The sequence below is a fragment of the Diplotaxodon limnothrissa genome, linkage group LG4 (genome assembly GCF_057381915.1).
Source record: "Diplotaxodon limnothrissa isolate DT_005_m linkage group LG4, D_limnothrissa_male_GT1.1, whole genome shotgun sequence".
NCBI classification, from domain to species: domain Eukaryota; kingdom Metazoa; phylum Chordata; class Actinopteri; order Cichliformes; family Cichlidae; genus Diplotaxodon; species Diplotaxodon limnothrissa.
This window is the reverse complement of record NC_140599.1, coordinates 5,615,651-5,676,598: the sequence shown is the minus strand read 5'-3', so window position 1 is coordinate 5,676,598 and position 60,948 is coordinate 5,615,651. Positions and strand designations below refer to the sequence as shown.

General features: G+C 40.5%; 3 protein-coding genes across 6 annotated transcripts; all 3 read right to left on the bottom strand.

The window, feature by feature from the left end:
• Positions 1-5,418: 5,418 nt before the first annotated feature.
• On the bottom strand, positions 5,419-14,084 carry mpp2a (MAGUK p55 scaffold protein 2a). 4 transcript variants are annotated; one of them, XM_085352003.1, is made up of 14 exons: positions 14,059-14,084; positions 13,961-13,977; positions 12,662-12,753; positions 12,374-12,526; positions 12,084-12,251; positions 11,801-11,908; positions 10,361-10,480; positions 9,129-9,260; positions 8,926-9,028; positions 7,486-7,554; positions 7,232-7,393; positions 6,351-6,553; positions 5,727-5,855; positions 5,419-5,595 (listed from the first exon to the last, which is right to left on the bottom strand). In XM_085352003.1, the coding sequence occupies exons 1-14, from the start codon at positions 14,082-14,084 to the stop codon at positions 5,419-5,421; spliced, it is 1,659 nt and encodes a 552-aa protein (XP_085208129.1). The 4 variants fall into 4 exon arrangements, with proteins under 4 accessions (XP_085208129.1, XP_085208127.1, XP_085208128.1 ...); XM_085352001.1 differs by lacking the exon at positions 13,961-13,977 and having other exon boundaries at positions 9,129-9,264; positions 10,338-10,480; positions 12,374-12,529; positions 12,662-12,762; positions 14,054-14,084; XM_085352002.1 differs by lacking the exon at positions 13,961-13,977 and having other exon boundaries at positions 12,374-12,529; positions 12,662-12,762; positions 14,054-14,084.
• A 6,241-nt stretch (positions 14,085-20,325) lies between these two features.
• pyya (peptide YYa) lies at positions 20,326-26,051 on the bottom strand. Its single transcript, XM_085352000.1, has 3 exons — positions 25,864-26,051; positions 20,453-20,533; positions 20,326-20,350 (listed from the first exon to the last, which is right to left on the bottom strand). The coding sequence occupies exons 1-3, from the start codon at positions 26,049-26,051 to the stop codon at positions 20,326-20,328; spliced, it is 294 nt and encodes a 97-aa protein (XP_085208126.1).
• A 31,440-nt stretch (positions 26,052-57,491) lies between these two features.
• On the bottom strand, positions 57,492-59,700 carry hspb9 (heat shock protein, alpha-crystallin-related, 9). Its single transcript, XM_085351999.1, has 2 exons — positions 59,383-59,700; positions 57,492-58,858 (listed from the first exon to the last, which is right to left on the bottom strand). The coding sequence occupies exons 1-2, from the start codon at positions 59,601-59,603 to the stop codon at positions 58,396-58,398; spliced, it is 684 nt and encodes a 227-aa protein (XP_085208125.1). The 5' UTR covers positions 59,604-59,700; the 3' UTR covers positions 57,492-58,395.
• Positions 59,701-60,948: the final 1,248 nt, after the last annotated feature.

The following is a 60,948-nucleotide window of genomic DNA, read 5'->3' as shown; positions in this document are numbered from 1 at the left end:
GCACTAATCATGGCAGCACAAGAACAAGCTCTGAGCACAAGATCCATAGAGGCTGGGGTCTATCACACCAGGCAAGACCCCAGGTGCAGGCTGTGTAAAGATGCCCCAGAGACAATCCAGCACATAACAGCAGGGTGCAAGATGCTAGCAGGCAAGGCATACATGGAACGCCATAACCAAGTGGCCGGCATAGTGTACAGGAACATCTGTGCCGAGTATAACCTGGAAGTCCCGAGGTCAAAATGGGAGATGCCCCCAAGGGTGGTGGAGAATGACCGAGCTAAGATCCTGTGGGACTTCCAGATACAGACGGACAAAATGGTGGTGGCTAACCAACCGGACATAGTGGTGGTAGATAAACAGAAGAAGACGGCCGTAGTGATCGATGTAGCGGTTCCGAATGACAGCAATATCAGGAAGAAGGAACACGAGAAGCTGGAGAAATACCAAGGGCTCAGAGAAGAGCTCGAGAGGATGTGGAGGGTGAAGGTAACGGTGGTCCCCGTGGTAATCGGAGCACTAGGTGCGGTGACTCCCAAGCTAGGCGAGTGGCTCCAGCAGATCCCGGGAACAACATCGGAGATCTCTGTCCAGAAGAGCGCAGTCCTGGGAACAGCTAAGATACTGCGCAGGACCCTCAAGCTCCCAGGCCTCTGGTAGAGGACCCGAGCTTGAAGGATAAACCGCCCGCAGGGGCGTGCTGGGTGTTTTTTTTTTTTTTATATAAAATCTCCAATTAACCTTTCAGAACACTGCACCGCTCTCTGGAGAGCTATCCAGTTGTAGGTGGTGCTGTTGCCATGCCAAGAAGTAATGCATCCGGTGAGGATGCTCTCAATGGCACAGCGGTAGAAGGTCCTGAGGATGTTGGGGCTCATGCCGAATCTCTTCAGTCTCCTGAGAAAGAAGACGCACTGCTGCACCTTCTTCACTGTTTTGTTCGTGTGAACTGACCATGTGAAATCCTACACCAGATGTGCACCTAGGAAACAGAGGCTGCTCACTCTCTCCACAGGAGCACTGTTGATGGTGATGGGGGTGTGTGTTCTTCTCTGCACCTCTGGAAGTAAATGCTAAATGGACTGGTTCTTATATAGCGCTTTTCTACTCTTCTGAGCACTCAAAGCACTCACCCATTCACATCCATTCGCACAAGCACATTTTTCTAGGTGCTTTCTAAGTAATATTCACACACACTCATACTCTTATGGATGCATCGGAGAGCAATTTGGGGTTAGTATCTTGCCCACGGATATTTGGCATGCAGCCTAGGGGAAACCAGAAATCGAACCACCAACCTTCCGATCAGTAGATGACCTGCTCTACCGCCTGAGCTACAGCCACGGTGGAAAAATGCTTTTCTTGGTTGAATGTTTTCAGAATGTCTGTGGTAAATAAAAATAAACACTGGCTTGCAGTGTCAAAGGTCGGTGCCATTATCCCCTTTATGATGTCAGACTGTGCAATAAATTGCTGGTAGGCTTCTAGTTGGCCAACATTTCTACATGGTTAGGGTTGACTTGGCGTGCTCTTGACAGTGCTGGACATTGTTTTTATGTTTTCATCTCTATGTGGAGGAAATGAGGAGCCAGAGAGACAAAAAAAAAAGTAATGGTTTACACACGTTACATTAATTACCAATATCATTGGCTGGTTCCTGTTTAACTGTTTTGAGGGAAAAATGCCTTGCATCCATCATGCCACTCCAAAGTGTCTTTTATAATACTTAACTTATCAAATATAAAATTATTAAATATAAAAGTGCACATGAATAATTGAGGCTTTAAGCACCTAAAAACATGCAGAAAGAAGAAAAATAATCACAAATAATTATAATTGAATCATTTATTCTGTAGAGACAGAAGCATCACTAATAGCAGCCTTACAAAATAATTCCAAGGTTCAACACTGATTCACCGTCTAATTCAATGCATGACTGCAAAGATTTTGTTGTTTTGCCTTCAGGAAAGTCTATTATCGCAAGATCATCAAATCTTTTTGTGATTTGATGATCGTTACCGTTGCATTCATGACATTTCATTGAAAAAAGCACACAGTGAGGTTTTGGAATGTCCTCAAGAGTAATGATGGTTTTATTCCAGCATATTCAGACGTCACATGTATAGCTGCCAGGCAAAAATCTGCTTTTCTGAAGCCATCTTTAAAAACTAGAGCATAAATATAAATGTTATTTACAAAGACTGACTAAAAACTGCTCCCCTAACACAGCCTAAAGAACCAGACTCTGTTCACTGTTAAACACCAAATTTTCTTATATCGCTAAGCGATTGTGCATCAAAATACTGAGTAGCTGCCACAAAAAACACATGAAATTAAAAAATAAATACAATGATTTGTTTTACTTCAGTTGGCACTGTGGAAACTGTGACAAGTACGGTGGCCTGAGAGTGACACTACAACTGAAGGGCAAAAACAAAAAACAGACAAAAGACAACACACTGTGTTGACATCAAAATGGTGAAAATACTGTTTTACATTTATTTTGATGTAGGTCAGCTGCTGTGGTCTTCACTCTGAGGCTACCACTGACATGTCTCATACTGTAAATACGAGGGGGGAGCATCATTCCTTCTATATGATTGTGTATCTACATTCTATCTACAACCTTTTTACAGCTCACGCAAGAAATACAAAAAACAAAAACAAAAAAATCACAGACACATCAAAATGAAAAGTGCTAACTGAGAATGACAGGATGAGTGAAACAGAATAACTCATTCTGGTGAAAGAAAGCTTTGTACAATGACTTCAATGTACGGTTTCACAGCTTGTGTTTGTTTGATTTCTTCCTGATGTGTGCACTTTTATTCCATATTCTTGACACTCTGTATGTTTAGTTGAACTCTAGGTCTAGATCCACCTATAACAACCAAACATATTTGGTCCTAGAAGTTATCAGCATAAATGATGCACAGTTAAATATCAGTCATTCAGGACACAAGCATATCACTACATGTTCACTATATGTTGTACTGTGTATGTGACAAATAAAATTTGTATTTGTTTATCTCTATGACCAATAATTTCTATCATAGTTTTCCTAAAACATGATGACAACTAAATAAAAAAGAATGCTCGAGGAGAAAAACTATGACAAAGTGTATTGACACTGTTGTCATTGAATATATACTGGGCAGAAAGGAGGCGATCCAATTAGAAATAATCTCTCTCTTTTTTGGTCAGGTTAGTTGTGCGTATTTCATCTGCTGCTGACTAACAGGGTAAGTTGGAGGGAAGCTCCCTGTTTGTCATGAAAACAAAACAAAATGTCAACACTTGAGTAGAAGAGAAGATGAGACATAGACATAAAGTGGATATTGAGGAAAATAAGATGCTTTGTAACCATTTGGAGCAACTCTTACTGGTAAAATACTTTTACACTTTATATTTAAATGAAGTCACTCAACTTCAGGATTAGCCTACTGTACTCTTATGATACTTAGTCGACTAAAACTACACTAAAATTAAAAGAGGTTAGAAGCTTAAAATACATCTACAACTAAATGGTTAAAAGACTGAAACTCAAAATTAGCTGTCAAAATGTTACGGAGTGAGTTGACTGAATTCTTACAGGAATTTTTCAGTGTCTGCGAACAATTATTAAATTTGGAATATGATGAGAAACCTATACAGAAATCAAATAGAAAATCATCAAGTAAATGGTGATGTTTTAAATCAGGCCTGTAGGGTTTTAGACAACACCCTGGGTCAGCACACCTGAATCAAACGATTAGTTCATTACCAGGCCTCTGGAGAACTTCAAGACATGTTGATTTTAGCCATTTAAATCAGCGGTGTTGGATCAAGGACATCTAAAACCTGCAGGATACCGGCTCTTGAGGCCTGGAGTTCTGTTTTAAATGAACAGTGTATCTCCTAAGACTCATTCTATGATTTGCTCTTAATAGTGGCCACATTCACATTTAGACATGGAACTGAATTAAAGAGGCTTCAGGTTTAGTAACAGAACCATGAGAAGAGGCCAGCATTATGAGTAAATCATGATTTAAGAAAAACAGTTAACAGCTGAATGCAGAGCTCCAGACTTCTCATTTATTTCTTTGTCCTATTTTTTTCAGCACCTGCTCCATAGGATGAAGAGGATATTCGTTGATTCTTTTTTGTTCTCTAAATCATAGTTTAATCCATGTGACCCACCCAGTATGCTACTTATTGAAAAACTGTTAATGAAGCGACTGTGCCGCACACTGAAACAAAGTTAAAATGAGATTATAGTGAAATGTGACGAGCTGTTTTTTTATGACAGGTGAAGATATCTAGAAAAAATGTTTCTTTCTGTTTAAACCTGGCTGAGAGGTTTCATGCTAGGTTTTGATCGAGATCAGGGGTCTCAAACTCTAGTCCTTGAGGACTGAAGTGGCTATTCAGCTATTTGATTCACGTTACAGCAGCTCATGAGTGAATGAACATGGAGCAATAAAAGTACTTTTAGAAGTACATTTTTCCAAACAACATTACTCAAATTTAGTAGGGTTAGGGGTTGCATGCAGTCAAGTTCTATAGTCAAGTGCTATACTCTTGCTAATGACCTACTAATTGTATTCAGTTGTGTTGCAACAGGTATACGTGGTTCAGGACACCGGCCCTTGAGGACTGGAGTTTGAGACCCCTGGTCTGGATGTGATGTTAACTTTGACTTTTCAAACAAATTGAATCTGTTATTGCCACTGATGGTCATGTACCATTTAGATGCTATTGCTCAGTGATTAGTGTCTCCAACCAATAAAAGTTGAAATCAAATCTTTTTAAAAGCCTGAAAGAGATGTCCTTTCACTTTTCAACCAACTCCAGAACAAGAGACATTTTTTAAAGATTATGACGGCCTCACCAGACTTACCGGTAACCTGAAAAAAGCTTTACCCATGGGTGTGAGGGGATTGATAGGAAACCTTATACAACTTAACCTTTATGCAAAACATCCACATTTACTGTAGAAGGCAGTGGGAAACTATTTTTGATTTCATGATGAGAAACTGTACACTTACAAAAGTGAAAGATGGAGCTTGCTTGTTCCTAATGGCACTGAGTTGCACTGAGATGGCACTGATTAAATGCAAAAAATGTAAACAATGACAATGTCTGATGATAATCATCAGTAATGGCACATGTCTTTGCTCTGAAGTCTCTATGTAAACAGGAACACACATGCATATGCACACTTTTTGAAATGAAGGGTTTTTTTCCACCTCCTCGTTCATCTCTTTCCTTCTTCAATTCCACGCTTTCTTTGCAGCACGGAAAATATATCCTGTTTAAATTATGGAAATTTGAGAAGTTATCCTGTAAAGTTATTACCCATCATTTATACTCAGTGGAATATTTTCAGTGCCTGCTTCCTTTCTTGTTCCCTCCCTCCTCAGTCCAGCACGTCTCTTTCTAGAACACCCAGGTGACCGGGACCCACTGGGGGTTTTTGGAAACCGTTTCCAGCGCTGCTTTGACGGTGCGGTATGTCTCGTCGAGGTTGTCGTTGACAATGCTGAGGTCAAAGTAGTGACCATAAGCTGTCTGGATTTTAGCACTCTCATCGCACGTCCTCTGCAGCTCTTCATCCTGTGAAGGAAAACAGATAGCAGGGCTGTTAATCACAGGACTTCTGCTTTGACTGATTTCTCATTATTTGCTGCTTCCTGAGTTATTCATCTTCTTTATGTGCATATGGTTGTACTGTGAGCAATTCCTACCATCAGCGTCTTGGTGACGACCCCTGCCTCTGCAGCTGACTGATTTAGGGCCTTGAGCACCTCGAACTCTGGAGCTTGAAGGAACACGATGTAGGGCAAGAACTCAGAGGTCCGCAGAACTTTGAGAGACTAAAATTAAGACACGCAAGCAAAATCAACACAAGTACATTAGACTGAAAGAGTCTCTTGCAGGCTCTAAACTTTTTGACCCACTGGGCTAATCCACCACAAGTTACCGACTGACGAGAGTGAAAGACTGTTTTCTCTTATCAGTACTCTTAATAAGATGCCCTTGAGTGAGGCACATGACACTATGCTGACTGAATGGGACTGACTGTGTCAAACAGATTTAAGATAAAGTAGAGAAGTTGTCATGGGATTACGATGTGATCTGAATCAGCTGAATCAGCTTACCACAATAGCACAACGACATTGATTCAGCATCTCAAGCACAACGTAAGTTAGAGCATTTCACTTTAATAAACTGGCAATAGAAACTATTAGAAGCATGTGTGTAATGTATACAGGATTCTGTCAAATTAGCCCCTAATTTTCACACAAGACAGTAAAGGTGCTGCTGCTTATGGTTACTGCTAAAAACAGAAAAGTCTTGTATGTGCACACCTGAGGGTTGGCGTCCAGTATGCAGACCCGCCCTGCCTCCACCACCTCATGTATGGAGTCGATCTTCAAGCCGTACAGGTTGCCCTCATACTCTCCATGTTCTAGATAGCGCCCGTTCTTGATGTCTGTTTCCATTTTGCTGCGGGTAGTGAAAGCAAACATCCGACTCTCTCGCTCTCCCTTTTTGGGTTTTCTGGAGGTGTCTGCGCAAATACAAGGAAGGGAAGTTACTATGATCAGTTTATTAGCTCAAGCCAGCTAACATAGCTCTCCAACCCAAAATGTAAAAATTTTTAGATGGATGGTGGACATTTTAGTCAGTTTGTCTGCCACATTTGGTAGCAGACCCCACTCTGAAAAGTTGTTTTAATAAAATCTTCTGCTATTAAAGTCTAAACTGTGGCCATTCCTTTTTCAACCCTTTGAGAAACATTAAAGGTGAGTATTGATCTATATTAGTCCAAATAGCTCTAATAGGTTGCTCTAGCCTTTCCCAGTAATATCTTCCCTTGGGGCCTATTGTACAGGCCTCTGAAACCATCCCAGGATAACAAGTGCCACAACAGGTGCAATCAAAAAGGTTTGACCTGCAAAGTTAGTCAGCTTTTTTCCTATCAGGGGAAGCAGGGAAGACATCTGGACATGAAGGCAGTCAGGTTGAGCGAGTCCCCTCTGCACCATCTACTGGCTGAGACTCAGATGATGCAGAGGGGACTGATCAGAGGATCAGGGATCAAGATGTTTTTTAATCAGAGAGCCGAAATCAACTTCCTGCATAGGGGTTTGTGGGCCTACCGATCGACTCAATATAACAAAAAAACAATTCTAGCTACTTTAGCAATAAGAAGCAATAAGGCAATGGAATATATCAGACTTCATACATGGAATTATGGTCCCAAAGAGCTGTGGATCCCTCAGTAGAAGCTTATTCTTTAGTCTCCGCCTCCCCACACCTTGAGCACCTATCAGAATCAGAGTCTTCCTCTTGAAAGGTGGGACCTTGGCCACCTCCTCATAGAGCAGTATCTCATGTCTGTCAAACTCTGAGGGTGAACAAAGAGCAGAAAGTAAGGACGAAGCAGTAGGAATATTTTACCCCAGCAGAGCTAAACTGATCCTGGCCCTGTTTTATTACCTGCATTTTTGGTGGTCACATACATCATCTTCTTCTTCTTCTTTCCTCCAACACCAGTACACAGATTTCCTGTTGCATTGTTGGAGCACAGCATTAGTGTAGGCAGAGAACTGAAGCCAAACTTCAAACTAAAGTAATTTATGAGCATCAGTCATGTTTCACAACTACTAACTTGTACTCATTTGCCCACAAGCTGGCTTGTAATGATCAGTCATGTTCATGCATGTGTCTCTGCCAGATATTATGTCTCATACACATTTAATTTTTCCTCTTTAAGTTCTAATATTCATGTTTGTGCTTCTAAAAGGGGAATTAGATCTACTGGATCTACTGATAAGAGCTCCCTTACAGAACAAAACCCTTTCTGTGAACTCGAACTGAATTAGCAGTTGTTCGAATGCTTATGCAAATCTCACATTTACAGAAGTGTAAAAAATGACACATCATTGACTGGTAACGTTTAGCAAAGAAAACCTTTTTTCTTTTACAAAGGTTGGACATCAGAGAGCGATGGTTCTTATATGCCATAATAACTGGGGTAACTCCCACATATGAAAGTGGGAGTATGTTCAAACTTCTTTTCTTGTAATCTAATACAGGTTCATGCTATAATGCTCAATGTTATATTGAAAATATTTCTTATAAAAAGTTAAGTCTAAATATTCTTAAAACATTGTAGACCAGTGCACTGGCACATTGTGAAATTTAAACATGTGAGCAAACTTCATGTACCTGGCGTGTTTGTGCACCACCACACGGCAGTGACAAATAATCAATAAACCATGGGCTGCAGCAACACACACCAGACATGTGAACATAATGCCCTTCCTTAATGAACACCTACTTAATACTTAACACTTTCAGAAGTCTTTTTTTTTTTGCTGCCATATGTTTATTAACGATTTATATTTCTGTTTACAGTATAATATGCTAATATAGTTCAATACAAATGGGTCATATTCTGTTGTGTTCATGAAACATTTTTGGCTTTTACCCCAAAGCTGTAAAAGGCTGATGGAGTACTGTCGTCACCCTGCAGGGCAGCAGCTTGGACACTCACGTTTGTGAATGCTATAACTCCAAAATGTGCCAATGTGGGATTTTGAAATGTTTTGGATTTTGAAGGTGCAGCTACTAAAATTTCAGATGAGTTTGAATCTCAGCGACACTGACCTCAAGGTTTCTTCAAGTTTCCTGAAAATCTTGTGATGCAATAATTCAAGGAGGAAGTCACCTATGATTATCTAACTGATACCATCCACTAGGAGGCTGCAGAGCAACACTGGCAACCACCAGTATTTTAATAATATTTTACATCCATAGTGAGATGATTTCATTAAGGCCCAAAACACACACTGCGTCCATGCTTTGATTAGAATCCAGGCCCTCTGTTAAAATAAAGTCACCATCATCACAACCTTATTCGTTCTTTCATATTACCTGCAGGTGCCAGCTCCACATCTCTCTTGACAAAAGCTTTCCTTTTTTCCTCAAGCATCTGACTAGGGATTAACCCAGCACTCCCACCTTCCACATGACGTGCCTGCACAACAAATGAAGAAAAAATTAGCAAAGCAATCCAAAGATATGAAAATGTGCACACAGGAAGCTATAACATGTTCACATAAATACTATTCTGTCACCTGCCACCAGTTGACATCATCCTGATTGACTATTTGCAGGATATCCCCGGTCTCAAACCTTAACCCCGCCTCCTTGCAAGGAATCAGGTTGTCGTTGGCTGGGTCATAATCATAGTGACACTTAAAGAATACCTGGAGAAATACATAGAGGTACACATCTTTATTTCAGTGGTGCATCCCAAGTTAAAATCCCTTTAAGACTAGAACTGCTAGGAGGGGTTCATGTTACCACAGGTGCCATTACTGAGGTGCTGCTTGCAGTAATGGCAAAGATGCCATTTTTTAAGTTCACTTAAGTTGTTTATTTCATCAAATTTTTCTAATTTTAAGTCAGATTTGGCAAAACAAGGATTTAAGGTGAATTTTGAGGGATTTGAATGGTTTCATCAATGAGTTTTAAAATTTAATTGCAGGTTGTAAAGTTTAAAACACACTTTAGAATAAATAAACAAAGACTGGACAAAACTACCACAACAGCTTACACACTTAAAAAATATAATTAAGACCAAACCTGCACACTACCCTGCCTCAGTCCGCAGCTTCACCTGCTGAGGTGCTGCTCAGGCCTGAAAGTGAGCAGGGCGCTGTTCTCTTGATTTCACTCTTTAGTTATTTGGATTAGTTCCCCACACTCTGGAGTCTCTGTTCATTTCAGTTCCCTATGCTGCCCTACACAGCAAGTTACATACCTGGTTCTCCATGCCTTCGGTCCCACAGTCTGCCCAGCTCAATATCCCACCCTGAGCCCAGCAGCAATTACTCATGTTTCATCTAACTACATTCCCCTACATATTTATTTATCAATCACATATAGCTAGCTCTGACTCATGTAACAGCAGCATTTAAGTCAAAATGTGTGTAAACAATCGTATTGCTAGGCAGCCCAATGTGGCACAACAGTGATTTTACATCAGTTTCTATGCGGTCGAAATAACATCCTTGGTGGTTCTATGTAAAAATGGTTATACTTTCTTTTCTCTTTTGATCCCAAACACCCCAAAATTCAGTATTTGATGAAGAAATCCATTTTTAAAACGGCATGAAATATGAGATCACGTGGTTTTAATTTAACAGAGGTCAAAACAAGGTTCTAGTGTTAATGAAAATAAGTTTCTAACAATGAAATTCAGTTAATAACCAAAAAATAAATAAATAAATAGAAACCCTGACAAATAAGGAGAATAGATTTAGCCCCATGTGTCTATTCTGTGTGTGGTGTGTTTATGTGTCACCTGTACAGGTGGTATGGATTCATGATAACTTGGCAGTATCTTCAGAACCACAATTCCACTAGCTGCTTGCAGCTCTTCCTGTAAAACCCTGGGGTCCCTGCCCACTTCTCGTCCATTCGCCTGTCAATAAAGTAGACAACAAGAGTAATGACAAAAAAGATTCCTTACATGTCTTAAAGGTTAAGCGAAAGGGTTTTAAACAGCTGACTAGAGTTTTACATTTAAATTTGCAAATTCGATCAGTTGGCTTAAATATTTACAGAACTTTGAAGCATGTAAAAATTAAAAGCCTCTTGTGGACTATGCAGATGACGGACAAATTGAACAACTGAAAATGTACTCTTAAGGTGTTAGCCCACTACAGAGCACCAGAACAGGTCCCAATAGCCCTGTCAGGAGGGATAGACCTGCCCAGTGCAAGCAAGCTACACCACAGAGTATTTAAACACAGGTAAGTATCTGCTCAAACATCCACTCAAATGAATAAAGTTCCACAGATTCCAGGAGTGAAACTCCAGTAACTGCAGCACCAAAAACCCCTGAATAAAATGTCAAAAAAACAAACTTTCACTAGCAAATGATCCTTACTTTTGCTATTTTTTCCTGATCTATTCATTTGCACAGTATTGGGATTGAACTGCTGTGGGTTTCTGCCCCATGCTTTCATAAGAACACATAGTTTACCTCGCCATCTAGTGGTTAAACAATAGTATGGACACAGATTTATGCATTTAGACTTTCAGAACGCCGTGATCAATAAACAGCTGATAAACAACAGATTTTTTCTTATGGTAGTTGTGGAGGTACGCAAATAATCCGGGGCATTTCATGCTTGAGCCTGACCTTGAGTCATAGCGGTTAACAAGTTGACACTCAAGAAGAAATAAACACAAGAGAACAAGAGTCGATAAGTAAATGCTTAACGAGACGATTGATACGGTAATACGGTAATATCGGTAAGCTTCATATGTAAATCAGGCGGGAACTCAGAACAGCATAAAAAAAACTGGAGACATGTGAAACAGCTACTGCTGTAAAAATAGCTTCACTCCCAAGAATCACAGGGACAGTGGGCCAGGTGCACTGATTTCCTGGAGTCTCAGCTGGTCTCCTGTTAACCTCACAGTGAGACACATTTTAATGTAGATGAAACAATGGAAATATAATGCTTTACAAAGTGAGCTTTGGAGACGTTACCTCTGAACAGTCTGCAGTAGCTGTCTACATGTTTCTGTCGGCTCTTGCATTCATAGGACGGATAGTCTTAGCAGGAAACCAAAAAGTATATTCTTCATCAAATACTAACTTACTGAAAAAAGTAAACAACTATCCTATAGAACTAAAAATGCAAGGTTCCACCATAAACCAATAAATTAGAGGATAATTGAAAATGAAACTAAGGAAAACAAAAAACAAACAAAAAAGAAAAAAGCAACACACCTCTTTGATGATATCGCCGACGTGCAGCAGCCCTTGTTGGTCTATCATCCCACCATGAAGAATACGAGCTATCACCAGCTCCCCACCCTCCACCTTGAATGTCACACCCTGGAATACAGTTATTACTGGCTATTATCTCCATCATTAACACTAATAAAAATCTGCATCCATAACCCAAATGGCACCAGCATACAACCCACACAAGCATTTATTATTTCACAAACTGAATGTTTTTAAATGGGACACACAAAAGGTGCAAACAGTCCAAATTCTAATAACCTACCAGATGCTCCCCGGCTATTTTGCGTATGCCCACCATGCGGATGGCATCAGGTGGAAGGTGGTTGTGTGCTTGGCTGTCTTCTGGTTCATGATCCACAAAGTCACATGGGCTGGGAGGTGGACTTTCACATGCTTGAGCTGCCACTGAATCATGTGTCTCCAGCAGAGACTGAGGCACAAAATATCATGCATGAAATATTCGTTTTCCTTCAATTAACCACCTCTGTGACTGGAATACAGTGAAAACACAAAGTGGGAAACACTGTGTGTGTGACTTTGTGTGTTCCACACCTGGAAGTGAGGCTGCGTGAGAATGCGAGCAAGCTCGGCTGCGGTGTCAGAACGATTGGTGAATGGGTCCAGGTCTCTCAGGATCTCCTGCAGGAGCTCCACATTATTCTCCCTCACGGGTGACAACCGTGGCTCCTTCAGGCTCTCCTCTTGCTCCTTACGCACAAATACAAACACGGTTACAAAGATGAGAGCGTGCTGCAAGTGCAAGTATGAATGACAGAAGCGCAGCAAAATTTATTGAATTTAAAATATGTGTGTGCACGAGTGCATCTGTGTGAAGCCTACCAGAGGGCTTTCCATGATGCCTTTGAGGTAAATGAGGTCCAGGTCATTGGCTGTGGTGGAGCTGGCCGTGCTGTCGCTCATTGCGTCCAACACTTGGGGCACTGTGACACACACACACACACACACACACACACACACACACACACACACACACACACACACACACACACACACACACACACACACACACACACACACACACACACACAGTGAAGGGAAGAACAACATTAAGTAAGGGAAACATGGTAAATGAGACAGTAACAAATGACACAGAGCTTGTGTCTATAGTTGTAACTCTGCTTTAAACAAGCACCTGGCTTCCTGGTTTTAACAAAGCTGTGATGTAACTGTCTGAATTCTGCTCATTATAGGGAAATTCCTCATTGGAATTCAACATCCTTTTAGTTTCAAAAATAGATACTTACGCGAGTATGAGTTTATAACTCCATATTAATCTAATGGCATGGGTTAAAAAAGCTGCAGACTGTGTGTTGTGTCAGGTAGGGGATACTGTAGGGCTGACAAATCAATCAAAACCGACATTCAGGACCTCAAATTGACATTTTTTGTCTTTAAATTCAGTTAATACTCCCCCCAGTGTGTACTGTCTCCTTTAAAACATACTACCGAGTGTGGTGGCACACGGTCTGTTGTTTGGATGCATTTTTGGCTTTAGGAACGACAACATTGAACAAAGAGAAGAAAACAGAAAGCTGCAGGCTAAAATCATGTGCTAGAGAAATGAACTGTACATGTATTGCTTTGCTTTGCTTTGGAAGTTTGAGAAAATTTCAACTTGCCAGCACAGCTTGTTAGCCGGAATGCTGCCTTAAGGTTAAAGTTTAAAGTTGAAATTTAAAATGAAAGAAAACTAGATTATGACTCATAAATACAGCCTACAGCAGTGCTGTTATGTACAAAACTGCAGTAAATTTAAGAATTTCTATATTTAGTCATATTCAAGGGAAGTATGCTACAATGTAACAAGCTGCAATTATGTAATTTTTTCATTTTTATTTATTTTAGTATTTTCATATTATTGAATTTGATATTACCAGATGTAATCAAAGGCCACAGGTGTAAGCAAACCAGCATCATATATATATATATATATATACTACAGCGCTATCATAAATATTGGTATTTGGGGGCATCAGTCGTTTCCTGGAGGATATTCTACAGTGTAGCTGTAACTCTAAAACATCTGTTATCATTAATTAGCTTACAAAGAGCAAATACCACCATTTTTCAGATTAGTAACACATTCTCATATTTCTGGTTTTTAATCTTTTGTGAAACTGGATTTTAGGAGAGAGCTGTGAATAAAGAAAACAGAAAAAAACAATCATGTGGCGATGCTAAGCTGATGTGGAGTATAGTGTTTGGTCTCACCAGGCTCTGTCCTGGTGGAGGCCACGGGCATGGTAGAGCTGCAGTAAATCTGAGAAGGACAGAAAGAAAAAAAGGAAAGAATGATCAACAAAATAAATGTAAGTGCAGGTCTGAAAATAAGACACTGACAATAATGATAAAGACGTTCAATGAACACCAACATTTTAAAAAAGCTTGTTTCCTTCGCTGCTACATTCAGATGGGGATGATTTAGTACAAATGATGATGTCCTCTATTCATGCCGTGCAAACCACCTGCTTTTAAACTCACTGGGCAACTTGCAATACAAAGATAAACACTTTCACATGAATAAAAGCCTCAAGATTGGAACCAATTGGACAAGTTAACACTCTTAATATATAGGCCACTGCACCACTTACACGCAGTGCAGTACACCACTACAGCCTCAGTAATACACATTTTTTAAAAACAGCCTTTGAGCTTATATGATTTTACCAGGCTTTTTTACTCCTATAAATGGCTGCAGGAAGAAGAAAAAGGGGAGAGCACAATTGCAAGTAATGTACTGGCATAGAAACATAAACACTACAGCCAGGGTAGCTATTTATCCATTTAGGCCTGAAGCTAAATAGCTGAGCTGATATATCTCACATGCACTACAGCTCTGAGTTTTTTTAGTGATCATCTGACAGAAGTGGATATGAGACCAAAAAATTGGAGAGTTGTCAGTTATCATAGATATATGAAGAACCAAATCTGGGCTTTAACATGTTTTTCTGTTCAGTTCTGACATTTTAGTAATTATTTTTATAGCATGATTTAAAAAAGCAGATTCAGCAGTCTAAAATATTCATGTTAAACATTTTAATCATCCTTTTCTGTCGAGACTTATGCTGCCATCCTGCTGACTGAGAGTAACAACCGCGTGATAATAACTGATGACTGGGTTCAGTGTGTGCTATAAATTAGCATGAGATAAAACTGCACTGCTCAGTTGCTGCACGTGGGAATGTTTGCGGGTGTATACGGTATGCTCGTGTTTTTGAACCCCCTCCCCGCCATAACGCAGCACGACAAACACACAGGGTGCAGTGATGTCAGCGACTGAGGGTGGAGCTCCACTGATTGTTCTGGAATTGAACATGCCTGGCAAAAGGGGAGGGGGAGGGCATGTGGGTGTGACTAATCTATACACTGCCAAGACAGCACACACGATACAATGGCAATACAGAGAAAGTGAGAAGGGAACAAAGAGGCACACATCCCCTTTAATGCTTTCTATCTATCTATGCATTTATCTATGCTTGTTGCTATGACAAGCTGCTGTTGCAGTTTGTGGCTGCCATGGAAACTCATCTTCCCTCAGTTTTGCCTTCACACACACACCCTGCTGTTTATACTAGAGTAGGCATTACACAACACCTCAGGCAAAAGTGGATGACGTAAAAGGAGAAGCTGTAAGAGTGAGACGTGTGGAACGGGATGGACTGGATGTAAAGTATAATGTCTGAAAGATGAGATTCACACCATCATCCAGCTTTGATGCACATTTTATCCAAGCTGATGACAACAAATGTGAAAGAAAACATTACAAGATTTTAATCTTGGATACTACCCTGACCTGTTTGGGTCTAGACTGGCGACAGCAAAACTCCATGAATAATAATGAACACCATAAAAGAGAGAAACTGACTGAGCATAGGATGCTTCGGTGCTTAGCACTGTTGTCTCACAGTGAAACTTTTTAAAGTTCAAACCTGCGCCTTCCTTTTTCAATCTGTTCTTCCAGTTTCCTCCAGTAGCTCCAGTTTCTTCCCAAACTGAAAACACGTCAGGTTAATTCCCCTGACCAAGGGACTAGCCTACTGGCTGCCCACTGCTCTTAAAAGGGGCACCCCCAAATCATATTTACATATTTACATTTTACTCCAGTCTGTAGTACCATTTATCCAACTAAATTATTTTGGTTATGAGTCACCTAGTTTATTCCGTTTTAGAGCAGAATGTGTGTGTGTGTGTGTGTGTGTGTATATCCTCAGTGTGAAAAAAACAAAAAACAGATGTTGCAAATCTAAGTAGAACCACGGACGGTGCGCCTGAACTGAACTCACACTGTGTATGTATGACTCATCAAATAAATGCACATCGTGAGTAGCAGCATAACTTCACTGAGCTGTATGACAATGAGTATGGGAGTACAATACTTTTTCTCTTTTGTTGATATTACTGATGAGGACGTGGACTCATTCTATGTGGATGAAGTAGGCTGCTCAGCTACTGTACATGTCAACTACAATAACAGCCCAACACAGACACATTAATGACTGTGTTTAAAATGCTGTGAAGTCCATTTGCTTTCTGCTTCCTCACACGTTCCAACAAACACCCCTCCTCGTCCTCCTGCTTCATCGTCACTTTTTTTAACACTTCTTTCCCTCACAGCTTCCTCAGCTCTGCACTCTGTCCTGCTGTCTCACTCCCCTCTGCTTTTTTAATCCTTTTTTCTTGCTTGCAGATCCCCTTAATGATGTTCCCCTCCTTCTTACCTTCCTCCCATCCTTTCCTCTCTATTACTCCCTTATTTATGCAACATCCCTGCCCCTCCTCCATTCACCCCCCACCATCATCCATCTGCTTAGTTACACCAGGACAGGCCTGCTGTATGTAAAGAAACAATTGTAGAAAGCACATGCCGGCAAAAGCTGTTTGGCTGTGTGCTGTACTACATGCCAACATGGTTTAAACTGTGTCGTTATCCTGTATTTAGTAAAGCTGGTTATTTCAAACGATTTATTCCTTAGACTTGAGCTAAAGTGCTGTTTTATCCTCATTTTCTTTTGTACTATTTTACCATTTCAAAAGGAAAATCCCAACCAAGCAGATATAATAGCTGGACTACAACTTAACTGATGACAAATGTAGTGTGATTATTGTTTCTAATCATTATTATTATTTTGAGTCTCTGAGATGATAACAAACACACAAATCATGTCAGTTACTAAACTTCAACAGCAAGAGAATTACTCAGAATTGTTATTGAATTGTTAGAATACATAATAAAAAAGAAAAAACTTTAAGAGATTTATGGTATTTAATATTATGGCTTTATTAAGCAATTTTAAAAAAGCTATATTTGTCAAGTATTAGGACAGATGAGTCTAGCTTGACAAACTGTCATAAAATTGTCAGGGTGAGTGTGACTCTAAGTCTTAAAACAGTTTAACTGGTAGCCTAACTACACTACCATTAACATAACCAATGAATCCCTCAGCAAACACACAATAAACGACACAGGTGCAAATACACCAGTGCAAGCAGAGAAGTCTACTAATTAATCTCAGGAGTCATACATAACAAAGCACCACACACACAAACACAAAAGGAGAGGGGGACAGAAAGACATGCAGATAGCCTGTCTGACAAAGGAAGATGCTAACCAAACATCACAAATGAAATGTAGCGCTAGTGGCGCGCGGTTATTTAAATACACTGAGAGAACCGCGCGCACACGCGCGCACCTTTGTCAAGCTAGCTTTAGTGTATCTGCTCCCTTAAATAAACAACCCTTTTATTAGGATACTTTAATGATAAGACGTCGTCTGTTAATAAAATGATATTTGCGACACATAAAAACAAACTCACCCACCTTTAAACACAACAAGAGACGCTTCCTGCCGTCTGTGATGTCTCGTGCGCTTTTTGTTGTCGTCTGGTTTCTCGGTTCCCTCTGTGACGGGAAGAGGCAGAAAAATACACAACTTCCGAGAAAACTTCAGAATAAAGGGCATTTAGCGAATAAAGCTACAATAAAATTGAATTATTAAAGCATTATATTTTTATATTTATATAAAAGTAAGAGTTGCCACTGAAATAAAAATTATAAAGCATGCAGGTAAACAAGAAGCGGGATGGGAATGTAATACTTTAACGCTTAGAATCAAGAGACTTCCGGTTGAATTGACCATATTCCCGGTGCTTTACGTAGAGGTGCATTAAAGGGCCAGTGCTTGTTTTGCTTTCACATTTTTTTCTATTGTTATAATTAATACATGAGCTATGAGAAGAATGTGTAAGTGTGAGAGCTTTTGTTTTTCCATCACAGTTTGTCCTAGAAATACTCAAATAAAATACATAAAAAGAAACATAATGATACCAGTGAGAAAGATACCTTTGACAATGTGATGTTGGTTTTCTCCCTGGTATTATTAGGCCATCTTTGCCTTCAGCATGACTGTGCTCTGGGATTAATTCTTCCTTTCTTTTGCTTCATGCCCCCCAAATTCAACAATAAAATAAGATCTGGTCTCTGAGGAAATTACCATTACTGCAGCTGTTTGTGTTTGTGTGTTTTAGCTCAATACTCCTAAATCTTCTGTCCCCACAGTAAACCCTCTTTCTTTTGTGCACTGCATATTAACCCTGTATGTTTCCCTAAGCATATAACCTGATAACTTTCATTTAAGCTTGATATTTTGTTACTGTCAGCATATCCTGTGACACATTGATGCATCTTATTCATCCACACCATAATGATCTTTTGTTGTCCAAGAACAATTAAACCCACACACACATTGCAGTTTGACTCAGTTCCACAAGGACTATTCAATTGCCAGAAACATTTCAGTATTACAGATTACAAAACATGACAGTATAAACCAGCTATAAATGTCTCAGAAAGCACCTCAGTCTTTATTTAAATATAACACTATATAGTTGCATTTTCAGTGCATTATCTATTCTCACCCAGAGCAAGTGACGCAGTAAGAGTAAGAGATATAGATTGTGTTAATATCAATAACTCTCCTCATTAGAGTTTTTAACACTCAGAAAAACTGAAAAAAAGAGAGAGGGGGGTGGGGTGGGGGGTCTTATTAATTATTTTCCTTTTAAAATATTTCGGCCTAAAGCTAAACCTAATTTTCTGAGCTGTGTCCGCTGTTGCTGCGGGTTATTTATATTTATACTGTATTATTTATATCATTATTTTATATTAACTATTGTTTCAAATTTTCTGAGTTCAGAGTAATGTGCAAATCACACTTTCAAGATTAAAGCTATGTGTTTAACAATTTTCCTGATTTTGCTACTCTATCCTTGCCATTTTTTAGAAATGTCAGAAGAAAACTGATTGAAAGGTACTTTTTGTATTCACATATTGCAAACTTAACCCGAAGTTTCACCACCAGGAGGCAGTGTTTTACCAGAAAGTGTTAGTGTAGTTGCCAACTCCTTTAAAAAACAAATAATACAATATCTGTCCTGAGATCTGGGTGATGCCGTGGCTAATGTTGTCATCTTACTGTTCTGGAGTTTCTGGAGTTAAACGGTGTTTGGGCTTTTCTGCACTGTTAGCAGCTCCTAAAACCTTTAGATTAAAAGCTTTGTTCTTACCGATGTAGAAGAAACAATGTCAGTTTACCGCCAGAATCATCCTTTACTCTCCAAGAGCTGTCTACGAGTCGGACTTCAGTGCACATCCTCAATTTGCTCCTATTGTATAAATCTAAACGTGGTTTATTTCCCAAAGTTGGCGCTGGTGCTTCTTTGCTGTTTCATTCAGCAGAGCACCTATTCCTCCATATCTAAGCGTTCAGCAGCATTTCCCTTGCCATTAATTGGAGCCTGTGCAGAATGGACACTATACTGATTACTACTATCTTTTAAATATATCTCTTCAACACAATACATTGATGTTTTGGACAAAGCCATTGTTTTTTGTCAGTCTCTTAGTTAAGTTTAGAAATGTTTTTGGGGAGGACGTTAAAATACCTTATTGGAGACAAAGGATCAGTTGAGAGGCAAGTCCCACTGTAAGATCAATAAGAAGTCTGTTGAACTCTGAATCAGGCAAAGCTATAGTAGCGGGTAGAATTAAAATACGGAGTTATAAATGAACATAAAAGGCCACAAAAGAAAAGATCATGAGTCCTTGGGAACTTTTATTCTCACAGAAAACATTTGATTCACATATTATGATGTTACTTTTCACAATACAAACAGCAAAACAAGAATCTCCTCCAGTCTGATGGACAGTCGAAGGACACCAAAGCTCACACGCACACACACAGACACAGTTCCACCTTCTGTGATTTCATATACATATATATTTTATTTTAATAATAAATTATGTACAGTTTTGTTGGAGTGACAGAGATGTGAAACAACAACAGGAGAAACAGAGGGAGGTTGTGATCCGTCAGAGATGCTCTTTTGTTGGGTTTAGAGTACAGGGAAGAAGAGGCACATGTCGGCCCCTCCAGGTGCATTCTGGGATGTACCCGGAGGGAATGTCCGATGAGGAGGGAGGAGAATCACCACATGTAAGAGTCATCATATCTGTTGAAAGACAGAGAGAGGAAATAATGTGCCAATGAGAGAAGAGTGTAAATTCTTTAAGTTCATGTGACATCTTCAGTTTTTACATTTGAGGATCTTTACCTTGATCTCTGGTCTCTGTTGTTATCGCCACCAAACAGCAGCTCTGCGACCACGTCCTCCTGAGCTGAACGCTTTCCATACCTGAGAGTGAAGAAGACATTTTTTTTTTATTGTAAATTGCAATTGTGATCATTTTCATGAAGTTAAAGCTCAGTCTTTATGCTTTAATGTTGGCATTATTTTGGAAAAATAGATATTCATGACAGTTTGCCTCTGTAAATGTTTCTGTTGTTTAATAATCATTGTTAGTGGAAAGGTTCACCATTCTCCCCCTCGACTCAGACCACCACAGTGCATTTTCTGTTCTCAAAACGACTGCTGATCCAAACACTTCCTAATGCTGCTGTTTCACTCTCCTTTACAAAAACAGATTTGCTTTTATTGTAAATCAGTCACACAAAGTGCAGCTCATTGGTATAGAGTCAAAATAGAAGCAGCAAGGATCCCTTATACACTGACCTTTAATCCTTCTATAAGACTGGATCCTAAATTACCCATGATACAACCATGAATGCCACATTGGTGGTTGCTACAGAGGTCTCTATATAATACATAATAATCCACGTTTTTTAACAGATTTTCAAGAATTTAGTTACAAATATGAAAACACACGCCCCTCAAAGCTTGATATGAAATGAGATCTGCAGATAAGGTGTTTAGTCTTTTCTCCTGCCTTTTGTAGCACACGATTGCATTCAGGTGGAATGATTCTACAGCATACATCTTTCATGACTGCACACATCCTCTATATTATTGTAGGGATTATTTATCTGACACAAGATAAAATTTAATCTCTAGAGCCACAGGAAAAAATATACAGCTGTTCGTACAGGCTGAAAATCACTGAGTTGGCTGTGGCTCAGGTGGTTGAGCAGATCAATTACTGACTGGAAGGTTGGTGGTTTGATCCTTGGCTTCCCCAGTCTGCATGCCAATTATCCTCGGGCAAGATACTAACCCCAAGTTGCCCTCTGATGCATTCATCGGAGTGTGAATGTGTGTGAATGTTGGTTAGTTTGCTCTTGAGTTTAGAAGTGCTTGTATGAGTGGGTGTGAATGAGGTTGTTGTATATAGTCCTTTGAGTACTCTGGGAGAGTAGAAAAGTGCTATATAAGAATCAGTCCATTTACTCATGACTTAGAAACCATAATAAGTTTAACCTCATTTGGCTACCGATGAAACACGCACGTCTTTTGTTGAGATATACACTGTATATCTGTATATACACTAATACATTGTGCCGCACTGTGGTTTTAGTCCCCTTGCCACTGGTTTATAAAATCAAGCCTGTAGCCATGCAGTTTGCCTTTACAAACAACTAATAAGTCATTCTGCTGTTACTGTGATAGGATGTCACCATTGTCAGTTCATGAAATTTCTTCCCTCCTAGCTATTCCACAGTCAACTGTAAGTGGTATCATTGCAAAGTGTATGCATTTAGAAATCACAGCACCCATAAGTTAGATTGGAGCTGTCAAATCCTGAGGCGCATAATGTGTAAAAGTACACTAAAGTACCAACAATCATCTGACGTAAACATCAGCAGAATATGAGCACTGGGAAATTCATAGCATGAGTTTTCATGACCATGCTGCTCCTGTAACTGTTATATGGTATATTTAATATTGTAGGTGGTCCAAAGGTCTTAAGTCACCCCACATTTCTATATATGTGGTCATGAATAAGAGTTCTCCAGGCTTTCTGAAATATTTCTGAAGTTTTCCTTTGGCCATTGACTGCTTTTCATTCATTTATGTGTAAGTGAATGTTTACAGAGGAGTTTTTTTGTTTCTTTCTTTCATGTCTTGTCAAGACAACCAACACTGACCCATCAATGATTCAAGGATGATTCAAGTCACACAATTCAAGGGTTGGATTAGTTTTATCAAAACAGTTTGAATAGTATCTTTAGGTACTTTGTTACTAGCATTCTGTTGCATAAACATATATGTTTCCATTTCTTTAGTTGGATCTATGAATAATGCCAAAGATAACATTGTTTCACCAATAGCTGCTCCAAAAAAAGTGATTCCGAAAGAAAGAGTTATTAACGGAAAACTGGATATAATGTGCCCCACGTGCTTAAAAGTCTTTGGAAACTGGATAAGTGAAGAAAATAACAAAGCAGTGACAGGCCAAAAAATATACAGACAGCTAAACATGAAAGTGTGCTTTCATGATCTTAAGAAATAGAAAAACATCCAATGAAGACCTGTGAGATGCATGATCCATCTACTGTTTGCTGAAGCATTAGAAATGGTCTCAATGAAATGGTGGCTGTCAGGAAACCATGCTTAAGGAAGGGAAATGGGGACAAAGGTAGCCCAAATTATCAACCAGTGCCAGTAGGTCTTCTAGAGTGATAAACCAAATTTGAAAGTTCTGTATGAGTATGCACAGAAGAGCTCACGAGAGGTAAAACTGTGAATGTCTACAGCAATCTGTGTTATAGAATAAAGTTGGCCATACCAAATTTTGACTTTCAAGCTTGTTAAAATGTAGCTTTATACAATGCATTCTCATGTATGTATGTACACATTTTAATAAAACGCTGCACCTATTTTCCATTTGTGTAGAAAAATACTTTTTAAAAATGAGAAGTCAAGACTTTTGCACATCTCCACGACACTGTCTTTATGACAACACAGTTTCAATTGTCTGTCTCTAAATTTTCTCTTCCACTGCGCTTTTGAAAGTTCTCTTTGTGATTTTCTGCACCGCTTAGAGTTTAGAGTTCATTCTTGATCAACCTTACAATTTCCTGTTTTATTTTGAAAGTTATTTCCTTTTTTTCCTCACCCTTGTTAGTGTTTGATTCAGTTTGCCTGGGGTTTGTTATCCTGTTCCCTGGTGTGTGTTAAGTGTCTGTTCCCTAAGACTTTGTTAGGTTGTTTGTATGTTGTTTGCTTTTGTTGGTACTATATTTGTTTTTTTGAGATGTGCTTGTCATGCCGTCACTTTGGACACTTTGTGTTAATCAGGTTTTTTTTTTGGTTTTTTTCTTATTGTTGGCAGGTTTCTGTCTGTGATTGTGTCCTTCCTTTCAAAATCATCAGCAGTGTGCAGCAACCTGATTCAAACCAGTGACCACATTTATTCCTCTCACAACAAACACATGACTTTTGGGCTTTGGTTCTGGTGCATCACACTTGTCTGTCAGTCTGTCACCTGTCTTCTCTTACCTCTACCTTTCCAAGCTGTTCCCTTTTGTTTGCTGCTAATGCTTTAATGTCACAGTCAGATTCAAATTCAAGAGTGTGTGTTTGTTTTAATGTGTGTACGAGGCTGTCATTTCCAAGTCTGGCTGGGTTTTTATCATTCCCTTGATGGGAAACCAGGGTTCCAAAAGAGCTTGCAAATGTAAAATCACAGAGCCGTTTAACTGAAAATTTACTTGGTAATGTGTGTGTGTGTGTGTGTGTGTGTGTTTATGTGTGCGAAACAATCATCTCAGGTCCCGCAGAGCGGCCTGCAGTTCTTCTGTTTTCCCATCAAACATCTGTTCCACCTCCCCTATGACCTCAGCACCCAATCTTATGCTCCGTTACTTCCTCAGTGTGTGCTTCCCTGCAGGTAAGCAATCAAGAAGCGCACATGTACTGTTTCAGCTGTCACACAGCTGGCAACATATCAGGATATAAAATGTTTTCACCGCTGGTTGATACCTCAATCTTCCTACCAATCTACCAATATTTTTTTCTTTAGCCTTAATGTGTCCTTTTGTGTCTTCTTCTCCCCAGTGGTGAAAGAAATGCTTGGATTTCTTACTTAAGGAAATGTAATAATATTATACTTTCAACATTTTCTGTTAGTGCTGCACTGAAATGATCAAGCAGGTTCACAGGCTCACGCCTGCAATTCCTACAATTGTGGGACCTTAATTTAAATCTAAAGCTCAATCTAAGGATTGAGTGTTCTTTTGAATTAATTTTTAATTGATTAGTTGTATGGATATTTGTAAAAAAGAAAAAAAAGACAAAAGTCACCAGAATTAAAATCCATCCTCTTTAACATCTTCACAGTCCTTCATGTGTTAAAACAGCTTTCTGTGAAATGTTTGAGCCAGTTGGGGATGAACGTGTCTTTGTTAGTTTTGGTATTTTTGATGTATTTGTGTATAATTTTCCATATAATTTGGAGTAGTAAGAAATGTTACTTACACTGAAAAGCGTGGCTACATGTGATGGTAACTGATAAATGCAATATTTAAATATTAACATTGTCACAATATAGCACATATGATATAATAACTATGCAAATTTTACTTTTGTTTTCTTTTGTTCATTTGTGGTTACACCTCATAGATCTATCAGTTGTATCTAGTGTGTCTAAACCTAACAAACACTCACACCCACTGTGAAAACCATAATGTGCACCTCTCTAGTGAAATGCAAAAACTTTCTATAGCACTGGATGTATTTAAATACCAATGGCCTATTTGACTTTCATGAATGAGAACAGATAGCTCCCGAGTGTGACTGTTTCCAATGATGAAACACCCTCTGACAATTCCATACTGGTGATCTTTATACCTGAGAGCAGCAGGCTTTAGCTTGGGCCCTGCTAACTGAATTTGGGCTTCTTTCTTGGGTCGGTCTGCGCCGATTTTATTGCTCTGGTCCCGCTCATTTCGAGGCCTGGAGGTTTCGGAGAGTGGACAGTAATCTAATCTATAATCTCATTGTGTGAAGTGTTGGGGAGGAAGAGGGTGTACATCACACATTGACAGAGCTCCAGGCTTATGTATGAACCAGCTTGCTTTAATGACTCAAGGAAGATAAAATGAAGTCTGGACTAAAGTAAGATCGGCAGGAAAGAAGCAAGAAAAGGCTCAAGTTCCCCACTAACACATTTAGCTTAACACCTACAGTTGGCTCAGGGTCATTAATTTTGAGGGGATTTTTCAAGGGCTGTTTATGAGTGATTTAACTCACATACTTTCTTCATGCCCAGCTTCATGTGGATCATCCACAACAGTAAAAACAATACTTAAAGACTTGGGAAAGGTTATTAGTGTGGGACCATTAAATATTCATATTGGTGCCCTGCCTTGCAGGATTTTTTGGTGGAAGAAAACTGAACAAAAAAATTAATTCAAGCTTTTTTGTTTTTTCGTTCCACATTTTCAAATATGGCACACGTCATTTCATTGGTGATGAAGCAGATTGTGCTGTATCTTTTTTTCTTGTTTTTTACCTTGTTAAATTTACCTTGATATCCTTATTGAAATTTAATGCAGGAGATGAAAATGGTTTCTTTATTTGTTTGGAAATCACCATTTTCCTTCAAGTTCAGTCATTTTCTCATGGTACTAAATCTAAATGTCATTTGAGCACCACATTCATTTCAAGGCTGTCCTGAACAGCGGTGCCTGTTGGGCACACACTCGTGTATGTGTGTGTGGTCATACCTCTGCCTGGTGATCAGATTGATGTAGTGTCTCAGGGCAGTGTAGTATTTGGCCAGCTCTTCAGGAGGAGCATCCTCTCCTGGGTTCTCGGGTTTGGGGGGGTAGGCATCAGCCAGTGTTCCCAGACAGACCAGCACACACAGCACTAAGGCCACCAGCACTGTCCAAGGTTTCAGTATCACAACCATCTGTAACAAGGCACATAAATGCTATGGAAATCTAACCACTGTTGAAGTCTAATTTCCCATTGATTCATAATGAAAAATAACAAAAAAGAAGGAAATAATAAATAAATCCTAAATGAAATCTTACAAATAAATAAATACATTAAAAAAGATGCTTTGAGTCTAATAAAGGCTATTGCCCTTTCCTGTCTAATGACAAAACCTTCGACCCGTACCATACCTCTCCTGAGGGGTGCAAATGTCATCTGTTTTCATCTGTAATATCTGCTCAGGCTGATGAGTAAACGGAGGTGTGTAAAGCGGTTAAACAAGTCAATATATACCTTTAATGTTTTTTAGGGCTTTGGGCTGTGATTGATTTTTTGTCAGCTCTTCCCTGAAAGTTGTTGTCTTTTGAAAGAAGATGAAGAAAATGGATTTGTCTCTAGAGGAGGAAACTGATTTCACGCATCTTCACGGAGGCTGTGGGTTTAATGGAGTTTACAGAAAGGTTTAATTTGCATTAATAATAATAATAACTAGCATGCTGTGTGAGGAACTGGATTTCCACTGAAGTGTATCAGCTTTATGACGATTATTTCATTATCACATCATACCATTACCAAATCTGCTCCTGCTGTTACAATTATTAATTAGAATCCTGGATTAAAGCCTTTCAACAAAGAGAGAAATCTTGCTGTAACTTCTTGTTGATAACTAAACAAGTATTTTTTTTACAACAACAAACTATAAATCTGTGTATGTCTGGATTAACAGTCAGATAAAGTAACTGCATGTTCATTTTCCCCAGAAGTCACTGGTTTGCTCCATACCAGGTCTGCACAGATTTAAAAACTGCAAACTCGTAAATTTGCACAACTAACATAAAGCATAAAAAAAATCCCTCTGTCCTCTGTCTGACTGTGGAGTCTGCGGTGGAAATGTCCAGAGGCTGTTGAAAATGGCAGTAAGGAGCTTAATTATCACTTGCATTAGTTTGGCCATTTCACTGTTTAATTTGTTTCACAATTAATTGAATTTTAAAAAAGAGATCTAAATTGAATTTCTTTTTTTTTCCATTCAGACTTACAGAAAACCATGAAACTAACAGACGCTCACATCTGACAAGCTGCACCAGCTGCTTCAGGATTTACCTTCTGGGTGTTTTGGTCTATATGCTGTGCCACATTTAGCAGCGGATCGCACACCCACACTATTTAATCAGGCCAGAACTAGCAGTCTACAATCTAATTGTCTTTTAAAACTCTGTATGTAAATCTTGTCTAACCAACAACTTAAAAACAAAAAAGAACCGCAATATTTTGTGAAATCCTTAAAATAAAATATTATTGTAGCATTTCATTTATTTGTTTGTTTGTTTATTTATTTATTTATTTGCGTTTTGCGACTTTTTTCGCATTTTCCATTTGCAGCAGTAAATCTCCACCAAGACTCTTGGTAGAATAACTGTATTATGTGAATGTGGCCTTCACCTACCATGAGTACTATGTTGCTGGAGTGTGAACCTCTCCAGACCGTTTCCTATTCTCCGTGCATGTGTGGGAGCAGATGAAGGTGTGCCAGAAACCTCTGCTCTCTACCCCCACTCGCACCCTGCAGCCCGGCTATTTATTTATTTGCTTATTTGCTGTATTTTCCAGTCCTTTTCTAAATAATTGCATGGGGTGAATTATAGATTAAAGTCGGAGTTGCTTCAATAAATAAATAAGAAAAACGTATATCCTCCTTTTATGTATTTATTCATTTGAAAAATATAAAATAGTCCTTTTCCTTCCTTCAGCAGGTCTTATAAAGCTGATCTTCAGAATTTAGAGCAGATCTGATCAAGTTCAGCAACAGTGACCTTTGCGCACATTTCTGCTGTAATCGGTTATATTGAAGTTCTGCTTTAAAAAAAAAATACTTTTTAGACGAAACAGATGTGGATCCTGAGGCAAATCGATGGCATGTGTTGTGTGGTAAAACTAGGCTGAGCTGTCCGTGGTACTGAACGCGCTCCAGATGTCACCTCAGCCAAGCTACTGGACACCAATTAACGCTTAAAGGCAAGCGAGCAGAAGAAACCTTTTATTTTAAGTACGTTTTGCTCAGCAAAGTTGCGATTATTTTGATTTATTTATTTACCGGTATATAAACAAATCAACAAATCCCTATTGGAGTCAAAGAAAGTTAAAGCACGGGTTGTGTGAGAAGTGTGGAGACTTACTTTGAGAAGACTTTGGAGGTTACAGGTAGACGTGGCAGCCACAGGTGGTCTCTCGCAGCAGCAGAGGGTTTACTCTCTCTCCTCCTCGGTGTCTTGTTTTCACTCTGCAGGTCGCTGTACCTTGCTTCCAAACTCCGACAGAGGTTATTTATACAGTTTAGCAGCAGCGGAGAAGGGAGGGGTTACACCGCGTGAGTGTGTGAGGGAGACGGGTGGGAGTAGAGGCCGAATGAGTCAGATAGCGATGGTGATGATGATGATGAGACATTACTAAGGAGTCGGTCACGCAGTCAGTCTTGTGTTTCTGATGACATTTTGGGCCATGACACTCAAAAGCTGCATCAGTGCAAAAAGAAAAAAAAAGAATGTTTAGTGAGTTTCCATCTGTTTACTCAAAGCTCTGCATAACCCAGACTGGGCTTATCTGGCCACCAGAAGTCCTGGCTCAACTATCCAGTAAAGCAACCTGTTACATTCGATATGTATCTCACGAGAAATCAGTCAAATATGATCCAACATGTCCAAATGGAAACCAGTAGTTGTCCAAACAAAGTGATTCGTTCTTGCTGGCTGAGGTTTCCGTGTATTCGGGGCAGCAGTGAATCAACTCTGGGTTATGGAATACATATTCCCAGTCAAACTGAAATCTTTGTGTTTTGGCTGATCTGTGGAGATTAACCACGTGCACACCACTGTGTCTGAAGTTTAGCTAAAAACGTTTATTGTGTTTCGTTGCACGTCGGTCTGCTCGGAATGCTTTCACTCTGTGACTCAAACTGTTGCGATTTCTGCCACCAGGCGGAGCCACGTGAGCAACTGTGAGGCTGACGGACAGACAGACGGACAAAAAGTCATTTCACCGTAAAGTAGTTGTGCCAGCGTCAATAAAGAAGCGTGATGACGCAGGTTCCCAGTAGTCCAAAGCTGTGACGTATGAGCACCTGAACGATATGGCTTTACGTGTCATGCATACCCACAGCCTTCTCCCCCATCGCCTTCACTCCCCTGTGAATTTTTCCCGTTTTATTGATGAAATCCATGTTTTGCTGCAGGCCTGAGTTGCTGCTTTGTTTTCTTTTCCTGGTTGAAGACCTGCTTCATCTTTACATCTGACATGTTTGCATGTAGTTCATTAAACAGTTGGTCATTGTCTCCTCACTGGTTAATCCATCACTTCTGTACTTTTTTAACATTTGAATTCATTTATTTGAGACCGTTGCAATAACCACGGAGAGGCAAAAACAAAAAGAAATATTCAAACATGGAATAAGCTGCACAGCCAGTAGTGAGGTTAGGCCTTCACAAGTGGAGTTTGAAGATTTCGATTAGAAAGAAATTCTCTGTAGCAGGTTTTAGTAGAACGCTAGAGGCATTTTATTTCTGTGTAAAACAGCTGAAGTTCACAGTCACGTGTTGTGAAATGTGCTTAAATATTCTTATGTGTATTAAATCTCTTAATATCCAACAAGTGATAACAAACATTCAGGCTTAGAGGCAGGGTTTCTATATTTCTAACAACAAAGCACAAAAACATTTAACAGAAAAACTGTAATGTCAAACACAATGCATGAGCCTTCAGTTTGTTTTGTTACCTGTGGCTAATTCAGTGAAACGGTCTATTTAAAGAAAGAAAAATAATTATTTTTTTCTCAGACAATTTGAGTGTTGAACCAACAGAGGTAAAATTATGGAACACGCTTTATATTTACACACATACATTCACAAAAGCCACATATGGAATATGGATCAGTATCTTGCCTGTACTTTAGCAGGCAGACTCAAGCAGCCAAGAATTGAACAACCAAACATCTAATCAGTAAATGACCTGCTCCACCTGATCCACAGCCACCCAAGGTAACAGCTATAGGTGACAAGTGGTATTTCTGCCATTTGCAGAATGTGACACATAATAATCGGTTTAGTTGAGTTCTCAATTTTTAGGCCAGATTTACTGACATTGGTGTCACTGATTCTGTGTTTCGTGGTAGTACTTTGTCTGTGCCATTTGGTTTGGATTGTGGAGCTTTTACTGACCAAATGTCAGGATGTTTTTCCAGGTTAAAAAAAAAAATAGCCAGAGACTTCAAGGGACCTGAAAACTAGATTTAACAGATTTTTTCAATAATAGATTTTAGTGAATATTAATAGTAATTTTAATTTTCTCAGTTCTTAGTACAACTGATCAACTTAACTTTTAAGCCAGATACCCAAATAAAAACATTTATATATATATTTATATTTTTATAAAGGTATTGCTTTGGTCACTCTTATTTCTTTCCTAATATCAGCACAAGCAAATAATGTGCATGTGATGGACCGAGTTGAAAAACAGGAGGAGCCCAGGAATTATTAGAAAAATATAGTTTCCATTTATTTAACCCCCAAAAATTATATTTACAAGACTAATAAATGTTGAGCTCATAAAAGAGGTCAAAGAAACAAAACTGAACTCAGGCAAAGACTGCAACCTTAACAAACCAAATGACTGCCCAAACATACATAATTGACCTAAACATGAAATGACATACAAGGGTATATATAATGGCTGATCAGACCATTGTGACACATGAGGGGTAACAAACAAAACACAATCATAAATCACAAACGATGCAGTACAATCTAGTTTGTTAATAAACTAAACACTAAAGAAGAAAATCAAAAAACCCCATTAAACCCTAAACTCAAATATTTAATTAAATACAAATACTTTGTTTTTAAAGTAAAGAAAACACACATTCCCCCTTGGGTCCCCTCCTTGAATCGCTACCTTATCGTGGTGGAGGGGTTTGTGTGTCCCAGGGATCCCAGGGGCTATGTTGTCTGGGGGCTTTTGCCCCCTGGTAGGGTCTCCCATGGCAAATTGGCCCTGGGTGAGGGACCAGACAAAGAGCGATTCATAAGACCCTTATGAAAAGGACACCGAGGAAACAGTTTACCCTGCCCGGGATAGGGTTACCGGGACCCCGCCCTGGAGCCAGGCCCGGGGAGGGTGCCCGAGGGCGAGCGTCTGGTGGCCGGGCCTTAGTCCATGGGGCCCGGCCGGGCACAGCCCGAAGAGGAAACATGGGCCCATCCTCCCGCAGGCCCACCACCCGCAGGAGGCGCCATAGGGGTCGGGTGGATTGTGTACCGTGTGGCGGCCAGGAGCAGAGGCACTGGCGGACTGACCCCCGGCTGCCAAGACTGGCAATAGGGACATGGAATGTCACCTCTCTGGTGGGGAAGGAGCCTGAGTTAGTGCGTGAGGTTGAGAGGTACCGGGTAGATATAGTCGGGCTCACCTCTACACATGGCTTGGGCTCTGGAACCAGTCTCCTGGAGAGGGGCTGGACTCTGTCTCAGTCTGGAGTTGCCCCTTGTGAGAGGCAGCGGGCTGGGGTGGGTATCCTAATATCCCCTCGGCTTGCTGCCGGTACGTTGGGGTTTTTCCCGGTGGACCAGAGGGTTTGTTCCCTGCGCCTTAGGGTCGGGGAACGGGTCCTGACTGTCATCTGCGCTTATGCGCCGAGTGGCAGTTCAGAGTACCCAGCCTTCTTAGAGTCCCTGGGGGGGGGGGGTGCTGGAGGGTGCTCCACCTGGAGACTCTGTTGTCCTACTGGGAGACTTCAATGCTCACGTGGGTAACGACAGCGAGACCTGGAGGGGCGTGATTGGGAGGAACGGCCTCCCTGATCTGAACCCGAGCGGTGCTCTGTTATTGGACTTCTGTGCTAATCACAGTTTGGCCATAACGAACACCCTGTTCGAACATAAGAGTGTCCATAAGTGCACGTGGCACCAGGACGCTCTAGGCCGTAGGTCGATGATCGATTTTGTAATCGTATCACCAGACCTGCGACCATATGTTCTGGACACTCGGGTAAAGAGAGGGGCTGAGCTGTCAACTGATCACCACCTGGTGGTGAGTTGGATCAGGTGGCGGGGGAGGACGCTGGACAGACCTGGTGCACCTAAACGCGTAGTGAGGGTGTGCTGGGAACGTCTAGCAGAGGCCCCAGTCCGCGAGATCTTCAACGCACACCTCCGGCAGAGCTTCAACAGCATTCCGAGGGAGACTGGGGACATTGAGTCCGAATGGACCATGTTCAGCGTCTCCATTGCCGAAGCTGCTGCATTGAGCTGCGGCCGCAAGGTGGTTGGTGCCTGCCGTGGTGGTAATCCCCGAACTAAATGGTGGACACCAGAGGTGAAGGGAGCCACCAGGCTGAAGAAGGAGTCCTATCGGGCTTGGTTAGCCTGTGGGACTCCGGAGGCAGCCGACAGGTATCGACAGGCTAAGCGGAATGCGGCTTGGGCAGTGGCTGAAGCAAAAACTCGGGTGTGGGAGGAGTTCGGAGAGGCCATGGAAAAAGACTTTCGGACTGCCTCGAAGAGATTCTGGCAAACCGTCAGACGTCTCAGGAGGGGAAAGCGGTGCTCTACCTGCACTGTGTATAGTGCTGGCGGAGCGCTGCTGACGTCGACTGAGAAAATTGTCAGGCGGTGGAAGGAATACTTCGAGGACCTCCTTAATCCCACTGACACGTCTTCCGAGGAGGAAGCAGAGTCTGGGGATGAGGGGAATGACCCGCCAATATCCGGGGGCGAGGTCACTGAGGCAGTTAAACAACTCCTTGGTGGCAGAGCCCCTGGTGTTGATGAGGTCCGCCCCGAGTTCCTGAAGGCTCTGGACGTTGTAGGGCTGTCCTGGTTGACACGCCTCTGCAATGTTGCGTGGAGATCAGGGGCAGTACCTGTGGACTGGCAGACCGGGGTGGTGGTCCCCATCTTTAAGAAAGGGGACCGGAGGGTGTGTTCCAACTACAGGGGGATCACACTCCTCAGCCTCCCTGGGAAAGTCTATGCCAGGGTGCTGGAAAGGAGAGTTCGTCCGTTAGTCGAACCTCGGATACAGGAGGAACAATGCGGTTTTCGTCCTGGTCGCGGAACACTGGACCAGCTCTTTATCCTCTCCAGGATACTTGAGGGTGCATGGGAGTTTGCCCAACCAGTCTACGTGTGTTTTGTGGACTTGGAGAAGGCATTCGACCGTGTCCCTCGGGGTGTCCTGTGGGAGGTGTTGCGGGAGTATGGGGTGTCTGGCCCATTGCTACGGGCCATTCGATCCCTATACAACCGTTGCAAGAGCTTGGTTCGCATTGCCGGCAATAAGTCGGACTCGTTCCCGGTGGGTGATGGGCTCCGCCAGGGCTGCCCTTTGTCTCCGGTTCTGTTCATAATTTTTATGGACAGGATTTCTAGGCGCAGCCAAGTGGCGGAGGGCTTTCGCTTTGGTGGCCTCAGAATCTCATCTCTGATTTTTGCAGATGATGTGGTTCTGTTGGCTTCATCGGGTGAGGGCCTCCAGCTCGCACTGGAACGGTTCGCAGCCGAGTGTGAAGCAGCGGGAATGAGGATCAGCACCTCCAAATCTGAGGCCATGGTTCTCAGCTGGAAAAAGGTGGAGTGCCCACTCCGGGTCGGGGATGAGTTCCTGCCCCAAGTGGAGGAGTTCAAGTATCTCGGGGTCTTGTTCGCGAGTGATGGGAGAAGGGAGCCGGAGATCGACAGACGGATTGGGGCTGCAGCTGCAGTAATGCGGACGCTGCACCGGTCCGTCGTGGTGAAGAGGGAGCTGAGTGTAAAAGCGAAGCTCTCAATTTACCGGTCGATCTACGTCCCTACCCTCACCTATGGCCACGAGCTGTGGGTAGTGACCGAAAGAACGAGATCGCGGATACAAGCGGCAGAAATGAGCTTCCTCCGAAGGGTGGCTGGCCTCTCCCTTAGAGATAGGGTGAGAAGTTCGGCCATCCGGGAGGGGCTCAGAGTAGAGCAGCTGCTGCTCCACATCGAAAGGAGCCAGCTGAGGTGGTTCGGGCATCTGACAAGGATGCCCCCTGGGCGCCTCCTGGGTGAGGAGTTCCATGCATGTCCCACCGGGAGGAGGCCCCGGGGCAGACCCAGGACACGCTGGAGAGATTATATCTCTCGGCTGGCCTGGGAACGCCTTGGTATTCCCCCGGATAAGCTGGAGGAGGTGGCTGGGGAGAGGGAGGTCTGGGCCTCTTTGCTTAGGCTGCTGCCCCCGCGACCCGGCCCCGGACAAAGCGGATGAAGATGGATGGATGGATGGACATTCCCCCTTCAGCAGGAAGTGGTGGTGTGGTCCAATTATCTTCTTCATATTTAATGGATTCAAACCCTGGCTGCCATCTTTTGTCCAGCAACTCCCAGGGATGATGGCAGGTAAGAAATAAAAAGACAAAGGTTAGTCAGAAAGCAAAGAAATGAAGTAGTATGAATACATAAGTAAACTAAATGTGCGCGCTTACAAATAGAACAAATGTATCCAAACCAATCAATGAAATTATTGGCAACTAAAATGTATTACTATGTTCAAATGAAGAATGAAAATACAAAAGTTACCGAATTTAGAGTGTGGCCACGGGTTTGGCCATCACAGTGCATTTACCCTCATAATTATTTTATTCTTAAATAAAATGATCTTCTAGTGGAAATATGGACTAGAGTTACATTTACGTTCTTCCTAACCACTCAAAGTGCTTTAAAAAGGTTTCTATGAGCCTTGTTACTTGTCCAAAACAGAGTGGACAGGATTTACTGAAAGCAAGAGAGGGTTTAAATTCAATAGATAAGCTTGAGTGGAGAACTTCCTCATATAGATCTATAGCACTTATTGATCGTCCTCTCTACAGAGCAGTTGGTTTGCAGTCATTATCGTACCAATTAAGAGGCCATGCACATGGGAGTGAAGAGAATTAAGTCAAAAATGTCATGGATGAGACATGGAGTGGGGCTCAAATGCTTGTAGCACTTTCACACATTGTGGACCTACTGGGCTAAATGAGCTTTCTGACAAGAACATTACCAGCATGCTTAAGAGAGACTTTCAGGCCTTACTGATCCCGCTGGTTGCATCTGCAAAGACAAAGGGGAATGTGAAGTAGCGTTTAGGAGGGGAAAAGGAGCTTGCTTGTCAAGGAAAAGAACTCTTTGCTTTGTTTGTTCTTCTAGAATGTATTCTATTCACATGATTCTCTAAACTGTACTCTTGTGGTTTGCACCTTAAGGACAACACTGTTGAATTTCTGATATAAATGTTATATCTTATTGTGAGACATGGTGCAAAACTAGGTGCATGGCTACTCAGTGTTTTATTGTGACTTTTGTTTTTCTTTGTTAGTTTTTTGTTTCTTACAATAATACAGAGAAAACCCCAACTATCAGATGACCCCCGAGCAAGCACCTGGCGACAGTGGGGAGGAAAAACAACTTTTTAACAGGAAGAAACCTCCAGCAGAACCAGGCTCAGGGAGGGGGAGCCATCTGCCATGATGAGTCATGTGGGTCTGAGGAGAGAGGACAACAGACACACTGTGAAGGAAAACCAGAGATTAATAATTAATAATAACTGTTTATTAAATGCAATGTGGTGTATAAACAGAGAATAAAAAGAGGCAAGTGAAGAAGAAACACTCACTGCATTGTGGGAAGCCCCCCAGCAACCTATTGCAGCTTTAGGATGGCTTAGTGTCACCTGATCCAGCCTGAACTATATGCTTTAGCAAAAAGCAAAGCTTTTTATCGTGAAAAGTAGAGATGGTGTCTGTCTCTTAAAACCAAACTGGTACCACAGAAGAGGGCCTGAAAGCTGAAGGCTCTGCCTCCCATTCTACTTAGAGGGATTGAAAATATTAATCTTGATTTAACAGAGAACCAGTGAAGAGAAACCAATATGGGATAAATATGCTCCCTCTTTCCAGTTTGTCAACATTCTCACTGCAGCATTTTGAGTGTAATTTAAGGCTTTTCAGGGAGTTTTTAGTGCATTTGCATAATAATGAATGGTGGTACAGCCTAGCATTAATAAATGCCTGAATTAGTTTTTCAGCGTCACTCTGTGACAGGCTAGGGGAGAAATCCAGTCCACAGATTTTTCAATTCAGCAGAGATGGAACTCAAAAGGATTTCCTCTGAAAGCCGTCCCACATAGGAACTGTCAGTAACTTGTGGTTCAGGATCTTTTGGTGACAATGAAGATTTGGTGGACTAAGATCTTCAAGTTTGTTCACTGATCAGAGCAACTTCAATGTGGAATGTCACTTTTATAAACACCTAATACTTTGAACTTGATTTGTAAAACAACAATGTGCCAAAAAGAGCCTAGATGTGGACTAGCATTGATGAAGGACTCTTGGTTTGGGGTAGATTTGTTTTCTAATAAGGCTCATTGTGGATAATGTTGCACAGAAATAAAATGAACAATCCACATTTCACATTTTTATATTAAGGAGGATTTTGTGAAAGCAGAGCGATATTACATATTACTGAAATATAACTAATTTGACAGATATCAGTTGTCAAACCCCACCACTTATTTATTATGCCGTGTGCCTTTTGTGTCCAGCTTGAATTACTCTGTTGAACTCACACTGAGGTGAGTAAGGTAAATGTAACACAATGCCACTGAAACATAAGAAGTGAAAAATACAATCAAACATTAGATGTCAGTGCAAAGTGTGAAATCCATAAAAAATCAAATGTAATGAGTCTGCTGCATTATGACACAGCTTTGAGAGAATATAATAAATAAATAAAGATGTAACACTTTATGCAGGTTTTTGATTAATTTTCTTTTTTTCTTTGCTTGAAGTGAAACAAACGACTGCCTGGAAGGTAAGAAATTAATCTTGAAGGAAGTGTTTTATTTTCCAGGTGTAGGAATTGGAATGTAGTTGATTGTAATGTGTGCTAATTAATTTCTCAGTCACCTCTCAAATATAAATCTCTATATGTGTAAATAAACTTTACACATAAATCAAGGACATTTGTGTTTGGTTTGTAAAAATCCTTAACAAAATCCTATCAATACTGTGCAGTGTGCAAAAATTGCAAAAACAAGACAAGACGATACAGACACAAGACAGTGCAATGGAAATGTGCAAAACACTGAGTACTGTGCAAAAAGTAGCTTGGTGTCTGAAGGTGTGTGTGAGATACTACAGATAAGTTCTTGGTAGTGACGTATATGAAGGTGTGCGTGTGTGTGTGTGTGTGTCATTCCAGTCACTGAATGACTGGAACTCATTTCTCCAGCTTACTCGCCCGTCTCTCTGTAGTCTCTTTATCATTCACACAGAGTCAATGAAAGCTGTATAAACATCTTTGCACTCAACCCTTCTCTGTTCGCTGAGCAAACATAGTAGCCAATAGCTTACTCTGTGTGCACTTGATGGAGAATGTAGGTTTGTTTGGGGAAGCTAACATACCTTAGTTCCTTCCACAAATATTACCTGTGATAATGCATTGCTAAAAGGGCAAGGCAATTACTGACCACAGAGTGTGTGCGCGCGTGTGTGTAGGTGTCTACCCAGGAGGATATGTTTACACTGCCAGTGACCCTTATCACTAAGTTCCAACTTAATCTACGAAATGAGACATATGGGAAAAAAGGATAGAAGCTGATTTTATGACAGCATTAAAGACAAAGAATGAAACTGAAATGACCTGGAAAATTATATTGTCCTGAAGGAATGTACAGGCAGACTTCAAGATATTGACACAAACAGAAAGTGCCCATTGTATGGTGGGTGTAATATTGAGCTACCGTATAATATCTTTGGCCAGTATTGATTAGCAAGTTAACATTAAAGGTGTGGGGCTAGTTATTTGCTAATCAATCCTAATTAAAGAAGCTATAATAAATATTTTATATTACTAGTCGATTACAATGATATGTGTGGAGGGGCGTGGTTTGTGGCGCGGCTGCGGGGGAGGTGGACACACCTGAGCTTGATCAGCTCATCACACCTCCCCTATTAAACGTGCTGGGACCTAAGAAGCTTTGTTGTTGTATATGTGTGGCTGGCAGCTGAAAAGCTGCAGCCGAGGGTTTAAGGAGCAGCAACTGGGAATAAAAAGTGCTGAAAGAATGCAAATATATGATTGTGTTCGTCATTCTTTCCACAATATGTTAAAATTCTCTTACAATAACAAGCAGAGTTTGTCACTACTTCTAGAAAATCCCACTTTTCTCTTTTCAGTGCAGCCGATTTTTCTCAGCTTACTGCGGTCATTTACACAGATGGTTGGATACATTTTTTGTCCAACTACACCAGAGCATGGAATAGCTTGTTAAAATTGTACAGGTCTTAATAAAATAAGAAATGTGTCCCAGAGCAACAAGCGTAAACATAAGGTCCAATAATACAGTCTATGACAGTGATTAACTTAAAAAAAGTGCTTCCAAGTTTAATAGCCAAAGAACATTTTGGAGTTTTGTGCTTTGTTGCTGATTATTTCTTCAGTAGACCCAAGTGTTGAGACAATGACGTCTGGAAAAAGCAACAAAGATGCTGAAAGGCAGGAGCAGACTGACCAAGTTTACTGATAAAATCCAAAGGCAAGATAATCTAAAATGTCCAAAGAAAACAAAGACTAATGAAACAATTAAAAGAGACAAAAAGACAATAAACAATTTTTAACATAATAAGCAATAAAGACTGGCTGGAGGGGAAATTCTCATTTTCATAATATTAACTTTGCAAATTAAAAAAAAAATACACTTACAGATAACCACTAAGTTTTAATGTGGTGACAGAGTCTGAACAACTTGGAAATGAAAAGAGTCTAACCACTGGTGTGTTCAGGTGAATCATCTTGAGCATAATCACATGTTTACTCTTTTTAACCAGAAGACAAGAGACAGCAAAGGCTTAGAGGAAAAACCTCAGCTTACCATCAATGTCAAAACAAATGACACCAGAGGAGTCGTGTGTGTCACAGTGCGTAGCCTTAAGTTCCTGACCAATGTCACTGTGTGATCACTTGCACTGATTCTCACAGCAGAAGATGAGGCAGTCCTTGTGAATCCCGACACAGTGTAGCAATACTTTAATGTGTCAGTCTGGTGTGGCAGCACCTGCTCTACATAAGTCAGTCACAGTGCCCTGACATGCAAGCACATACACACATGTTGCTTTCACAAACCTCTAATAGACCCCTGGTGACTAATAATTATAGATCTCTTTAGTCACTTATAATGCATGTATACGCTTTCATTATTGTTTATTTTGACCTGTATTAACTTAAATTTAACAGTATGGCTCTGTCCTGGGACCATCCTGCCCTTCCATGGATATATGTTAACAAAAAGCACATGTAAACTAAGGAAAAACTTTTTTCATCAGAAATCATTTTTGCAAAAAACATGATAGCAGCTTTGCCATCAGAAGACAGTATTGCCTTCTTTGCCTAGACATCATGACTTGGTGAAAGTTTGACCAATCGTGAAGACTTAATATTGCAGTTTTTTTCCTGTTTGTTTCAATTACAAATTATTGATGATTTAAAAATGCTAAAATATTCATTGGATTCATTGGTCAACTAGGACATACCTCAAGTACTTATGATCTTTTACATCTGATGTGTGTTTGAAAATGTGTCGTATTACTTTTTTGATGAACTTTGATTCATCTATCAAGAGAATATCATTCCAAAAAGTCTGGTCTTCAGAATCAGAATCAGTTTTATTGACCAAGTACATGTACACATATGAGGAATTGCACCGTGTGAAGCTCCAGAAGCTCTTTCCTTGTATTTTCATTGGCAAACTGTTGTCTTGCTCTAACGTTCTTTTTGGAGATCTTTCCGACAAATAATATATTCACACAGTCATTCTGAAATTAGATACATGCACTTCAATGACAGAATTACCTGTTGAAATTGATCAGATTTAGGTTTGTTAACTTCTTTTGACCCTTCGGGTGCTGGCAGCCTTTCGATTTAAAAAACACATTTTTTTGGTCCAATAAAATTTTGTATTTCACATCATTTGGAGCTTTGATTACATACTTCATCAGTTGTAAAACTTGGCAATACAGCTTCACACACTTCTATTCAAGAGGCTTTATTAGTAATTTTACAGGGATCTACTTATTTGATACCATGACTGTAAGATGCCCTGCTAATCATGTGGGATAACCATATAATGGAAGTTAATGGAAGTATATAAAATCGATTCATAAGGAAACAACAAGCTGAACAAAGAGCATGTGAGTCTGTCTGTGTCAGTGTATCTCTGTCTGATCGTATCAATAGCAGTCTTCTAAAGGTTAGAATCGCTACAAACGAGGAAGATGAGTGGCAGGAAACATTTAAACAGCGCTGATAAAACACAGTGCTGTCCAAGTTGATGCACATAACTCAGCCCCCCAACACACACACACACACACACACACACACACACACACACACACACACACACACACACACACACACACACACATAGATTGAAAATGAAATTTCGAAATACTTTTAAAAATTTTTTACAGCCTTTTCTGCTGTTTCGAGCCAATAGGTGCTACAAATACAGATGTTTTAGGATTGTTGTGAAGCACACACACACAGATAGACACATACAGACACACACAAAGAGACCCACACAGATACAGAATTGCATTTAAAGCGAGTCTGATTGATATTCAGGAGCCTTTCAGTGTTTCTTTAAGCCTGTATCTCTGCTCTGTCGAGACGATGACAGGCAGACTTTACTGATAAGCAGCTGTATCAGCACCAGGAACAACACATCAGTCTAACGCAACTGCTGTGGTGAGCTTGTGTGTGTGTGTTTCTCGATTAGGGACAGATTTACTGATTTAAGTGGGGCAAACAAGTATGAGGCTGTATTCCCAAAAACACACTGATAGAAGTGATGGGAAGTTCTGAGTGTAATGTGCTAATAGAGCAGTAAAGTAAACACAGAAGCAGTTAGTTGAGTTTAGATAATGGCCAACATGCTACCAAGATCAGTGCAGATTAGCAGGTGAAAAATGAACCCACTTGATGACTTTTTCAGCAACATTACATGTGAGGCTGCAGGTATTCATGACAGTCAATAAATAACAAATAATTGTTAGATTCAGGCATTAATCTGATTGCTTCACATGCGCCCTGTAAACTTTTACATTTTGACAGATATTTCAATGTGTTATATGTAACAGATCTGAAAATAGCAAGCTCTGCATGTGCTTCTGATAATAGGTGCAATTTGCAGTATGTATGATTTATTTAAATACTCTTCAGTGAAACCTTTGCATGTTGTGTTCTCCTAAAATATACAATGAGCCTAGCTGCAAAGACAACAATCTTTCATCTGTAAAATTGATGTTGCACCTCTTCGGGGCGACCGTGGCTCAGGGGGTTGGGAAGCCGGTTCGATCCCCAGCTCTTTCTGTCTCGGTCGTTGTGTCCTTGGGCAAGACACTTTACCCTGCCGCCTACTGGTGTTGGCCAGAGGGGCCGGTGGCGCGATATGGCAGCCTCACTTCTGTCAGTCTGCCCCAGGGCATCTGTGGCTACAACTGGAGCTGCCTCCACCAGTGTGTGAATGAATAGTGGAATTGTAAAGTGGTTTGAGGGCCCCAAAAAGCGCTATATAAATGCAATCCATTATTATTTATTAAATGATGACAGTAGGTTTATGAATTTTCAGCTCAGTTCAGTTTTATTTATATTCCAAATCACAACAACAGCCGCCTCAAAGCACTTTCGATTGTACAGCAAAGATCCTACAAAAGCACTAAAAGTCAAAAACAGGTTTGGGGCCAGCACATGTGGGCCTTAGCTGCTTGTGTAATTTTAAGTGACTGTGATTGTCTGATGTGTATCTGTGCCTCACACTGCTTCATTCTCCTCAAATGGCCTGTTTCACGGCCATTAGAGTGTATTCAAATTATAAATCTTAATGCTGTGTTGGAAACATTTCTACCTCTTTATTTAATATAACTAAAGATAATATGATCGTGGAGAGTAATGAGCTCAAGTTTCATAGCAATCTTATTATGGCCGTTGTGTTTTTCTTCTCACCATGCAGTAAATGTATTTCATTCCACTGCTAACTTCATCATCTGTTGCTGTTCATTAAAAACATGATATGATCACTATCTCATACCAGCTTTTAATATCAGCGTCTGAACAATAAGCAACACATTGTCATGATTAAATGAACTATAAAGTATATATAATAAAACCAAAAGAAAGCATTAACTGCTTTTTAATACAATGCACATTCATTCCACTCAGTCAAGGTTTTCATTAGATGTTAAACTTAAAGAGGTTATTTGTGATTTATTCAAATAGTTGTTTCAAACTTGTGCTTGTTGAAATCTCTAGATAGGGGCCTGCATACATGTATTTTTCTTTTTTTGGCCAGTAGTTACATTTCGAAGGCCTAAGAATTCACATCTTTAAATAAATTCCAATTTCCTAGGATTTATTTAAATCCAGTCTAATAAATGATTTTAGACAAGCTACATAGTGCTTTTTTGAGAATGAATGCAGATATCTGATTAATATTCATGCTGGTTGTAATAAAAGATTATTTCACCTTTATTAATGCAGCAGACAGTGTTTGGCACACTAACAGAGTTTTGTTTGCTTTCCAGTTGTTAGAACACCCACCAATTTTCCTCCCCAGTGCGTGGTAGGACCACAATGTGGCAATTCCATTTTATTTCTCTGGTCTAAGTCCAACATGTTGCCATGGATATGTGTCCCAGCCACTGGGGACGCATGTCGAAGCTCACTTTCATGGTTGATTCCAGCAGGTGGCTTGTGCTAATCGAGACTGCTTCATCCGAGATATACCTCACACTGGGTGAATTAGCAAAAAAGGAAATGCAAAGGTATTTTGAGATCAATCTAATAAATAATTATTATTTTTGCTTCTTTTGTAGTTGCATGAGATTTATTAACTTTGTGTTCTTTTTGAGCATTTAGTCCCTTCAGCCTCAATATTACAGGCCTAGCTGGTCACCCTCTGCTCACTAGGAACAAATATTCCTAGCCCCTAATTCATTGCAAAGAAAGTGCTGCAATAAAACCTCCAGAAATAATTATTTATTTGATTTGATTTGCAAATGTTTTTGTCATGGGTATTGGGTTTCACCCCTGTATAATGCAGGGTACTCTTGTATGTTTTATGATGTGCCAGAAACGGCTTGATGGACGATCTCATGTAACTCCTCCCACTTAGTGCTGGATTGAAAAGTCCCAAGGGTCCTTACAGGTTGTGAGGGGGGATGTTGTCAGACATATCTGTACATACAAAAATAGAAAGGGGAAAATAGGTTAAGAAAGGCACATGGATTAAAAAAACACTGAAAAGAAAAAGAAACCAAACAAGAAATGAGAGAAGGTTAAAGAAGTGGTCAAAAAGCCTCAGGGCTTTTGGTAGCCTTTCCTTCAATCAATAAAGCTCATTTGAGCCATTGATCCCCCTATTTCCTGCACACACACCTGCTACCCTCTATGAGAGAAGAGGCAGAAAAATGGCAATAACAACATTTTACAGACAATGACAGCAGTGCAGTTCAATATTTTTGATGGTGGTGGAGTAAAACAGAGTTAGTAGAAGAAAGAAAAAGGGATATTTCTGTGCTGGGACAGAGATAGTGAGATGAAATTGGGCATTGGTCCTATCCTTAAATAAGTATGCTGATCCCTTTTACTGTCACAACTGGAACCAAGAAGAATTGGTAATGGAATAGACTTGTTGTTGCATGTTCTGTCTAGGAGACCCTTTGTGAATCTTAACTCATTAAATAAAAAAAATACTACATGGTTCCCTGATGAGAAGAATAGTACTTTTAAAGTGTTTACATTCAATCATTTTCATACGTGGCACTAAAGTCAAAGATTAAACCCCACCAGAGCCACAGATGTACAGTTATAACTGTGGCCCAATGATCAGGTATAGGAGAAGATGCTTGCCTTCAACTTCAACTTAGCTAAGCACAATTAGAGTGCCAGCAACACCAGCAGTTAGTGTGGGTCTTTCTCAATGACCAGGTTCACTTCATATTGTATAATAAATAACTTCAGCCTCCCTTCATCCGTCTGCTGAAATTAAATTCATCATTTCACTTAGTTGCCATTATGAACCAATTGTGTGTTACTAACAATAATGACTATTATTCATCTTTATTTAGCAGAAAACACAAGCATTTCACATCCTCATCCTAGTGCATGAAAAACTCCCATTCCCCCTTATGAGGTGTCCCTTGGAGGCAGGCATAGCAATATTGCACTCTTGGATATAACACCCCAATTAAGCTGCCAGGTCTGCTGTAGGAGGCTTGAGGCAAGGCAGTGATGTAAGTCACTGTAATTATAATATCAGCCAAGAGACCTTTGTATTTTGCACGCTGATAAGCTTTTTTTAAAACTCACTAATTAGTTTCCCTTTTTTATGATTTGTATATTTCAGTTTTACTCGTTGATGTAATCACAAAACTCACTTGGTCAGATTTAGGTGTTAAATTTAATTTGATTACATATAGTTAAAGAGAAAAAACACGTTTCCTCAAACATTAAACATTTATGTTGTAATATGTCAAAAACATGCAGAGTGCATTGAAACGCGATGCTAAAGGGCATCACATTTCATTGCTGAGCATTTCTTGCACCCTCTGTATGTTATCCTCAGTCAGACATATTAATCTAGTAAAGTGTAACTTTGTGCATCAGGGAGGCAGGACAATATATGTCATGGAAGGTTTTTTTTTAACATATATTAAACACCTGATGAGCAGGCATTTAACTGAGTTTAACAGAGAGAACAGTTTGGTCAGGCGCCCCGAGCTGTTGTCTCTGACGATGGGCGCGGCAGTCGCTGTCTTATACACAGAGTGAGAAACACAGAGACAAAGAACATTCCACAGCACTTACCCACTGCCACATATCATGTGGGGGCGAGAGAGTTACAACCTTGTTTTTCTCTTAACAGAGTCAGGCTCACCTACTCTACACTGCTGTATTGTGGTATTTCAAATAAATAGTTTTGTATCAATTGAAGTCATAGTTTACATTTGATGACTGTTTCACAGCCATTTTATGGGGATATGCAAATTTGTGTTCAGAACTACAGGGAGTGCAGAATTATTGGGCAAATGAGTATTTTGTCCACATCATCCTCTTCGTGCATGTTGTCTTACTCCAAGCTGTATAGGCTCGAAAGCCTACTACCAATTAAGCATATTAGGTGATGTGCATCTCTGTAATGAGAAGGGGTGTGGTCTAATGACATCAACACCCTATATCAGGTGTGCATAATTATTAGGCAACGTCCTTTCCTTTGGCAAAATGGGTCAAAAGAAGGACTTGACAGGCTCAGAAAAGTCAAAAATAGTGAGATATCTTGCAGAGGGATGCAGCAGTCTCAAAACTGCAAAGCTTCTGAAGCGTGATCATCGAACAATCAAGCGTTTCATTCAAAATAGTCAACAGGGTCGCAAGAAGCGTGTGGAAAAAACAAGGCGCAAAATAACTGCCCATGAACTGAGAAAAGTCAAGCGTGCAGCTGCCAAGATGCCACTTGCCACCAGTTTGGCCATATTGAGCTGCAACATCACTGGAGTGCCCAAAAGCACAAGGTGTGCAATACTCAGAGACATGGCCAAGGTAAGAAAGGCTGAAAGATGACCACCACTGAACAAGACACACAAGCTGAAACGTCAAGACTGGGCCAAGAAATATCTTAAGACTGATTTTTCTAAGGTTTTATGGACTGATGAAATGAGAGTGAGTCTTGATGGGCCAGATGGATGGGCCCGTGGCTGGATTGGTAAAGGGCAGAGAGCTCCAGTCCCACTCAGACGCCAGCAAGGTGGAGGTGGAGTACTGGTTTGGGCTGGTATCAGCAAAGATGAGCTTGTGGGGCCTTTTTGGGTTGAGGATGGAGTCAAGCTCAACTCCCAGTCCTACTGCCAGTTTCTGGAAGACACCTTCTTCAAGCAGTGGTACAGGAAGAAGTCTGCATCCTTCAAGAAAAACATGGTTTTCATGCAGGACAATGCTCCATCACACGCGTCCAAGTACTCCACAGCGTGGCTGGCAAGAAAGGGTATAAAAGAAGAAAAACTAATGACATGGCCTCCTTGTTCACCTGATCTGAACCCCATTGAGAACCTGTGGTCCATCATCAAATGTGAGATTTACAAGGAGGGAAAACAGTACACCTCTCTGAACAGTGTCTGGGAGGCTGTGGTTGCTGCTGCACGCAATGTTGATGGTGAACAGATCAAAACACTGACAGAATCCATGGATGGCAGGCTTTTGAGTGTCCTTGCAAAGAAAGGTGGCTATATTGGTCGCTGATTTGTTTTTGTTTTGTTTTTGAATGTCAGAAATGTATATTTGTGAATGTGGAGATGTTATATTGGTTTCACTGGTAAAAATAGATAATTGAAATGGGTATATATTTGTTTTTTGTTAAGTTGCCTAATAATTATGCACAGTAATAGTCACCTGCACACACAGATATCCCGCTAAAATAGCTAAAACGAAAAACAAACTAAAAACTACTTCCAAAAACATTCAGCTTTGATATTAATGAGTTTTTTGGGTTCATTGAGAACATGGTTGTTGTTCAATAATAAAATACAACTTGCCTAATAATTCTGCACTCCCTGTAGAATGCTCTTTGCAAAAGAGGAAAAAGAAACTCTCCTAATAGATGCGTCACATCACTGCTGCACAGTAAAGCATGAATAAATCATTTATATTAAAGCTACCTGAACATGCTAATAAAAATAGTATAGTAAGAATAGTAAGTTTTTGCTAGCTTGTGCTAATACTAAAAAGTTTTGGTTTTTCTGCTTTTTTAGGAGAGGCTTCAATTTCTAAAACTTTATTTGTATTGCACAATTAAACCTACTATAGCTGACCGAAGTGCTTTATAGGTTCAGCTAGGAATAAAACAATGATAAAGGACAATAAAAACAATAAAATACACTAAAATAAAATAATATAAAATACAATAAAGCAGGCTGAGACTTACATGTCTGTGCACATATTAAAAGTCGGGGAAAGCAGGTGAGATTTGAGGCCGGATGAAGGTCTGTTAATTATTATAAAGATGTGATTAGCCCTTTCAGCATGAATTATGACAACCTCAATCAGCCTCAATCAAGCATGAAAAAATTATTTTTGAACTTCATTTTTTAAACATGTATTTTTCAAATAGTACATGTCCACTTATGTGGACGACATCACCTTTGGAGTGGGTGACAGGGTATGGAGTGACACATCAGTGTCCAATGTAGTGGTTTATGTGCAAGTAATACCATCAACACTGACACAAACACAAGAAAACAGCCTTTGAATAGCTGTCCACTGTAGTGACCACTATGTGTGAAAGGGTTAAGCAGGCGTTTCCACAGGTCAGGTCCTAAAACTGGAAAAAGACCAGTTCCATATATGTTTTGTCCGGAGAACATTCAGAATCATCCGATTAGCAGACCTCAGTGTCCTTGATGAGTTGTGGATACTTAAAAGCACAGATAAATAAGGAGGGGCGAGTTCATTTAAAGCCTAAAAACAAGCAACATAATCTTAAAATCTGAAAGGAACTAGAAGCCAGCGGAAGAGGATGAAACTGGGGTGATGTGCTCTCGCAGTGGCATTTCACACTAACTACTGAATAAACTACTGAGTTCAGTATCGGGTTCTCCTGAACCCGATACTGAACACAACATATGAAATGCAGCTTTGTAGTCAACAGAGGTGTTTGTTTACATTTCTTCTACTACTGTGGAAAAAGTGTCAGTACATGATAATTCCACATTTGTCAAGTATGATGAATCAGTTGGCCACATGTCATAACAGTAATGCCATTTGGTGCACATCTTGAGCCAAGATGACTCACAATAAGAGTCCATCCACTTTTAGCATGGGAATCAAAAGCAAAACCAAAGCAGCATTTGGAAATTTTATATGAGCCTAAGTAAGGGTCAGAAACATGAAATGCTGTGAAATGTAAACTAATTTGATTTTAAATTATCATTATAATTGTTTAGGGAGAATAGCTTTGCTGCTTGTGTTTACAAAATCATAAATTTCAGGAAGTATTATGACAGAAAATCCAGAGCTCTATAATATAAAATGTAACCAGCATTATTTCTGCTTTTAGCCTATTATGAGTGAGCAAGTCATGAAGTGTTTCCTCCAGGTTAAGCACATCTAATTTTTATTTAAGTCATCAGTCACATTTTGGCAGTTTGTAGTAGAGCACACACTGATGCTAGAGCTGGCTTGGGTACAAAATTGAGCCTGCAGGACAAAACTCTCGCTGGTGCTGCTTACACCAGTGCTACTGTAACATTAGTACATTAATCAGAGAGGATCTACCTTCGAACGGTGCTGAGACATTAAAATGTAACAGCCCAAAGCTACACATTTTGTCACCTCACTTAGGATTTCAAATACAATTTTACTTATACTTTTTTTTTGTTTCAGAATCAGAACTAAGTCAATTATTTACCTCAGGATATTTAATGCCATGTTCTTTTCTCTTTGATGAGATTTTATCACCAAGCTAATGTCTGAAAAAGCTACATGCTGGAGCTAACTGTAGCTGAGGTGGTGCTTGAGACTCCAGATAAATGTTAAATGATAAATGATACACTTTCTTTTCCTGGGGGTAGGTTTGAATCCATACTGTAATATATACTTTAATATGCATTCATACTGTAATATGAGTAATATATGCTGCTGTATATAGCAGCATATATTACTCATACACATATATATGCATACACATATATGAAATATATGTGCTATATTTTTTTTTAAGCTGAGCCAGCAGAAAAAAGGCATAAATGAATGTGCTCGCTATACATTAACCCATCCAGTCAGTTTGTGATGACCTGTGATTAATAGGCTTCTCTTGTTTGTTCCATTCTCATACACATTACACATATCTAATAAGGTTAAATCTGTTTGGGGCTTGTGGTAGCTGATATGATGCTAGTGCCGTGCTCCTGTGTCTTCAACTAAGTGTTTTGAGTTGTGATCTCTTTTTTAGTTACGAGTATTTTTAGTTTTGTGTTCTTGTTTTTACTTTTTGTAAGGATTCCTGTTTAGAATAGAATAGAATAGAATAGAATTCAACTTTATTGTCATTGCACATGCACAGGTACAGGGCAACGAAATGCAGTTTGCATCCATCCAGAAGTGCTTTAGTGATATAGATATATTACAATATATATTAGCAATAATATAGATATGTGAGTATATTACAGAAATGGGTCTATTATGGTATGTTATAATGTACACGGTATGAAGTATGTTGTGAATATTCTATAACTATAAGTATGTACAGGCTGTAGTGAGTACAAGCTATGTACAGGCTATGAACAGGATATAAATATGAAAAACTATACAGAATATGAAATAAATAACTTTACAGAATCTGGGATATACAGTTATACAGAAATGGGAACTATGCAAGTTGTAAACAGTTGTAGGATTAAAGATTATTACAGTAGTGCAGTTAAGATAAGTGAGGGTGTAGATAGTTTCTACAGAGGCTATATAAAGTGCTAGTGGTTGTGAGTGGTGGTTCAGTCCATGTTATTATTGTGTGTTTGAGGGTACAGTTGTCCATTGTGGGTGTGTGTATGTTCAGTCCATGTGTTAACGTGGGTCAGATGTCAGCAGGCAGAGTTCAGGAGTCTGACAGCTGTGGGGAAGAAGCTGTTCCGGTACCTGGTGGTCTTAGTCCGGAGGCTCCTGTAGCGCCTCCCAGAGGGCAGGAGGGTGAAGAGTCCATGTGATGGGTGACTGGGGTCTTTGATGATTTTCCCAGCCCTTTTCAGACACCGCTTCCTGTAGATGTCTTTTATGGCAGGAAGTGGTGCTCCGGCGATGCGCTGGGCAGTTTTCACAACCCTCTGCAATGCCTTCCGGTCCGAGGCAGAGCAGTTCCTGTACCAGACTGTTATACAGTTGGTCAGGATGCTCTCGATGGTGCAGCGATAGAAGTTCACCAGGATGTCTGAGGACAGGTGGTTCTTCCTCAGAGTCCTCAAGAAGAAGAGGCGCTGGTGAGCCTTCTTGACCAGCTTGGAGCAGTTGGTCGTCCAGGTGAGATCCTCGGAGATGTGGACTCCCAGGAACTTGAAGCGGCTCACACGCTCCACAGCCGTCCCCTTAATGTGGATGGGTGGATGTGGGTCAGCATTCCTCCTGTAGTCCACGGTGAGCTCCTTGGTCTTCTCGGTGTTAAGCAGCAGGTTGTTTCTGTCGCACCACTCAGCCAGACGATCCACCTCCTCCCTGTAGGCGGCCTCATCGTTGTCACTGATGAGGCCAATCACCGTGGTGTCATCTGCAAACTTAATGATGGTGTTGGAACCATCAGAAGGTCTGCAGTCGTGGGTGAAGAGGGAGTAGAGGAAAGGGCTCATCACACAGCCTTGTGGTACACCGGTGTTCATCGTGATTGTAGATGAGCAGCGGTTATCCAGCCGGACATGTTGGGGGCGGTTGGTCAGGAAGTCCAGTAACCATTTGCAGATGAGGGAACTGATGCCCAGGTCTGTCAGTTTCCTGATGAGTTGTGAGGGGTGGATTGTATTGAACGCTGAACTGAAGTCTATAAACAGCATTCTGGCGTAGGTGGTGTTGTTGTCCAGGTGTGAGAGGACAGAGTGCAGTGCGATGGAGACTGCATCCTCTGTGCTCCTGTTCTGGCAGTATGCGAATTGGTGGGGGTCCAGGGTGGGGGGGAGACAGGATTTGAAGTGTGCTAGGACCAGCTGCTCTAAGCACTTAGTGATGATGGGGGTGAGTGCTACTGGGCGGTAATCATTGAGGCAAGATGGGTTGGAGTTTTTGGGTATCGGGACGATGGAGGTGGATTTGAAGCAGGCCGGTACCACAGCGTGGGCCAAGGACAGATTGAATATATCTGTGAGCACTCCTGCAAGCTCCCCAGAACACGCTCTGAGAACACGCCCGGGGATGCCATCAGGGCCTGCAGCCTTGTGGACATTGATCCTGCTCAGCACCGCTCCTACATCGGTGGGGGAGAGAGTCAGAGGTTGGTGGTCTGGCGTCATGTCTGCTTTGGTTGTGGTTGTGGGGTTCCCTCGCTCAAAACGAGCATAAAAGTTGTTGAGCTCGTTGAGGAAGGAGACATCAGAGGATGCGGGGGAGGGTTTGGTGGTCCTGTAGTAATGGTCTGGAGTCCTTGCCACATGCGTCGGGGGTTGGAGTTGGAGAAGTGTTCTTCTACCTTCTTTTTGTAATGGTGTTTGGCTTTTTTGATGCCCTTCTTTAGATTAGCCCTGGCTGTGCTGTAGGCGTGTGCATCTCCTGACCTAAAGGCAGTGTTGCGGGCCTTCAGGAGGAGACGAACATCACGGTTCATCCAAGGCTTCTGGTTGGGGTACATGGTGATCCGTTTCTGGGTGATGACACTGTCTGTGGTTTCGGAGATGTAATCCAGTACAGATGAGGCGTACTGGTCCAGGTCTGTGCGGGTGAACATATTCCAGTCTGTGTTTTTAAATCTGTCCTGGAGCACTGCGTCTGTCCCCTCTGGCCACACTTTAATTGTCCTCACAGCAGGTTTCACACGTTGGATGAGTGGTGAATACCGAGGTGTGAGGAACAGGGAGAGATGGTCCGATTGTCCAATGTGGGGGAGGGGTGTGGCTTTGTAGGCTCCAGCCTACTTTGAAGTCTTTTGGTGATTTTGGTGATTTCATGTCTCTGTTTATTCTCCCTTTGTCTTTGTCAAATTTGTAATTCTCAGGCTCAGTGCTAGTTTCCTTTTTTATTTTGATAGTCTCTTTTGCTGCATGCGTTATGCAGTGTTGGGGAGTAACAGAATACATGTACCGGCGTTACGTATTTAAAATACAAAATATGAGTAACTGTATTCCGTTACAGTTACCGTTTAAAAAGGTGGTATTTAGAATACAGTTACTTTGTTGAAATAAATGGATTACACGGCGCTCTTTTCCTGCTTCATATGTTAGGCTATGCCCTCTCTATTTTTGGTAATTCCATGTTGGTGGAAACCCAAACAAAACACACATTAAGAGGCTCTAATGCCTGGGCCTCAGTCTCGCGGCCCATGTCACCCCTACTTGCAGCCCACATGATGATGTGAAGAAATATTTTTCAGTGTACTCGGGCAGTGTACTCTGTGCTGCAGGGAGAATGGACTGCCATACCCGTGATGTGTGTGTGAGCGCGAGGAGGGAGAAAAAGGAGAGTGGAAAAGTACGAGTTGTCATCGAGCAGAAACAGGATCTGTTCGTGTTTTCCTCTGAAACAATAAGTTCCGTTGGAGCAGCCTTTCAACGCCTCTCTCTCTCTCTTGCTAGCAAAATTGACCCAGACAACAAAGTAAAGCTAGTTTTTGGCTAAGAGCCCGACACGGAACCCGATGTATTAGCCAGAGGTCCCTTTACTACAGTTCGGAGCCGCGGACCTGTTTTATATACGTGGAATAGTTCTCTATACGAGATGTCTACACCCTAAAATACACAGCAATAGTACATTCATGTAGTTGTAAATAGCATGATAATATATTAAGTAATCCAACGTATTCAGAATACGTGACTCTCATTGAGTAACGTAACGGAATATATTACAAAATACATTTTGGCGCATGTATTCTGTATTCTGTAATCTGTAGTGGAATACATTTTAAAAGTAACCTTCCCAACACTGCCGTTATGTTCAGTTTTGTGTCCCATGTCATCGTTCTGACTTTGTTCACCTGTGCCTTGTTTTCCCCAGCTGTGTTCCAAAGTTTCACTTTGTTCTTTGTCATGTCCCTTCATGCTGTTTGCCTGCCAGTCTATCAGTCTGCTCCAGTTAATACTGCTGTTTTTTCAAAAGCTTGCTGATGCTAGCTAGTAAAACTACATTTTAAATGTATGTTTTTCTGAGGAGTCCTGCATTCTGGATCAGCTCTCCACCACCTGCACAGCACATCGTGACAGTGAGTTTATAATATAATATTAAATAACTGTGTTTCCTCCACTAACCTCTGACAGCTCACCTAGCAAATATCCCTTTAGGTTTCATGCGGGGTCACTATGGACAGACATGGCCCACAGTGGGCAGTCCACTGCCATAAGATGGCAGTACATTACAAGATTGATGAAAATACTCTTTAAATAAGACAAAATTGGTTTAAGAAGTCTCTCTCATCTGTATTTTGATGTTTATTTATTTGTTTTTGGTGTTTTTTTCAGTTTGGAAGTTCTGTGGAACATTTCTTCTCACAGGACAATAACATCACAGGAGGAAATAACTGATGATGTGATAATTGTAACTCCCTTTGGGTAAAATGAACAGGTATCTGCCTTTTTGTTCTTACATATTTTGACTTATTGCTGTACCAGAGATGGGTTTTTACATTTTTTGGGAATTCAGCCAAAGAACTGCAAGAAAATTCACACATGCACAAAGCAGATTATTGAGATGACTTGTGCATAGAGAGAAGTGTCTGCCAGTTTTAACAGCATCCTCCGGTGAGGGAGTCCTTCTCCAGGAGAAAGTGAGTTTGCCGCCTTATTGGACTGTAAAATCCATCATTATTATGACCTTATAACTGTCTGCAAGGAAAATGTGCAGACATTTCCTGCAAACGTATATATGCGAGGGCAAAGTCTTGCTATTCATTGCAACCCTCATTGCACTGCAGCCATTTTCAACCCTTTGATTCTTTTCTTCTCACCTCCAAAAATAACTGTGACCCTGACATTAAAACCACATTTTGAGCCTCAAAAATGTCTTCAAACTAGTGGGGATGGGCATTTTGTCCCCATTAGGGACTGTTGGTCCCCACAAGTATAGTGGCATGCCAATTTCTGTCCTCACAAAGATGTCTAAACATGTACACACACATACATCTGTATTACTCCAATGGCAGAGAAGAGCCCTCACTCTGGATGACATCATTCTTCATGTGTGAGCACGTTTAGTTTTAGAAAGGCAAGAACTTACGCACATACAAACACTTAGACACAAATCTATGCATAGTCACAATCACGCACACCTACACACTATGAACCCCTGCAGGTCCCGTGAAGACATTTCTGGGAGGACATGAAAAATTAGAGGGAGAGAGACAAGTTTGTCACAACTGTTTGAAATCATTGATACAAGGAGAATGCAAGAGTTGTGACATAAACAATCTCATATATGTACTATTATTCTGTTTTTATGTACCTCCTCCACACCTGTAAACATATTATAGAAACAGTGTGATGAACCTTTCAATCCACAGAGTGCAAGTCACACTAACATGAAATGCTGATATTTTGTCTTTGGCTGAAAACAATAAAATGCTACTGTTAACTGATTTTAGCAAAATAAAATTTAAAGGAAGAAAAGAAAAGAAAAGAAAATATATTTTGACCCCTCATCTTTGTCAAAATGGCCTAAATGGGGGAAAGTACTAATAAGGATGACCGCTCTTCTTGTTCAGTTTCGGTTAAATTGGTTTGTATGAATTGGAACTGAACGGTGTGACTTATTCCCTTTATCACCTTTCACATCTTTTCTGTTTCCTTCAGCACTCAGCATTATGTATGCTCTGCCTCAATGCTGCTGTTTACCACAGAAACATACAGCACAGTCACAGACATACCAACCACACACACACTAACATGCAGCCATACAAGACAGACAGATAAACACACAGTTTTGGTGTAAATTCTACTCTCCACCATGACCACACTGAGGTTCGTCACATGGAATTACGTGGAATTGATTCCAGGAAAAAGAGGCTCAAAATGACTAATCGGTTAAATGACTTACCACCATATACTGTCTTTCTACAGGAGACTCATATGACCAAAACTCACCTCTCCATATTTCCTTCACACATTCTCAGCCCGCTACTCAAAACAAAGAGGTTTAGCCATATTAATTAACAGAAAAATGAACTGCACTGTCAGCAGCAGGTCCACAAGGCAGATTAATAATACTTTATCTATGTATTCAAAATATGGATCTGTGTATCACTAGTATATGGACCAAATGTTGATGACCCCTCCTTTGTTTATACCTTCTTTTTTCACTCTCAGTCCCATCCAACTTTATTTATAAAGCACTTTATAACAGCCAGCACAGGACCAAAGTACGGGAAATAAGTAAAGAACAATAGAGAAAACAAAACAGAGTAAATAAAAAATAAAAACAGTATAAAAAACATACAATGAACTAATAAAATAAAATAATCTTTAAAAAACCCCACATCTCACAAGGTGTCAAAAGGCAGGGTGAAGACATGGGTTTTCCTTCAGATCACTCTAACACCACACTTATAATAGGAGGAAACTTCAACCTGTCTCAGTACAGCAGTGAGTCAAAGGATGTGGCTGCGAGTTTGGTCTTTGTGATGCCACTCTCAGTATTACACCTTCTTTTCACCAGTACACCACTCACACTGTCGCTCAGACTACTTTTTAGTTCCAGCTCCGTTATTAAAAACACTCATTCTATCACTATCAGTGATCATACACTAGTATTTATCTGTCTGACACAGAAAAGAGTCACACCACTAATTAGGAGCTGGAGATTTAATACATCACTATTTAAAGAACAAGACAAGATTATTTCAAAATGGAATGGGCAATACATTTAGATAATAATGACCTAGCAGGGACATCAACACATGTTCTATGGGAAACAGGACAGGTAGTAATGAGGGGCAAAATATTATCTTACTGTTCACATAAGAACAACAAGGAGAAAGTGCTTTCTAAACGTATTAGAACTAGAACAAAAAATGAAATCATTAGAATCTGCCTGTGCTGCCTCACCACAAGAGCATATAATTACCAACCTGACAAAACGAGAAGTAGAACTAAATAAAACAATTAAGGCAAAGGCTGGGTTTGAAAAACTTACTAACCAGTTAAAGCTAAATAAAAAAACAACAACAAGTATTTATTCTTTAAAGGATTCCACTGGGATCCTTGCTCATGACCAACAACATATAAATATACAAATAAATATTTGAAAGATTTTTATAAGCTTTAAACTCATCACAGATTAATCCTTCCGACGCTGACATTGCAGAATTCCTTAACAAGATAAAGCCCCAGCACCAGATGGTTTTACAAAGAGTTTTGGTCTATGCTAGCCGCTACCACTCAAATTCAGAGCGATCATTCTCTATGCCTAAACATGAACTCAACCCTCTTCTGGGTGGCTCTGCGAGTGGGGCATGGGGATCTGGTGCCTGGGTTCACCTGGTCTCTGGCTGGGTGCTTCCTTGCACTGGGCTGGTCTGCGCCCTCTTTGTTGCCTTGCTGCATAGGGCAGTTTGGCCCATGCTGGGAAGTCCAGTCTGCCTATAGAGAATTTACAGAGCTGATCTTGGAAAAGCAAAATGTGTTTGGCACAACAGCACAATCAGATCTTAATACTGATTGCAAAAGCTGCTAGAGAGGAGAGGATTAAAAAAAAGAAATAAAGAATTTTGAACTGTGGAAATTCAAATGTCAAATTTCATGTCTTCTGACATTCTGTCATTAAACGTCTCTGTTTGTCAGCAATGGGAGTTCATGTGCTCCCAGTGTGCATGTACTTTGTTTTGTTATGTTTGTTATGTGTTTGTATTAGATGCCAAGTGGTCTTTTACAAGAGTCAAATATGTGAAGAGCTGGAATGAGAGACCTATCTCACTACTGCTATGACCTGGTACGTATCTGTCGATCTGTGAGAGTCAGCTTCAATAAAACAGAGAAAAAGCTGTTTTTATACTCAGTAATCCATTAGTCTATGTAAGACCTTTCATCCACTTTGAAGATGTCCCTACAACAACCTTAAATATGTTGGATTGGTCTCTACAGCCTCTTTCGTCCAAGATTTGAAAAGTTTGCCCCATTTTGTGACCTTTAATCAGGGTAAAAAGGCACCATTTGTGAAGCGTCATTTGCAGATCTTTTCACAGATACTTAATGAGGTCAATTCAGTATGGTTTGGTGAAGGACATAGTTATTCCTGAATTCTGTTTTTTTCTGTTTTTACAAAGGCTTGATTTAGTCCTCATAGTCATTCGTCTGGTTATTTCTTCTATCGAGGTTAAACTTAGCTCTACAGAGCACTAATATTTTTTATTTTAGAATTATCAAGAGCACCATGCTTCAGGAAACACTTAAGGGTGCAGAAATAGATCTTAACCCTCGACCTGATCTATACCTCACTACAGATAATTGCAGAAGTCTTCAGGGAGTGCTTTGGACTTTGTGGATTGATTTTCATCCTGGCATGCAGTGCAATTGTTTGACCTTTCATACACAAATGTGTGTGTCTTTGTTGGCAATGTCAACAACTACAAGAATAATTAAACCAAAGAAGACCAAATTTTAGAATAGCACATCAAAGCATAAAGAAACTTTTCTTAAAGATTTCCTGATTTTTAATAAATTTGCAACATTCTGATAAAGTCTCATTGACTCATGTGGTACAATTGTTAATAATAGTAATCTAATAATGTTATCTTCTTATTTTGGTTATGTCTGGTAGGGTATTGGCGAAGATATTACCTTTTGTGCAGTTTTCCTAAAGCCCAAGTTAGTATCATTAAGTAAATTTAGTTATCTTATTTGCATTGGCAGCAGATCTTTAAGAAAAAAACAAATTAAAGGTATTGTCATAGAAAAGAAAAAGTAAGGTTAGGATTTGGTTAAACTGATCCCTCAGAAACTGCCAATGTTTCTGTTCCCTTTCACTCTATTCTGTTCACCTTTTCTAATAATGCCTTTATTTCTTCTCTTCTCTATCATGACACCCTCAGGGTAGGACTCATAAAATGTTAAACTGCTCCTTTTGTTTGTCACCAGCTCCAGCACGCCGGCAAATAACTTCGCCCCAGGAAACCAAATGTCACTTGAACCTTTTAAGGGTACTAATTCAGCCACCTTAGGGGAGTTAATGCCAGCTTTTAGGATTCTTCTTGTTCTCTTCCTCCATCTGTGTCTGCTGACTTCTTTTTACTCCTTCATTCTCCTCGTGTGAGTAGGCTGTTGGCACCATCATGTGGTCACAGTAGTCCTCAGCAAAAGCCAATTTTATATGATATTATTTTCCATTTGACACTTTATTTCATTTTTACAGTTGATACAAATTGCACATTGTTATAAAATAAAAAGTTGTCTTTATCTAATAATTGTAAACATTACTCATTGTAGAGTCTTTTTGTTGTGGAAGGGTGTATATAAATAAACTCATCAAAAATGTGCTTGTGTGTGTGTGTGTGTGTGTGTGTGTGTGTGTGTGTGTGTGTGTGTGTGTGTGTGTGTTTTGGGGGGCACATATGCACTAGTCTCTTTGTTCTTCCTCTGTGTCGTCCTTTTTGATGGGAAACTCCAGCGATGTCCTGAAACGAATGGGTACCTGGCGTTCCTCTCCAGCTGTTTGCTTAGCCACAGGGGCATGGATACGCAGCTGTCCGTTATCCATCAGGGAACAGGAGAGGCCGGACAGATCCAGGTGAGGAGGCAGGTCGATCTTCTGGGCGAACCCTGCCTGAGAAGATGCAGAGGAGCAGAAGGACGCACAGGAGGATGAGGAAGAGCAGGACTGGCTCTCTTCTGCTCCGGCCTCCTTCATGGCCACGACCGCCAGACACCGGCCTTCCAGCTTGACAGTGATGTCACTGGGGGCATAACCGCGAGCATCTAGTGTCACCAGGAGGTCACCGTTGTTTTCTTTAGCTGGCTGGACTTCCTTGTGGGTCTCTGTAGTGGAAAGCTCTCTCTGCTGCTCTTCATCATCACTCAGCCTGAAAGTGAATCAGTATTAGAAATAATTTCTCCATCATTGCTCCGGACCCACAAAGGCTGTTAACCTTTTTATAGTTGTGTTTGGGGTAGGGTTTGGATTCTGCTAAAGCTTGCCTTATTTATTATTTTTATCATCATCGTATCTTTTCTTTTCTTTACAGAATTTTCAATTTTTTATAAAACCCCAAATGTTTGAATGTCTAAACTGATCATTGACAATCCAAAAAAGCTTAAGCTTAAGATAGGAGTAGATCTTAGGTAGCATTCTACCCTTTTAATAGATTCTTTACCTGTTTAGAAAAGCCAAATAAAATATCTTTTAATAGAAAATCTGATGCCAACAATGTATAAGACTTCATTACCACTTTTAGCATTTTAGTATTTAGCATGTGGCTAAAACATGCCATAACTCTAGGCAGATCAGTGGTGATCTTATGGATGGTTAAGTTAAAACCAAATCTGTAGGTTTGAACAAACCCCAAATCAGGTATATCCACTAGTAAAATTGGGCTACTGTACATACCGCTTCAATGTGTTAGGCATTAGGGGCATCTGGTTGAAGTTGAGCAGCTGGGGCCCATCATAGAGCTGGCTCAGGAGGCTGTCAGCTAGTTTGGCTCTCCGGTTAAAGAAGTCTCGCTGGAGAGAAGACAGGGCTTCAATATTGAGAGGCCACAGCACCCGTTCATGACTGAAGAAAGGGTCATCGCCAAACAAGCTGGTCAAGGCTGCGTGCTGGGACATGATGTCAGTGTTGTTTTGATTGCAGGTTCCTGCCTCTGACTAGATATCTTCAGGGTCCAGTGAGAACTGAAAGCTTCCTCAGTTTTTCCGTATTGACTCTTCTCTTAGTTTGGGAATCTACACAGCAGTCCTTTATATACCCCAGCTGCTCTGTCCTGGCCCTCCCACCGTGCTATTTAAGCTCTATGAGCTCAGTGCTGCTTGCTAACATGTGCCAGTGAAGTCAGGAATACTCTGCCATTAATCAAAAAGCTAAAGACAACACATGGTCATAGCCTGTTTGGGTTTGTATGCACAAGGCCATGATACTGCTGGAGAAAATATGCTGATTTGTCAGTCCTCATAAGTGACCCAGACTGGGACTTTGAAAGTGTGCTGTCTCACTGAGAGTATGTGGGATGAAGTAAATAATGACACAACACCTTTTAAAAGACTTTATTCACCTCTATGTTAAAAGCAAACACAAAATTCTAATATTTCTTTTTTACTATAACCAAAATGAATTTCTGCCTAGTAACTAAATTAACTTAAAGTTACTATTTTCTAAAAGCACTACAGTGTGCTGGATTGAACACTTGTTAAGGACATCAGAGTAACCTGAATAGCATGCCATTAGCTGCATTTAACTGACTTAGCTTGTAAATTACAGTTACACAGTCACACATTCAAACATTTAATGTTTGAATGTGTGACTGTGGACATATTTAATGTTTGAATGTGGCCAATAACACCAGCAAAGACCTTCACGTGGCTTGGCTGGCAGAGGTGATCAGTGAACAGACACCATAGGAACTTTGGATTCATGAATTGTGGTTGACAGAAAACATTCCTGTATAAACATTTTCTAAACTGTTCCTGAATATCAACAAAGCAAAACTTTAACTCCATTCTCTGCACCCAATGCTCACCTAAATCTAAAGCTGTGTTGTTAGGCCATGTCATTAATGGTATATGAGAGCTGTATGAGGGAGACAGGATTTTGACCAGAACTGTGTAAGGGGAGTAAGACTCTCAAGAGACAAGCCAATAGAGGGCCAGACATTTGAGCTAGAAGATGAAAGCTCATATCAGTCTTTGAAGAGCCAAAACTAGGGCAAAATGACAACATCAAAAGTTCTTTATGGATAAGAAGTATTGCTTAAGTTAGGGCTCTGAAGCTGTGGGATTTGGTTTCTCAACTGCTAAACAGGACACCCACCAGTTACAGTAATCCTCTGTCCATGGCCACAGCAGACTGAGGCAGCCTTGTTATGTTTTGTTTAAGAGAGTTCTCACCTTCCAAATAGATTTATTCTTCTCCCACTTAGAGACATCATGATCATTTCTTACTTTGATCGACTGCCTA

Bases quoted from the DNA above. Each gene is read 5' to 3' on its own strand.
- hspb9 (XM_085351999.1), bottom strand. From the start codon at position 59,603: ATGTCCCAGCACGCAGCCTTGACCAGCTTGTTTGGCGATGACCCTTTC. The intron at 58,859-59,382 runs GTATGTACAGTA...ATTCACTTTCAG, and splicing joins ATGCCTAACACATTGAAGCG to GCTGAGTGATGATGAAGAGC.
- pyya (XM_085352000.1), bottom strand. From the start codon at position 26,051: ATGGTTGTGATACTGAAACCTTGGACAGTGCTGGTGGCCTTAGTGCTG. The intron at 20,534-25,863 runs GTATGACCACAC...CTTCACTCTCAG, and splicing joins AATCTGATCACCAGGCAGAG to GTATGGAAAGCGTTCAGCTC. The intron at 20,351-20,452 runs GTAAAGATCCTC...GTCTTTCAACAG, and splicing joins AACAGAGACCAGAGATCAAG to ATATGATGACTCTTACATGT.
- mpp2a (XM_085352001.1), bottom strand. From the start codon at position 14,084: ATGCCCGTGGCCTCCACCAGGACAGAGCCTG. The intron at 11,909-12,083 runs GTAGGTTATTAG...ACTGTATTCCAG, and splicing joins AAATAGCCGGGGAGCATCTG to GGTGTGACATTCAAGGTGGA. The intron at 7,394-7,485 runs GTAATAAAACAG...GTTCACCCTCAG, and splicing joins TGTGACCACCAAAAATGCAG to AGTTTGACAGACATGAGATA.